Raw genomic sequence first — 72,089 nt, forward strand, 5'->3', positions numbered from 1 at the left:
ATGGGCGAAAAGGGATTTGGGGGGCGCGCGTTACATCTGGTGCCGAGAACCCAGGAATTTCAAGGCGCTGCGGAGACCACCCAAGTTTTGGGACGGGTTAAAGACTGCGGAACTCGAGGTACATCTTTGGAAGGTATGCTTGGCGTGGAAACCTTTGTTGTGACCGAATTTTCATTCACTGCCACTGCTGCAGCAGCTGGCCTCTTGCTCGTGTGGTTTTCGCTTTTAGTCTATTTCTGCTGTGAGGATCCAGCCCGAAGCACAGCTAGTGGGGCAAGCCGAGAGGTTTCAAAAAAGGTCTGCTCCAAGTATCAGAACCAGGATGTGGCAGCCGGCGTCCAGCCATAGGGTTGGGAAAAGAGAAACAGACAAGGAAGTCTGGACAAGAGAGACAGGCCAGAGAGCTTGGTTATAGGAAAGAATATTCAGGAGGAACAGGGGCCACTGCAGGGCCTATTAAAGCTAACAAACCTTCACCGGCTGGTGAAGAGAAACCGGAGTTCGGGGGGAGCCCCTCGCACTCAATTAAGGAGCCTGCTTCCATAAACCTTAGCAGCTCCGAGGAAGACCTAACACAAGGAGAGGAAGAGGGCCTGGGGCAGGAACCAGCTGCCTGTACAAAGGCTAGCGGTTCCGAGATAAGACTAAGAAAGACTTTGAATTCCTCAGCCCCACCCTTGCCTCCAGCCTATGCCTCGGGCGGCGACCCTAATTCATTTCTCAGCCCAGGAGATCGGAGACAGCTACAGCTTGCATTTCCGGTCTTTGAAGTGGCAGAAGGTGCCCGCGTTTATGCTCCCGTAGATTATAGACAGGTCAAAGAATTAGCGGAAGCAGTGCGCGCATATGGAATTGGAGCTAATTTTACTGTAGCCCAAGTGGAGAGGTTAGGTACAGCTGCTATGACGCCAGGAGACTGGCAGGACACAGTGAAGCGGTACTTAACTATATGGGCCAATACCTAGAGTGGAAGGCCTTGTGGCATGAGACATTGCAAGCACAAGCTAGGATTAATGCAAATACTGAGGGACAACAATTATGGACTTTTGACATGCTGGCGGGAGTTGGTGTACACGCGAATGATCAGACCGCTCATTCTTGGCAGGTTTACGCACAGATAGCATCAGCTGCGGTAAAGGCGTGGAAGTCCCTCCCTAGGAAGGAAGGCAGTAACCTTTATTTGTCCAAGATAATTCAGACAGCTAATGAGTCGTTCTCTGACTTTGTGGCTTGTATGACCGAGGCATCTGGTAGGATCTTTGGGGAACCAGAGCAGGCGATGCCATTGATAGAACAGATGATCTTTGAAAATGCCACACCTGAATGCCGTGCAGCCATTGCTCCTCGGAGAGCTAAGGGGCTACAAGATTGGTAAAGAGTCTGCCGTGGCTTGGGGGTCCCCTCACTAATTCAGGACTCGCAGCGGCGAACTTAGAAATGGCGGCAGTGCTGCTTAAGGGTCAGAATCGTGGAAAATTCCCTTCAAAACATATGGCCCGATGCTATGCCTGCGGGAAGGCGGGACATATAAAAAAAGAATGCCCAAATAGTCAAATACCATCAAAGCTGTGCACTAGGTGCGGAAAGGGCTATCATTTGGCTCCAGATTGCCGCTCTGTTAGGGATATAAAAGGTCAGATCCTCCCTCCAAATCTTTCAGCCATTAAGGAGGAAAATTTTTCAAAAAACGGATATGCGGGCCCGAGATCCCAGGGCCCCAAAAGATATGGGACACTGCGAAACACTCAGGGGACTCTTTTCACTGCAGAGCCACAAGGGGTTCCGCAGGAGTGGACCTCCGCTCCACCTCCCGAGTCTTATTAATGCCACACATGGGGGTGCAGCAGATCCCGGTTGATTATAGAGGCCCCCTGCCAGAGAGAAGCGTCGGTCTTATATTAGGCCGTTCCTCTCTTACCTTAAAAGGGCTCGTGGTACACCCCGGTGTAATAGATCAGGATTATACTGGAGAACTTCCAAGTTCTCTGTTCTAGCCCACAAGGTATATTCTCCATCTCCCCTGGGGACAGGATTGCTCAATTGGTTGTTCTTCCAAGCTTACATGATTGTTTTCCATCCACTGAGAAGCTTAGAGGTTCTCAGGGTCTTGGTTCATCAGGAACTAACTTCGCTCATCTGGTGGTTGATTTTAAAACTAGACCCACCTTACAATTAACAATAGAGAGAAAGAAATTTACTGGAATTCTGGACTCAGGAGCTGATAAAAGTATTATTTCTGCTAATTGGTGGCCTAAGGCATGGCCTGTAAAGAGATTGTCACACTCCTTACAAGGATTGGGATATGAGGCCAGTCCCGCAGTCAGTTCTTGCTCGTTGACATGGCAGGCACCAGAGGGTCAGACAGGAAGTTTTATACCTTATGTGCTTCCCCTCTCCGTCAATCTCTGGGGAAGAGACATTTTACAGGGCCTAGGGCTAGTTCTGACTAGTGAATACTCCCCACAAGCTGTAAACATTATGAAAAGCATGGGATTTAAAGAAGGGAAGGGTCTTGGCAGGAACGAACAAGGAAGGTTAGATCCTGTCTCACAAGAATCAAACGCAGGAAGACAAGGCCTGGGTTTTTCCTAGTTGCCACTGAGGGTTCTATGCCCATACCCTGGCTCACAGAGGAGGCCGTGTGGGTTCCTCAATGGCCCCTATCCTCTGAAAAATTAGAAGCTGCTACAAAACTAATTAAAGAACAAATGCAGCTCGGTCATTTAGAACCTTCTACCTCCCCCTGGAATACACCTATATTTGTTATTAAAAAGAAATCCGGGAAGTGGAGACTCTTACATGATTTAAGAGCCATCAATGCACAGATGCGACTATTTGGCTCTGTGCAACGAGGCTTGCCTTTACTCTCTGCCTTGCCTAAGCAGTGGAGAATTATAATTATAGATATTAAAGATTGTTTTTTCTCTATTCCCTTATGTCCACAAGATAGACCAAGATTTGCATTTACACTACCTACTATTAATCATTTTGAACCTGATAAGAGATATCAGTGGAAAGTTCTGCCTCAGGGCATGGCCAACAGCCCTACTATATGTCAGCTGTATGTACAAATGGCCCTCGAGCCAATTAAGAAACAATTTCCTTCGCTGTTGCTGGCTCATTATACAGATGATATTATTATGTGTCATAAGGATTTAAGTACTTTACAGATCTCATACCCCTTATTATTAAAAACCTTGGAACAGTGGGGTCTACATGTTGCTACTGAGAAAGTTCAATTTTCAGAGATTGGTTCCTTTTTAGGGACAGTTATGTATCCAGAAAAGATAATTCCTCAGAAGTTGGAGATTCGTAGAGACCATTTACGTACTTTAAATGATTTTCAGAAATTATTAGGTGATATAAATTGGTTAAGACCGTTTTTTAAAATTCCCTCGGCCGAGCTGAAACCTTTATTTGATATTTTAGAAGGGGATGCTCATATTTCCTCACCGAGGGCCTTAACACCAGCTGCGAGCCGTGCTCTACAAGTAGTAGAAAACACTTTACAAGATGCTCAGTTGAAACGCATAGATGAAACCAAAACCTTTGACTTATGTGTTTTTAAAACTAGACACTTACCAACTGCTGTGTTATGGCAGGAGGGGCCTTTGTTATGGATTCATCCCAATGCTTCTCCCGCAAAGATCATTGAAAGGTATCCAGATGCAGTTGCTCAACTTGCCCTTCATGGGCTAAAAGCAGCCATTACCCATTTTGGAAGGGAGCCTAAGGTTTTGATAGTGCCTTATACTGCCCATCAAGTCCAAATATTAACAGCGACCTCTGATGTTTGGGCAGTGCTGGTCACTTCCTTCAATGGTCAAATAGATAATCATTATCCTAAGCATCCCATCTTACAATTTGCCTTAACTCAAGCTATCATATTTCCACATATTGTGTCTCAGGAGCCGCTCCCAGATGGAATGGTAGTTTATATGGATGGGTCAAAAACAGGAGTGGGTGCCTATGTGGTTAATGATAAGGTTACATCCAAACAATATCATGAAACCTCACCTCAAATTGTGGAATGCTTAGTGGTGTCAAAGGTTCTGGAAATCTTTCCAGGCCCCTTAAATATTGTTTCAGATTCCTTCTATGTGGTTAATGCAGTAAAAGCATTAGAAGTCGCTGGGTTAATTAAGACATCTAGCAGACTTGTAGAAGTTTTTCAAAAGATTCAGCTTACCCTGGCTAAGCATAGATTCCCTGTCTTTATAACTCATATTAGGGCTCACTCAGGCTTACCGGGACCTATGTCCCGTGAAAATGACCTGGCGGATCGAGCCACGAGGTTGATTGCAATTGCTCTTTCGCCAAAATTAGATTTGGCTAAAGCTTTTCACAAAAGGTTTCATGTGACAGCTGAGACACTAAGATGTCGATTTAACATCTCTAGAAGGGAGGCCAGAGATATCGTGACTCAATGCCAAAACTGCTGCCAATTCCTACCTGTTCCCCATACAGGAATTAACCCTCGGGGAATCAGGCCCTTACAAATCTGGCAAATGAATGTTACTCACATCCCATCCTTTGGTAAATTACAATATTTACATGTCTCCATTGATACCTGTTCTGGAGTTATGTTCCCCTCTCCATTGACCGGAGAAAAGGCGGCCCATGTTATTCAACATTGCCTCGAGGCTTGGAGTGCCTGGGGAAAGCCTAAAATCCTTAAAACTGACAATGGGCCAGCCTACACTTCTCAAAAATTTCAACAATTTTGTTGCCATATGGAGGTGACACACCTGACGGGTCTTCCTTACAACCCTCAGGGACAGGACATCATTGAGTGTGCTCATCGTACCCTTAAAACTTATTTGATAAAACAAAAAGGAGAAGTTGAGGAAGCTCTGCCCACGGTGCCACGAGCTACTGTTTCTCTGGCACTTTTTACCCTCAACTTTCTGAATTTGGACAGTCAGGGCAATACAGCGGCTGATCGTCATTGCCTGGAACCAACTAGGCCAAAAGAAATGATAAAATGGAAAGATGTTTTGACTGGTCAATGGAAAGGCCCGGATCCTATTTTAATAAGATCCCGGGGAGCGGTCTGTGTGTTTCCACAGGAAGAAGACAATCCATTTTGGCTGCCAGAGCGACTGACGCGGCGACTCGCGGTTCCTGAAAAAGACCCCCCCCCCCGAAGGATTCATCTGCAGACGCTCTCAGTTCCCATTTGGACTCTCCTAAATCGGGTTCCTAGTATATACAGTGAATTTAGATGGCTAACCTATCTGCTTCTCAAAAACCTATGCCCTTGCCTTCTTAAAAGGCGTTGCTTCTGCTAACTTGTACCAATGTAACTCGCTTTATGTCCCAGTGCTGGTCTGCTTTTTCTATAAACAGGCCTAATAGCCAGTTTACCACTCTGATCCCTATCCCCGTTCAGACGTCTGAGACCTTGATTTTATTCTGACAGAAAAGAGATTTTGATATAACTGCAGCCCTTATTGCTGCTATTACCATCCCTACAATTGCAGCTGTGACAGCTGACTCAGACATGGTTAATCAAGTTACAGCAGCTACTGTTGTTAATCAAATTTCAGAAAAAACCTCTGAGGCTTTGACCCTCCCACAAAAAGTGGATGCGTTGCAGGCATCCTGTTGGTCAATCAGAGAGTTGATTCGCTCCAAGCCCATGTGAAGCAGCTCGCGGATGTGGTTCAAATGAGCTGTGTGTCAGCGACCCTACATCCAGGTATTTCACCTCTGAGATTTGTGAATGATACATTTATTTAAAGCCATAATCTTTCTGCTTATTTAAAAGGAAAGTGGAATGGGAAGTTGGACCAGGTGCGACACCAATTGCAGATCCGGATTTCGAGTCTTGTTGGAACACGAGTGGAACCTGTTTCCCATGGAGATTTTACTTCTTGAATTTCTTCTGCTTTTTCTTTCTTTCTTTCTAAAAGGGAAGGTAGGCCTGTTTTGATACAGCCCTATGATGTGGATTCGTGTTCATAGAAGGTTGGTTTGTAAGCTCAGAGCCCAGCAAAAACGTGACAAGGTAGCTAAAGCCTAAGCACTCGCAGCCTTGGAGCAAGCATCCCTCCCTGAAATTTGACTATCTAGGCTGAGAAAGTAGCCGATTGACTGAGGCCCTCAGTCGTTGCACCCCAGGGGTTCAGCCCATTGCACTGGGACGATGAGAGGTCTAAGTCCAGCCGGCCCTTGCCTGAATAACCGGTACCTGAACAGTTAGAGGTGTAGAGTGGGTACTCGACAGAGAATGTTCCACGAGTGTGGATAGATTTCCCGAAAGTATGCCTGATTGCATAAAGGTTTGATGCCAAAAACCTCCCCTGGTGGCGCCCCAGGGTAGAGGCTCCCTTTCCCCGTCAAAAGGCATCGAGATTGGGTATGGGAATTAAACCCATTACAATATCTCATTTTGCACAGGGGATCAGGCCTCTGCTTTCCCTCACTGAGTTGGTGCTGCGCTTAATGGGCGAAAGGCTGTTTCATATTAATAATTTAAACAGGGAGAGATGTAGGAAGCCGCTGTTAACAGTGGCTATATGTTTGCATTTCCAAGATGGCGCTGGCCTCGTGTTTTCCCAGCAGTAAACAATTATCTGCGCAGCTGCTAGGCAGAAAGACCGCCAAGTCACTGGCCTATCCCGAGGCGTAATATTGGGTGATGAGCGAACAGCCATTCAAAAGTAAATACGTCACTCTAGGATGTATTTAAGCTAGGCCGCTTCCGGTTTCTTCCGTCTTTCCTTCCGCTTTACCATATCAAGGAGTAAAGTCCTCGTTGCAGTATACCCGATTATCGCCTCCTGTCCTTATTTGCGGGTGAAAAGGGATTTGGGGGGCGCGCGTTACACTTAAGCAATGACCTACCATGGCAACTGCCAGGTGCACTAGGTGTGTGTAGCAAGAAAAAAGAGTCTCATGCTACCCTATCCCCCTCTCTTTTCCCAGAATTCTCTCTCCAGAGCAAGAGTGAGGTTAAGATGTGTCTAAACTGTGAAAATCTCAACCTGAGACCTGCAGGAGTTAGTACAGCTTCCTCCTTGCTCTGGGCCTGCATGTCCCAGCACACATAAATCAGCAACATGTAACAGTTGGGGACTGTGGTCCAGAAGGGCTTGAACAGGCCTGGGTTCCTGCCAGCCAGGATGAAATATAAATTTTTAGTAAGTAATAATTCAGGAATATCAGAGGGGAGACTGTATTAGTGGAGGGGAGGTTTGGAAGTACCCAGCCATTGAGCTGTTTAAGGCATATTAAATATAAGGGCGTGTGTCTTTCTTTCAGGAATCTGGAACATTGGATGGGTGGCAAGGAACACTTGCCACCTCACCAATGGGGCAACTTGAGTAGTGATAATATTTAGTGCAACATTCAACTCTGGTTTAACATATTCAGTACATAATGATAAAATTTCAATGTTATAAGGATCTATTCAGATTAATAAAAGCTAACTTAAATGTATGTCTAAGTATGCCTGTCTTTGCTAATTGCTCAACACCAAGCTGTTAGAAAATGCAGATATGTAGCAGCATACACTTAATGAACAAGGCTTATCTAATAATCAAGAAGTAAAAACTTCTGAGGTTTACTCGGGATCACAGTACTATCTCTCTAGCTTCTTTGTCATTTAAACCTTAGCTGTTTGGATAAATTAAACCATTCAAAAAACTATATTGTTCTATAATGGTGCCTCCAATAAAGTTCTTTTCCCTATTTTGGGTATTTAGACAAAAGCCCCCTTTCCCTCAGGGGCTTTAAGAAAGTTTCTGCTTGCTAAAATTTGAGTCATCCTCTTTATCTCTGGCAGGAAGAAAATGTGGTCCTTCTGTTGACATCTGACTGAAGTACCTATTAACCTGTCAAGGAAATGCTGGCCACTAGGTCACACCACAGCTCACAAGTCCCCCTTTTCCCAGATAGCCTTGGCAGTTTAGAATAAACTTTTTCCATTTCCCCACGGAATGGCTATTTTTATTTCTTCACTGTGCCCATTTTCAGGATCAGGAAAGTTGCCAGTCTCCCTATGGACCTTATGTATGATTAAATGGTTTATTTTGATACTAGAATAGTTTCAATTCAAAGTTGATAAATCTAACAGGAATGTAATGTAAAGTCCTAGTCTTGTAAAAACTACTAAATTATTTAAACTGTTAATGATAATTAAAAAATGCAAGTTGGTAATCAGAAGCCTTATCAAGTCCTTTAATGTGTTCAGAAATACATTTCTAGTCATGCTAAGAACTGATGTCATTAATTTCATGAACAAGCCTTATGAAGCCTCCTGAAAATGTAAGCCTCCTTACATTTTCAAAGTAAGTAATTAGAAACAGGCAAAGCTATTTAGATATGCTTTAGATAGACAGATGCTCCTCAAAGACTTCAGAGATCTGCAGAATATGGCATTTAAAATATTTAATAAAAAAAGCGTTTCATGATAGAGAGACACATTATCTCCTGGCAGTACCTCTCCTCCAAAGAAGGTGATGGGAAGAACCTAAAGCTTGCTTTAAGGTGGCAGAGCCGGCTAGTGGGCCAAACTGCCCTTTGCCTTGACTGCTGGCAGCACACTGTTTAAATTGGACATGCAGGATACTGGGAAATTGACTGCCTCACTTTGCCTGGACAAGATAGGACAGTCCTTCAAAATGCATGCTTCACAGGAAAGTCTGTCAAATCTTCTGAGCCTGGCACTGGAGACAGATGCTCCACCAACTGCAGAGGAACCTTGGGTGATTGTCCAGGTAGTCAGTAAGCCTCTATCATTTTTTATGGACTCGGAAGCTGCTTGGTCTGTACTTCCTGCAGCAACTAAGGTTTCATCTGCCTTCTCAAGCCTTTTCATGTGTGAGAACCAGGCTGCAGGCCTCACTATCCTAGAGCTGCTACTCCTGGGTCTAGTCTATTTTGTTACCAGACTCAGGAAGCAGATTCCAAAGTAACTCTTTTCTATTCCTTCCATCTAAAGGAACTCACTTTACAGTGACTGCTCCCAGTAAGTAATCAACCACTGCTGTCTCATGGTGAATAATTGGATAGGAAAAAAGGTGTAAAGCTTATGTAAGGTCTGAGGATACAGAAGCTAAAGTTGTGAGGGTCTGAGAAGGTGTTTTAAGGTTTGGTAAGTGCAAATTATGAAGGTTGGAGGATGTGAAAACTTAGATGGTGATAAAGTGATTTAAGGTATATAAAAGGAATGAAAAATGCTTCAGATTTCTTCCCCTCACTATGTTACTGTGCTATTAGGACTTTAAAAGTTTAGTTTTAACATTCATCAATGGAGTTCTGATAAGCTATTCATCTAACGCTGGTAAAGCTGTTGGCTACACGATACACTGTTGTCATAATCACAAGCTTGAGATTTTGTGTTTCCTTTGATTGTCTTCTAAGTATCGACTTAAAAGTGCTTCTCATTCTGCTAAATGTTACGTATATCCAGTCATATGGATAGAGGGGAAAGCACCTCTTTCACAGTTTGTCATCATACCGAAAATCAAGATGGAGAAAGCTTTACCCTTTCTGTTCCACAGAAGGTTTCTGTTTTCCTTGAGCTTGCTTTAAAGAGTGTTCATGTTTTTAACCAAAAATAACTGTCTCTGTTAGCAATTCCTTTAGGCTCCACCCAACAGTTACCTGGCTTGCCTGGCTTGCCTGGCTTGCATATAAGAATTATTAGTCTCTCCTCCCTCTCCCTCTCCCTCTCCCTCTCCCTCTCCCTCTCCCTCTCCCTCTCCCTCTCCCTCTCCCTCTCCCTCTCCCTCTCCCTCTCCCTCTCCCTCTCCCTCTCCCTCTCCCTCTCCCTCTCCCTCCCCCCTCCCCCTCCCCCTCCCCCCTCTCTTCCCCACATGTCCCTGGCCAGCCTCTTCCCCTTTTCTTTCTTTCTCTCTCTCTCTCTCTCTCTCTCTCTCTCTCTCTCTCTCTCTCTCTCTCTCTCTCTCCTTCTCTGTACCCCTTTCTCTGCCTCCACCTCTTTCCAAGTCCCTGCTCCACTCCCTGACTCCCTTCCCTCAGTAAACTTCCTTTCATAACTTATCCTGTCTTGTGGGGAACACTTTGGCAGGGTCCACTGAGGTGCTCCCTTTTGTATTATTACGCTGTGTTTTATAAAACAGTCTTTAAGCTTCTGCTATGACACAAAGGCATGCGTCTACTGACTTCTCTACAATGCAGGGTTCAGATTACAAATGATGGTGATGCTAACATGTCTAAAACTTACCTCTTTTTGTAAAGTTGAAAAGTTCTTGTAAGCTTTTTAAGAGAATTGACTTGGATCTACTTCTCAGCCTAAATGGACTACAGATAGGAACTATTAATTAACAGTTTATTTTCTCCTCTGCCTATTCCTATCTCTGTTTCCCTGGTTTGAGACTCCCTTTTCCCAACTACCAAGACTATGGGCCTAAAAGTTTTAACTGTACAGCGGAGAAAAAATTTTCTCCCTAAACTTCTTGTGGTGGTTTGAATATGCTTGTCTCAGGGAGTGGCATTATTAGGAGGTGTGGCCTTGTTGGAGGAAGTGTGCCACTGTGGGGTGGGCTTTGAAAGACCTTCCTCCTAGCTGCCTGGAGGCCAGTCTTCTTTTTCTTGCCTTTGGAACAAGATGTAGAACTCTCAGCTCCTCCAGTACCATGCCTGCCTGGATGCTGCCATGTGTCTTGCCTCGATGATAATAGACTGAACCTCTGAACCTGTAAGCCAGCACCAATTAAAGGGTTTCTTTTCTAAGAGTTGCCTTGGTCTTGGTGTCTGTTCACAGCAATGGAAACCCTGACTAAGACACTCGTAACTTTATCTTTTGCTCCTAACATATATATCTGCTCTAGCATCCTGCCAAGTCCAAGTGTTTCCTCAAATTCTTCATTCAGAATAGCTCCACGGTGGCTAGCCCCAGGTGGTCCAGCCTCAGACTGCTTCAACTGGGCCTGCCCCTTCTGAGCCTTAGATGGTTCCACAGAACCTGGGCAGTGAGTGAAACAGCCAGCTCTCCCAGGACTTGGCCAGCATCCCAAATTCCTTAGGCTTCCCAAAAGACGTTGATACCCCCAACACCCTCATTCCTGTGCCACCATCACCCCTTCCTATTTCTTCATTTTTAATTAAACAAAAAGGGAGGAATGTTAGTGGACAGGCAGTTCCACTAGCCTGCCCTGAGCTACAGAGCTGCTGCTTACACCATGATCTGCTGCAGCCACTGCAGCTGCCATCAGATGCGCCAGGTGTTTGTGGCGAATAAAAAAGATGACCCCCCATGCCACCTCTCTCTCTTTCTCTCTCTCTCTCTCTCTCTCTCTCTCTCTCTCTCTCTCTCTCTCTCTCTCTCACATGCTCCCCTTTCCTCTCTGTGCTCATGGATCTCTGGCTGCCTCTACCTCTGCTCCAGGTCCTCACTCTTCTCTCCTCCCCATAAACCTCTTTTACATCAGTTCTGTTAGATGGCACAATTTCTCAGGGGTGCACCTTGGCTTGGGACCACCAAAGGCATCACCTTGCCCATTTGTATTTCATACCATACCATACCCTGTCACAAGGTGCCCACCTTGCTGACCCTCACTGACAGGACCTTCAGACTAACTGCGGATGTGTTTCATGACCAGTTGCCAAAGTATCCAGGGGCATTACAAGCCTTGGAGCCAGCACTCCCTGTACACACCAGCACAGCCTCCCTGACATTCCTGGTCCGCTCCCAAGTTAGCAGTTGTTATAATTTTGTTTCTTCATACTTTTTATTTGTTTGTTTTGTTTTTATTTTGTCTTCATACATTTTAAAGTAAACTTTTTGGGTAACTTTAACATTAGTATACAGGGGGAAAACCCCTCACATTTAATTGAAAAACACCGCCTCTGGATAACCTTAATCATCTTGATAATTGTCACAAGTAGGCTTGTAATTGGGATAAAGAGTCAAGCCAAATCGTTTGGGGCTTTCCACAACAGATCAACATTTCATCCTCAAGGGCTTCCAGGACCTGCTGCTGACAGTGTGGACTTAAATCTAGAATCATGTTTTTGAGTAGTACCCAGTTATATCCCATTCAGACTGGGAGCTGTCACAAAACTATATCTTGTTATGGGATTTCCACTTAAGACTGTGCTAAATAGCTTTTAAGAACCTTTGACCAGAATACAAAGTTAGATTCCTTTGTTTGCAGTGAATGGCGGTGTTCTTTCCTATAGCATTCCTAAGAGACAGGTCACATACTGGCCAGAAATCTTGCCTCTAAAGGAAAGGCAGTGTTCTTCAATGGGAAGAAATATTTAATGCCTCACCCTCACGGAGACTTAGGGACCCAGAGTCCCTGGGCAGAGGATGCGTAAAACAACCTTGGCCCCCTTAGAAGAAAGATGCATCTTACATCCTTACTGGGAGTCAAACCCATACTAGGTTTTGGTTAAATGATCTTCTTTGGGAGAAAATGTTCTAAGTGAGTAGTTTATAGCTCTCCATGCTCAAAATTGGAAAGATTTTCAGTTAGTTGATAAGTTATTTCTCTGCTGATAAAATGAGTCCATTCAAGTCAGATTCAATTATGTATAGGCAGGTTTATTGCCAGAGGGAGGGAGAAAGAGGGGAAGGGGGAGGGAGGGAGGGAGAGAGAGAGAGAGAGAGAGAGAGAGAGAGAGAGAGAGAGAGAGAAAGCACATGTAGAGAGAAGAAAAAAAGAGAGAAGAGGAAGAGAGTGAAGAGACTCAAGTGTCTGGATTATATAGGGAAGAGCCTCTGGGGGAAGGGCAGCCTAGTCCCTGGACTGGGATGCTCAGGGTTGGGGGCAGGGTATATATACCAGGTAGGTACTGAGGGATGCTGGGAGAACCTGGAAGCCAGGTCTGCTTTGGTATGTAAAATATGCACCTCTGCTCCTTGTTCCCAGTCTGAAACCCAACATTAGTGACAAGCAGTTCTGGTGGCAGAAGTACTGTGGGCCAAGACTTACAGACTGCACAAACGAGCTGTCTGACAACAAAGGGATTATGGCCAAAGACTAAGTTGATGGTACGTGTTTTGGGCTCCTGTCACTGTCACCACATTTGAAGAGACACAGCTAGTATAGCCTGCAGCTACCTGTATCAGTTAATAGCGTCTACACCCAAGTTAGTCTTAACATTAGGGAAAATAATATGATTCTTAAATAGTGCTGTAGGTTAGTGGTAAAAAATGTAAGCTCTGCATTATTATTAAATCAGCATTTCAGCCTTCATATTTTTATTTGAATACATTTTCATATTTAAACCACATGGGTAATGAGCTGATTGTTTATTTGTTTACTGGGCATTAAACCTGGGCACCCCTGCACGGGAGGCAAGTGACCCAGTTCCAAGGTACAACCCCAACCCTTCCATTAATATTGACTCAACTTGAGGTCCTCAACCAGGGCTTGGGACTACAGAGCATCCTTTGGAACTAACACCATCGCCAGAGAGAGCTAATACTCACTGAGGATGTGATGTGTTAAGTAGGATTCCAGGCATACAGTACACATTCAATAAAATTTAGGTACTATAATTGGTGTTTATACAACACAAATAAAAATTAACTTGAATTTCATGGTTCCCTGAAGGTGTTTACTACTACACAGAGAGAGAATTGTCTGAGGAAAAAACAATAGCAGCCGGAGGAAAATATTAGTAATGATTGTATTATACATAATTTTTAAAACATTTGCCTTTCTTTTAGTGTCCAAATTGTCTTTATTGTGGGTAATTGTTGCTTTTGTAATTAAATTTTTAGTGACTTTCCAAAATAATGGGTTTCATTACGGCACTTTCATGCACGTATGTGACTACACTTTCTACCTCTTGGGAACGTTAGCTGTCAAGTTAAAGCAAGTGTGTACCAACCCAGTCAGTACTGGTGTTCTTCATAGAAGAGGGTTGTGCTAATTCAGCCTGGTTATGAAATAATTATTTAAACAAAGGCTTATTCTCATGTTTCCACTTAGCATCTGCAATTAGGTCAAGTGCATCAAAGGCTTTCTGAGCTTCAGATATTTCCCTTTCCAACTTGGAGCTGAAAGTGGCTTTTTTTTTTTTTTTAATAAATTTACTTTTGATATTGTATAATATATAAACACTAGCATGGTGGTGTATACCTTTAATCCCACTCAGGAGTCAGAGGCTGGTGGATCTCTGTGAGTTCAAGGGCAGCCTGGTCTACAGAGTGAGTTCCAGGACAGCTAGGGCTACACAGAGAAACCCTGTCTCAACAAACAAACAAAATTGTGTATACTTCCAGAGAGTTAAATCTAATCATTTTCTTGGGGTATGTGTGATGACTAAAAATTAATTAGTCACTGTACTCATATTAAAAATACTACCAATAGTTTTATCTAGATGATGTTTCATATGAACATATAAGAAACCCCAACAAACATGCTTTGCAATGCTTTCATTTCTAGCTCTGGTTTTTATGGGTTTTCCACTGATAGCATACTGAAACTGAAATCAAAATGCCATCCAACTTCTGTTTGATGTTTCCAACAGTCAGTTCTATTTTATGTTTGGATAAATATACTACTACAGCATCTTTGTGGAAAGTTTGCTATTTTAAGTAGGCTCTGTTATGTGAATTTTTACATTAACAGCTTAAACCACATCATATTTATCATTTAGCTTTTTATTTGCAACTATGTAGCCAAGAATGTAACCTTATAAAGAATTCTAACCCCCATGTAATCCAGTGGAGTGAGATTTTATAGGCATATAAAATAGGCCATGATGTTGTAACTTCATAAAGTCTAATTGTATTATGAATTTTTAATTACTGTGGAATTCTATCTCATTTTCTGTTTAATTTATATACATTTTCCAAAAAGATGATCATTACCATAAATTTGAGTAAAGCAAAAACAAAGAGGAACTATAAAGGTAGATTTATGTATATCTCCTTGGGTGGAACTGTATTCAAATCCAAGGAGCAGAATATATCTCATTTAAATTCTGTTTTCTTTCTTTCTTTCTTTCTTTCTTTCTTTCTTTCTTTCTTTCTATCATTAGACACCGAGTCTCTGTATGTAATCTTGGCTAGCATGAAACCTCTTATATAGACCAGGCTTGCCTCAGACTCACAGAGGTCTACCTGCCTCTGTTCCAGAGTACTGGGATTAAAGGCCTACGCTACCATTCATGGTTCTGGAATTCTGTTCCTTAAAAGGCTAGACTGCATCCCAGTAACCATTTCCTCATTTTTTTCTTTGAAGGCTAGAGGACATCATTAGCAGAAACTAAGTTCCAACTCACACTTTGTAAATGCTATTGAATGTGAGCATTTATGCATTCATCCCATGAAGAAAGCCACCTACACTGGTTAAGGTAATAAATATTCCTGTTGTAATGTCTAGAAAGATTACAGCTCTACCTCCAGAGTGACCTCAGCCAGCAGGAACTCACCAATCACAATGTCCTGAAAATAAGCAAGATAATGACTTGTGTAACTGTGTCCTTGAGAAACCTAGTTTTGTGTGTGTCTAGGTGTCTGGAGCAGAGCGCTTACTAGGTTCTTCAGAAATATAAAAGGTTTTTTAGCTTTTATGATTTGATCGGATATGTTTCCAAATTATGGCTGTCTTCCACATAGCTCCAGGCAAAGAACCCAGCATCTCACAAATACCAAATCCAAGGATGCTGAAGTCCTACAGATACTCTGGGAAAGAACAACTACTTAAAGTCCATCAGTGTCTGGAGTTTTGTTAGGTTTATTAGAAAATAAGCCCTCACCCCCAACACCCACCTCTCTTTACCCACCCCTACCACTGCAGCCTTATGCCCCTCCTTACTCGACACAAGCTGTGGACACTTACAAAACTCTTGAAGGTGTCATGCCTTCTGTCCTCCTACAAACTACCACCCAAAAATTATGCCAGATTAGAGATAACTTCAAACTCAACTGCAATGGAAATACCACTTTGGATTTCCCTATTAATGTTCATCCCACTTGCTCTTGGCCCTTAGACCAGTATGCCTATCAAGCCAATGAATTAAAATTGGCATTAGAGGAGGGTATTCATGTACCTCAGACTAAATTCATTCTCCCAAGCCTGTGTGCCATCCTTAATATACCACAGGACCGCTTTGACATCTGTCTGTCCTCCTCGCTTTGTTCCATCAATAGGAAGGAGGCTTATATCGAGATGGATGCTTCTAACAGATCGGGGGAAAATCAAAATCAAAACCAACAAAATATCCCTTGGGGCTTCAGTGAGCTTTTAGGCCAAGGTAACTTCTCCACAGGAGCACAGCAGGCTACCCAACCTTTGGGGTACTTTGACCAAGTATGCATTTGTGTTCTTCATACCTGGTGTCACAGACCTGTCCCTACCTCCCATGTGCCCATCCCAAGATGGGGATTCCTTGCTTTTCTGCCTCTGGAGATGCCAGAGGAAACTCTCTCTCATTTTGTTCTTAGAACAAAAATGAGCCTAGAATGCAAAAATCCATGATCAGGTGGTTAGAAAATCCTCCTTAAAAGCATAATTTGGAAGATGAAGGAGAGGAGAAGCTAGGTGATGAGAGAGAGAGAAAGAGAGAGGGGGCATGGAGGCAGATGTTCACAGGTCTCCACCAGTCAAAGATAGTTTTTATATCTAGGTTGGGTATTGGGTTACGCTTCTGATTGAGCATTACCAAACTTATAAATCCTTTGATTAACCTTTTAAAAAAATTGTATAAAAGCAAAAAGGAAAGGGGGGGCATGGGACAGGGGTTTTCTAGGGAGGGGAAATGGGGAAGGTGGATGGCATCTTAAATGTAAACAAAATAAAATAAGAAAAAAAAAGAAAAAGAAAAAAATAAATATTTCCCAAGCTTTAAAAAAAAAAGAAAAAGAAAAAAGAAAAAAAGAAAAAAAAGAAAAAGAAAAAAAAGAAAAAGAAAAGGCATAATTTGGGAAAGCATGACCTCAGAACACTGGCCACCATGTCAGGGTTTGAAAATGAACATTATGATAAATGGATAGTTGCTGTTCAAGACATTGGGATGGGTTCCCCTAAGGTTGTTTCCCTTGCCTAGGCCTATATGGTAGCCTATAAAAGAAAAAAGAAAATGCTTTAAATGTGGAAAGGAGGGACACTGGAAGGGTGAATGTCCTAACTCCACCCATCTCAGAGCTTGAAAGCTGCCCCTCCTAAAACCATTTGTCCCTAATACTGTAAAGGATTCCTTTGTAAAAGGAATTGTTGTTCTACAGTAAAGATGGTAAGCCCCTTTAGCCTTTAAATTCCAAAAGGGGCAACCCTCATTCCTGATACTAAGAGGGAAAAAGACAGAAAATCTTGTGGGTCACTAACATTTTAGAAGGCTCAAACCCTAAACTCAATATAAAAATTGGGGGAAAACCATTCAAATGCCTAATTGTTACCAGAGCAGACAGAAATAGTTTAAAACCATCTGAGGTCCTACAGCATTGGGAACCAATCCCTGGGCCACAACGAATGGGCATAGAAGGCTCCTCCCAGGTGTAGACCACAAAAGAGGCCTTCGAATGGGAGGATTCATATGGTGCTGTTGGTCTTAGCAGACCTCTTATGAAGAATGAAGCAACCAATCTGTTTGGGAGAGTTATCTTAGAAGCCCTATATATGGTCTTCTCCAGTGACATTGGAGTCACTGCATCTGCTACTTCCATAGCCCAGGGAATACTCTTATCTTTGCAATTGAAAAGAATTCTGGACTCCTGGCCCAGAACACTGGTTCCTTCCAGTCTGGCCCAGAGCACTGAGCAGATCTTGGGTGGCAGCTCTGCCCCCAACCTCCAAGAATCCAGAGGAAGTGGGGATCCCAGGTGCTCTAACTCAGGCAGTATCTTAGGTAAGCAGACAGCAGGGCCCGCCCTAAACAGGGAGTAACTGGGACCCACAAGGACCCAGGAAGTCACTCCCGGCCCGGAACACTGGTTCCTTCCAGTCTGGGCCAGAGCACTGAGCAGATCTTGGGTGGCAGCCCTGTTCCCAACCTCCAAGAACCCAGAGGAAGCAGGGATCCCAGGTGCTCTAACTTGGACAGTGTCTTAGAAACTAGTTCTCGGATCTGAGGCCTGGACCAGACCTCTGCCAGGTCTGCTGTTGTGTGGACCCCGGATTCCACCTGAGACATACTGGAAGGTCCACTCAACCCAGAGCCACAGAGGAACAACTGAACTCAGAGCGTCAGACAACATATCCTGAGATATTCTAGAGGAGACACTGCACCCAGAACAGCAGACACCTAGCTGGACTGCTACCTTGGAGGCACCCTATCCTGAGGCATCCTAGAGGTACCACTGTAATCAGTGCAGCTGGAAAAGATCACAGAGACATCTGGACCCCTAGGAGATCAGACACAAGCTAGATAACTGGAAAGGCAGGCTTCAGTCAGAGACAGCAAGTACAGGCAGCACTAGAGTTAACCAGATGGCAAAAGGCAAGAGCAAGAATGTAAGCAACAGAAACCAAAGTTACATGGCATCATCAGAACCCAGCTCCCCCATCAGAGCAAGCCCTGAACACCCTATCACACCAGAAAAGCAGGATTCAGAATTAAAATCACTTCTCACGATGATGATAGAGGGCTTTAAGAAAGACATAAATAACACCCTCAAAGAACTTAAGGAGAGCACTGGTAGACAGATAGAAACCCTTAAAGAGGAAACACAAAAATCCCTTAAGGAATTGCAAGAATATGCAACCAAATGGGAGAAGGAATTAAACAAAACCATGCAGGATCTAAAAATGGAAGTAGAAACAATAAAGAAATCACAAAGGGACAATGCCCTGGAGATAGAAAACCTAAAAAAAAAAAAAGATCAGGAGTCATAGACACAAGTATCACCAACAGAATACAAGAGATGGAAGAGAGAATCTCATGTGCAGAAGATACCATGGAAAACATTGACACAACTGTCAAAAGAAAATGCAAAATACAAAAAGCTACTAACCCAAAATATACAAGAAATCCAAGACACAATGAGAAGGCCAAACCTAAGGATAATAGGTATAGATGAGGGGGAAGACTCCCAACTTAAAGGACCAGTAAATATCCTCAACAAAATTATAGAGGAAAACTTCCCTAACCTAAAGAAAGAGATGTCCATAAATATACAAGAAGCCTACAGAACTCCAAATAGTTTAGACCAGAAAAGAAATACTTCCCGCCATATAATAGTCAAAACATCAAATGTACAAAACAAAGAAAAAATACTAAAAGCAGTAAGGGAAAAAGGCAAAGTAACATATAAAGGCAGACCTATAAGAATTACACCAGACTTCTCACCAGAGACCATAAAAGCCAGAAGATCCTGGACCGATATCATACAGACCCTAAGAGAACACAAATGTCAGCCCAGACTACTATACTCAACAAAACTCTCAATCATTATTGATGGAGAAACCAAAATATTCCATGACAAATCCAAATTTACACAGTATCTCAACACAAATCCAGCACTTCAAAGAATAATTGGTGGAAAACTCCAACACAAGGAGGGAAACTACAACCTAGAAAAAGCAAGAAAGTAATCTTCCAAAAACCGTAAAAGAAGGTAGCTACACAAACATATCTCCACGGATATTAGCCCAAAAGCTTGGATTAGTGAAAACTCAACTCGCAGACCACATGAAGCTCATGAAGAAGGAAGACCAAGAGGGGATGCCTCAGTTCTACTTAGAACGAGAAACAAAAATGCTCACGGGAGCAAATAGGGAAACAAAACATAGAACAGAAACTGAAGGAGGGGCCATCAGGAGACCTTTCCACCTGGGTATTCACCCCATGTACAGCCACCTAAGCTAAACCCTGTTGTGGATGGCTGGAAGTGCATAATGTGAGGAACATGATATAGCTGTCTCCTTAGAGGTCTGCCAAAGGCTAACACACTCAGAGGACGATGCTCACAGTTAACCACTGATATGATCAGGGGTTTCCCAATGGAGAACTTAGTGAGAGGACTGAAGGAGCAGAAAGGGTTAGTGACCCCAGGTGGAAAGCAACAATACCAAACAACCAGAGCCCCCCAGGGTCTAAACCACCAGCCTGGGAACACATAGGGAGGGACCCAAGACTCCAGAGGTATATATATGTAGGGGAGGATGGCCTTGTTGGACATAGGTGGGAGAGGAGTTTCTTGGTCCCATTAAAAAAAATGAACACACAGTGGGAGGGGGGGGAATGTGAGGGCGGGGAGGGGATAGTGAGGGGGGGTAGGTGCGGTCACTGCCTCATAGAAGCATGAGGAGGGGGATGGGATAGGAGGTTTCTGGGTGGTGGGAGGAAGTAGGCTAAGGGGATAAAATCTGAAACGTAAATACTACAACCAATTTTAAGAAGTGGAAAAAAAAGTCTTCAGAACCAACATCTTTAAAAAAAAAATGTCAGCCCCCCTGGGGGTGGGAAATTTTTTTTTTCTTCTTGATACTAAAACTTGTTCTGAGAACTGTATATTGCAGAATACACAGCCTTGGTGTATCTACTCATCAAGCATACTGAGCAGACTTGCCCAAACCTCCGATGTCCTGGAATTCCATCGGGATTCAGTGAAGACACAGCATCAGAGGCTTATCAACTTACTCTTCCCCCCACCCCTCTTCTAAAATCTCAACGCCCTTAATCAGCTTGAAGAAGTTAAAGAAGAGTCAGCGCCCCTATTCCCTGAACTTGGGGACTAAGGTGGTTAATAATGGTCTGTCTTTCTAGGGAAAAGTAGTGGTTTTGTTGGAACAGGGGGGATTAGCTAGGACTTATTGCATAGCCATAACCTATTGGTAGAAATCAGTATAATTATTATCAAGATGACGTTATAATTTCTTAAATGGTACAAAATTTACTTTGATTTCACATTTAAGGTTTTCATTGGTATGAGCCTCTTATTAATATAAAAATGAGATGAATATTGATACTCTCATGGGCATTGTGAGAGAAAAGATCTGAGTAGATGGTTTTCAGCTGACATTCATTCTAAAGCCAAAAAAGCCAGGATCAAAGTAAGTGTTTTAGTTAGAAGAGATAACAGAGGTTCTGGTTAGTCAACAAAATGATGGACTGGGTATTAGGACTATCTTGTACCTCACTGGTACAATTAGGAATAAGTATGCTCTAATTGTATTTTGAGAGAAAAGTTCTACTTTAACAGGAAGAGTGATATGTAGGAGGAGCTAAGTGGGAAGGAGTACTGAGAGGAAGAGATGGAACAAGGAGAGAAGATGAAGAAGAGGAGAAGCTAGGTGATGAGAGAGAGAAAGAGAGGGGGCATGGAGGCAGATGTTCACATGTCTCCACCAGTCAAAGATAGTTTTTATATCTAGGTTGGGTATTGGGTTACACTTCTGATTGAGCATTACCAAACTTATAAATCCTTTGATTAACATTTTTAAAAAAATCGTATAAAAGCAAAAAGGAAAGGGGGGGGCATGGGACAGGGGTGTTCTAGGGAGGGGAAATGTGGAAAGGGGATGGCATCTTAAATGTAAATAAAATATAAAATAAAATTTAAAAAAAAAGAAAAGAATTCTGGAGGATGGCAACTATTGCAGTACCTACAGGTCATCAACAAGACCATTCAGATTAGGGGATCCCTCCAGTAGGGCCTTTTCCTTCTCTCTGCATTCCTGGCCAATACTCCATGATTGGTCATAAATATTAACTATTGGTTTTTTTAATCTGTCCCCTACACCCTTATGATTGTCAACATTTCACCTTTTCAGTCCCCCAAATTATTAACACTGGGCCAGCCTCCTGATATGAATGGAGAGTCCTCCCTTAAGAAATGGCCAGCAGCCTCACTATATGCCAGGAGGTGGCTGCTGCGACCCTGAAACCATATTTAGAAAAAGGAATAAATATCTATAATTATATGGATGATATCTTGACCCAGGGAGGTAAAAAAAAAAAAATGGCACCCTATAACCTCAAAGATCTACTGGCTTCTGCTCTAACAAAAAATAGGATTAATAATAGCTCTGAACAAGATACAACTCATCCTCACCACCACCTTCTTGGCAACAGAAAATTCCTTAACCTCAGTCTGTTCTCATAAGCCTAATCTAACATTTCCCCAGACACCAAATCTCAATACCCTCCAGAGTTTCTTGGGAAACCTCAACTGGCTTTGACCATGGGTGCCTATCCCTCCAAAATGCTGCAGTCTCTCTTTGATCTCCTCACCTTCGCCCCTTCAACCCTCACCTCTGAGAATAAACAAGCTCTTCATAATGAGTTGATCCAGGGCATGTCCCTGGCCTGATATACACCAGACAAACCTGTCCAGCGCCTCATAGTCAAACCTTCCCCCACCTTCACTTAGGCTCTATATCAGCCTCAGAGAGTTTTGGAATGGCTCCACACTCCTATTGGCAGTGCTCCCAGACTCCTAACAGAGGTTGATGTCCTGGGTTCTATGATAAAGCTAGGAAGAATTACAAACACTGGACAGGGAACCAGACATTCTTATAAAGCCCTTTTCTCTCCCAGATGTCCAGTGATTACTACCCACCCCCTTTGCCATCAGCTTAATGGGGTTCTCAGGGCAAATAGATAATCATTATCATAATGAGAAATGTGCCTTTGCTCTGACACTCTTGACATGGCTCCCCAAAGCCAGACTCTTTTCATGAAAACCAATTCCTGAGGCCCCTTCCATCTTTACCAATGGGGGAAAACTGGAGGAGAGGCAGTCTGGGGGAGGGGGCTTCAGCCCTTTCAACTTATTTTATGACACTGTGTATGTTAACCTACTTCCCTGGCTCACCAGATCTTTTGTCTTAGTTTGGGTTTCCATTGCTGTAAAGAGACACCATAACCAAGGCCATCCTTATAAAAAACAACATTTAATTGGGGCTGGATTACAGTTTCTGAGGTTCAGTCCATTATCATCATGGTGGGAAGCATGGCAACATCCAGGCAGTGATGGAGGAGCTGAGAGTTCTACATCTTGTTCTAAAGACAGATAAGAGAAGACTGGCATCCTCAGGTAACTAGGAGGAAGTTCTTGAAGCCCACGCCCACAGTGACATATTTCCTCTAACAAGGTCACACTTATTCCAACAAGGCCACGACTTCTAATAGTCCCACTCCCTGGGCCAAGCATATTCAAACCACCACACCTGGTTAATGAAAATCCACTCTCCCCCCTGCTCATGAGAATTTCTAATTTTATTCAAGGAAGGAGCATTCCTCTCTTTGTCCACCATGTTTGATCTCATACCTCCCTACCTGGCCCTGTATCTGAGGGAAACTCCTTGGCTGACCAAGTTGATTCAATAGTAACTTTTATAGTCACTATTGAATGGAAAGGATTTTCACTCATGTACCTATGTTAACCTTAAAGGATTACAATCCCAATTCCCTTGTATTCAATCCAATCAACTACACGGGATCATAAAAACTTGTAATTCAAATGACTTGCTAATTACCACTCCTGCAATACAAAAATATGGGAGACAACCCCCAAGGCCTCAAGGCCAATTGATGGCAGATTGATGTCACCCATGAGCTCCAATTTGGGTGACAAAAATATGTATTTGTTGTTACAATAGACACTTACTTCCACTTCATATGGGCTTCTGCTCAAACAGGAGAAAACTCTAAAAAACTTATATCCCATATGCTCTCCTCAATGACTATTATGAACCTGCCACAACAAATCAATACAAACAACAGCCCTGTCTTCACCAGAATTCATTTTAAAACCTTCTGTTCTACATGGGAAATTGCTCACTATATGGGATCCCTTATAATCGCCAAGGAAAAATTGAAAGGTACCCTAATTCTTCAAAACCCAGCTAAAAAAGGCAAGAGACAACCTCTTACTCCCAAATGTTTAATTGGAAATGGCCCTAACAACAATAAACATTCTTAATATATATATGAAAGCACAAAATATCCTCCCATTATTATTAATTGGTATACACCACATGTGCTCCCCTCCTTGTTGGTGATATGACAGGACCGCCTAGATGGGTTCTAGAAGAGACATGACCCCCTCCTCCCAACTGATAATGGTTTTATTTGTGTATTCCTATAGAATCAGCCTTGTCCTATCTGGATACCAGCATGAAATTTTCAACACTTTACTGGCCACCAAGAAGATGGCTCACCTATTACCTACTGCTGACAGGAAAGGGAAGGAAGAGACCTAGAAGAAGACACCTGTGACCAAAAACCGAGATTACCTGGAAGGATATTCATGACCTGGTAGCAACCACAAAACACATGTTTTGTTGGAATGTTGGATTCTAAGATCCAAATCAGGGGACATGCTCTCCCAGAATCACACATGGACTCCTGACAGCCAGAACCTATAAGGGTCTTGGGGAAGAAAGGCTTTTATCTTATCAGGGGCTGGGGGGGGTGACTTATCTAGGTGACTATATTGGGCACTTGGTCTGGGTGCACAAGGGATCTTGGCCTAAAGACTCTTTTCTCTATTGATTTTATCACCTGTACAAAGGTCTTTATGGGTGGCTACCCTAAGCAGAGAGTAACTAACTTATTTTTTTACTATAAATTAGTATCCACACCAAAATGGAGGCCTATTCTTTTGGCTCCCTGACTCAAGACAGCCTGTAACTTTTTACAGCAGGCGACTTGCCTGACCTGACAGCAGTTTCATTGGTTCAGAGTTTCCAAGCTGGAGTCACATGACTTGTCTTAGTGCTACTCACTCACTCACTTTTTTTTTTTAAATTAAAAATATATATATAACTCTCAGGTGAATAATCTCACTGGGGCTATTTTGTCCAGCTGCCATGGCTCAGGGAAGATGTCTTTCTCTTCTGCCAGGTTCCTAATCACCTGGGCCCTGACCATCTTTTTGTAGATGCCCTCAGATTCTTCAGCACCAGCCATGGAAAGTGGGGAGCAGGAGCTGCAGTCACTGTTCTCCTCCCCTCCGCTGCTGGGGCCAGAGGCCAAGGTCCCCACAGGCAGCAGGTGGGAAGCCTGCTACAGCAGTGACCCTGAGGTCCCCAGCCCAGCCACGCATGCCAAACTAGGCAGCTGTCGCACACTGCCCTGCTGCCACTGCCGACAGCAGAGGGACAGAGCTTCCTTCTCTTGGTGGACAACTTGCACTGCCTGGTGGTTCAAAGGTGCCCTGAGCTGTCACCGGTTGAGCGAGGGCTTGGCAAAGGTGCCTTCCATGGAGTGCTACCTGGAGAACACCCTAAGTGCTGGCTGCCTGAACCCGAACCATGGTGCCCCTCTTCAAATGACCTGCCTCTCAGCTCTGCAGCAGCTCTCTTGCACTGGTGTTCCATCTCCTTCTCTGCCGGTAGCCGTGTTACCTCTTTTTAATTCAGGATGTTTAACACAGTAGATTCAGTCCAAAATAATGTCATGATTCAATCACAAGCTCAAGATTTTAATGCCCTATGGTGGTCTTCTGAATATGAACTTAAAGATGCTTCTCATTATGCTAAAAACATCTCTGTTCAATCTGTATATCTAGTCCTGTGTATTGGGGAAAAATATTCTGTGCCTTTTAACCCAAACCGATAGCTTTTACTAGGTCTCAAAGGCATGAATCTACTCCTGTTGTCTAACTGACCTCTGCTAACCAGGGAATTATGGGAAGAGCCCATGGAGTTCTAAAAGATAAGTTATGCAAAAGGGTGTGGGGGGAGGTTGTATACTCCCACACTACAAAATTTTATTTTGAATTTTTTGACCTTGGATGCCAAGGAATTCTCTGCTGCTGAGTGTCTATGGTACCCTACAACTTGGCATAGTTATGCCTAGGTGAAATGGAAGGATCCACTTACTGGCATATGACATGATCCTGATTGGGTATTAATATGGGGAAGAGAGCATGTTTGTTATTTTTTTTCCCCAGGATGCTGAGAGAGTGTGGTGGCTGCCAGAGTGATTGGTGAGACATGCTGATGCTGGGACAAAGAATAATGCTGTCTGTGAGCTTGCTGAGTGCTGACTGGTGACAGTGAAGCTGTATTGGGCATAAGTTTCTGATCCACCACTGATACATCCCTCAGTGTGGTCCAGACTGGAGATTCTTGTGACTAGTAATAATACTCAACTTCTTGGTTCTCTCTGGACAAGGAAGTCAGCTTATAGTAAGACCATGACTTTCAATGCATTTGGTGATGGGATTCTTGTTTGTTTTGTGAAGAACAGTGCAAATGATGGGTGTATTTATGTGCTTATTCAAATCTGGAAGAAAAACATTCCACAAATTGTAACTCAAAGCATAGAGATGCGTATTCCTAAACATTACGAGAAATCTCCCCCTGATCCTCATGAGATACAACCTTGTACATCTGAACCCACAGAGAAGGTAGAACTTGCAGTTAACAAAATAGTTAGGTGGAAAGAATGTTACAATCACCCACCAATGTGGTTTAATGTTTCCAATAATATGCCAATTATCAATTGGGCAGGGAATCAGTCAAACATTGGACAAAAGGAGATGCCCATAGGTCTTTGGCAATCAGATTCAGGTCAGTTTCAATGGCATATTTGGCAGTTATCTGCAGCTCTATTTGAAGTTATATTAGAAATAGACAAAATTGGGACAGGATCTGGATTTCAAACAAATGTTAGTGCTTGAGTTAAGGCTCTTAATCTTTTATTAATTGGTCATGTCAAAACAACTTTTGTTTCTTCTTTGATATTTAACTTGTGTTGATTTTATACTTTCTAATTGTGTTAGCATATTGAAATCTGGCACGTCTGTTATGGTGGTCTATCAACCAGCTTTTGTTTTATTGCCTGTGAGTATAATGGGACCTTGGAATTCTGAGAAAGGGTTACAAATATTGGAAGAAGTGAGTCAGGCTTTAAATAGAAGCAAGATGGTAGTGGGCTTGATTATTGCTGGTATAGCAGCTTTGATTACATTAATAGCTAGCACCACGGCTTCTGCAATTGCTTTGTTCCAAGAAATTTAGACAGACACTTTTGTCAACTATTTAGCAAAAAACGTTACTAATGCTCTAAGTATTCAAGAGGATTTAGATAGGTGTTTGGAACAACGAATTGATGTTCTTCATAATACTATTCAAATTATTGGAGAGGAGGCTCAGATTTTAAGAGTAGGAAGCCATCTCAAGTGTCACGATAAATATCAATGGATTTATATCACTTCTAAAATTTACATTGATAGTCCCTACAACTGGAAGAAAATTCAAAGACACTTGCAGGGTATTTGGCATAATTCTAACACCTCTCTGGATGTTTTAACTTTGCATACTGAGATTATGAATTTAAAGAATGCTGATCCACTGAGTTTTGGTGTTGCAGATATTGCTAATAAAATTATTCATGGATTAATGTCAGTATTTCTACCTTGGTCAAGCTTCAAAAATGGCATATATAGTTTGATCATGTTGGCCCTTCTTGTCCTGGGAATAGTTTTATTCCTGCTAATTTTGATAAAACTTGCCTTTAACAACATCAACATGTTGTTGGCCAAGAATATTTGACATTGGGCTAGGACAAGGAAGTAGATTCAAGATCTGGATCATCTTGATAAGTCTCTGAATACCATGAGACCTTTGTTTATGTCATATTTGTTTCTTGACTATTTTGTTTATGACTTGTTTGTTCCTTGACTACTTTGTTTATGCCTTAGACTGACCATATTCTTTGTATGTCCCTAGCTATGATATAAAACAAGACTGGAAAATATTAAATCCACTTTAGCACTTGCTGGGTCATACTATAATTTTGTCTAATTGTCTTTTTTTTTTTTTTAGTCCTTACTATTGGGGATTGGTTCTAATGCTTTAATTTAATCAGGAATCTGCAAGTCCAAATGCTGAAGGTCCTTGTCCCCAATTGGTTTTTGATCAATCAATAAAGATGCCAGCAGCTAATAGTTGGGCAAAGGAACACTTAGATTTTCTCAGGCTAGGACGCAGAATAGAAGAGGAGGGAAGAGGATCACCATGTTGCAGAGGGAGACAGATCAGATTTATAACTGAAGAAGGAAAATTATCCAAAATGTAGGTGAGAGGTGTTGTGGTAAATCTCCGACCCAAATAAGTCTGGTCAAGAAAAACACAACTCAATACTTATGATTATAAACTGCAAGCCTAGATTGGGCAGATTTACCATTGCACTACTCTATTCCCCAGCTATGAGATCCCTTACAACTTGCGGTTTTTCTAGGCCACGTTCTTCTCTTCCATTTTCCTTCCACCTCCGGGGTTCCTCCGTAGCCTCTCTCCCATTGACTTCTTCTTCTGACTCCTCCTCTTCCGGCTCCTCCCCTAAGCCTTTTTCTCCACCTCCCCTTCTACTGCCCAATCACTGGCACTAGCCTTTATTTTACAAATTCAATTGGACAGAAGGTTCACAAGATTCATTCCTCCTCCGCAACCCCTCCCAGGAGTGGAACTACCATCAAAACACGAGGCTGAGGATATCCACAACAAGGGGGAATGCAGTCCCCCAAAAGGTCTGATCTGAAGTGTTTTAGGCAGCAAAGACTAAGGTATCATCCAGAAGGAACAAGGCAGCAAAGATAGATCATTTAGAGAGTATTGAGTCAGGAGTACTGGAGGGAAATCTATGATAGTCAGGTAGAGAACTAACTGCCTAGCCTTTGGGCTAGCTAAGGCATTTCAAAATAAGCTTATGTGTGTGCCTGTGTTTTTCATTTGCAGATCCAAAAAGTTCCTGGAAGCATTCGACCCACTGGGAGCACAAAGCAGTATAGCTAAACTCACTGCTACACCTCCCTCCCTCCCTCCCTTGAGATCCTATTGTCTTACTGAGCTGTCTTGGTCAAGGTTTCTTATGGTAATTTAATTTTGCAGGAACCTGGAAGTAGGAACCAATTCCTAGGCCACTGAGGGGTGCTGCTTACTGGCTTGTTCTCCAGGGCTTGCTCAGCCTAATTTCTTATAGAACTCAGGACCACTAGCCCAGGGGTATACCCACCCACTGTCACTCCCCATCAATCACTAATTTAGAAAATTTCCTACAGGCTTGAGTATAGCCTGACCTTATGGAGGGGTTTTCTCAATTGAGGCTTCCTCCTCTTAAAGGATCCTAGCTTTATATCAATTGGGCTTAAAACTAGCCAAAATGGGCTGGGAAGATGGTTCAGTGGTTAAGAGCACTCACTGTTCTTCTGAAGGTCTTGAGTTCAAATTCCAGGACCCACATGCAGCTTACAACTGTCTGATCTTGTGTTCTAGTGTGCAGATATACATTCAGACAGAGTACACATATACACACATACACACATACACACACACACACACATACACACATACACACATACACATATACACACATATGTGGGGCGGTGGGCTGTGAGAAGCAGCTGGGTGCTTGGTTGAGTATGAGCTTGGAACCCCGGACCATTATTGGATGGCAAGACTTTGTTCTGCTCTGGGGCCCTGGTTCTTTTCATTTAGCTTCAGCCCTCCATAGCCCCTCCCACAGAGAGGTCTATGGCCATCAGTCCTGAGGACAGGCCTCAGGCCCTAGAGAGATTTATATACTAATGAGATACCTGAAGGCCAGAGGGTGGAGCCAATTAAGCATTCTTCCTCAGCACCCCCCTCCCCCCATTTAACTCAGGTCTGCCCTGGGTTTGTGGGGAGGCATGCATACAGATCCATCCACCATCTGCCATGACATTAAAGCCTGTAAAAACCCAAGGACTTTCTCATGTCATTGGGACCACACTGTGAGAAAACATGGAGAAATCTTTAATGAGCCACTGTGCCTAACTTGAGGAACCCCCTGTGTTCCCAGCCTACACACATACACATATACATATATTTAAAACTAGTCAGAACAAGCATGGGCTGTGTTTTTATTTGTTTATTGGTCATCTGAATATGTTTTATGTCTTCATGTTTTGTGTTTAAAAATTCTGAGCTGTTTCTTTTCTTACTGAGTTGAAGAGCAAGTTCTTAGTTCGCCCTGGACTGACATCTTTCAGCAGCTATTCATAGAGAAGTTTTTTCTCCTAATCTGGAGTTCATCATTTTGTACACTTTAAAGGCTCCTTTCAAAGAACAGGAACTTCTCTTTTAGATAAAGATCCATTTACTGTTTATTTCTTGTGGGTTTATGCTTCTGTCATAAGAAATATTGCCTGTTCCTGGGCCAGTGATACGGCTTATCAGGCAAAAGCACTTAACACACAGGTCTGACCCCATTCTCACACTAATAATGAACTAATTAATATATTTTTAAAAAACATTTTTTAAAAAGACTTGCAAAAATTTTAATTCAGCATGGGAGGTTGTGTGTGTGTGTGTGTGTATGTGTTGTTGTTTTCTGTAGAAGTATAGTTTGAATTTTTAGATTTAGATTGATGATCCATTGGAAACTCTAGTCACCCTTCATAGTTTGGGGAGTTGGTTGCAGGGCCTCACAGATAAAACCCATGGGTGCTAATGTCCCCAAACACCTGACATTTGAAACAACTTATGCAAGGCTCCCACTTGTGCTCGGTCAGCTCTAGTTTTTCTGTAGCACCTGAGATACAATGCATGTCTGCATAACAGTCTTTTTTACTGTTTTTTGAGACAGGTATTTGAAAAGTCTACCTTTTCTGCTATGAGTGACAAACCTTTTCTCTGTCTTCATCTGTCTCATCAGCTGTAGAGAATAGCCTCCTATGTTAACTGGCTTCTAAGCAACAAGCCTACATTTCTCATGGCTCTACAGACTGAGAAGGGGAAGGTTAAGGTTTGGTTTCAGATAAGGTCCATCTTTCTGGTTCATATAAGATGCTTCATGTGGTAGGAGGGGCTAGATTCTTTTTCAGGCTTCTGATGTAAGGGCAGTAATCACCCAGGGTTCCAACTTCTACCACTGATTTCTTGGAGTCTATAATTAACATGTGAATGGAGGTTTAGAGTGTAGATACCCAGGTCATAAGCCTCTGCTTCATTGTTCTGGTTTGTTGGGAACAACATCTGTTCTTTTATCAAAGAAGTCCGGTCAGACTAGTGCAATCCTTTTACACATTATCATCCACAAAAATGTTACACAGATAACACTGATGTGAATTTCCACAAATTTAGCTTGCAATTTCTAAATGTTTTTAAACTGTCTGTTTCATGTTAGAAGTTAGGGAATGCTGTATTCTTTTTGGCACTACAGGATAGTGCCAAACATTTGACTTTGTTCAGTTTGGGAGGCAAGGAAGATGAATTTCTAAGGTGTATGAACTGAGAATTGTAAGCTGAGAGCAACCCATTCCTCTCCAAATTGCTTTGGGTGGTGGTGTTTTGTCACAGCAATAGAGACCCTCACTAAGATAACAGGCCAGACTCTGCATTTGGGAGTGGAAGCCAGACGAGCAAGAGCTCAGAGCTGTCCTTGGCTATAGAGTTAGAGGCCAGTTTGGTCTTTAAGACAAGATGATATTAGCAATATTAATCAAAGGTAAAAGGACAAGCTAGGTGGAAGAGTCCTTGTTCACATTACATTGATAAGGAAAATACCAACCACTTAAGCAGAAAAAAATAGATAAAAGAGTCAGACGTGATAGCATAAACCTTTAACCACAGCTCTCTGGAGGCAAAGGCAGGAGGATATTTGAGAGTTAAAGGCCAAATGAGTTCACACAGTGAGCTAGATGTAGCCATCCAGAGCTACAAAGTAAGTCCCAAATAAAACAGAAGGATAAGAGTCTGAACAAAGTTAACAGAAAGGGAAACAAACTTGTAAGTTGTAAGTAGACAAGAAAAGTGTCTTTCTGTTGTCTGAACTGTAATCTGTGGCTGTCCGCACCTTGGCTGGTGAAAAAGATCCACTCCTGTGTTCAGAAATATCTGGGATTACACCCACTGTGCTAGCATAATCACAGACTCAAGTTTTCTGATGTACTTTTGGTGCTATACATTGCTGACATGGACGGTGAATGAGCATGTCTCCCACCCAGTTTTGTGTGTCTCCCTTTTGCCTAAGAAAGGCCCTTGCCACTAGGGCAGTGAGTGATGTCTGGTTGGTGTGACATGCCCAGGACAGATGGCCGCAGCTTCCGCATTGAAAAAAATAACATAGATACTGTTTGTTACCGATGACCTTGAGCGGCTCGTCTTGTTTTCGAACATTGTAGCATATGGAGGAGGAGCCCCAACTCTTTAAATGAACAATTTATAATTCTTCATCTGGTTTTGAAAAGGTACTTTGAACATAACGTAAAAGGCTGGAAGTGTATCTCAGTGTGAAGAGCTTGTCCAGCTCGCATAAGCTTCTGGGCTCAATGCTGATGTGTGGGCGAAATTAGAAAACACCCCTAGCTATATTAGCTTGAAGTTTTAGGCTTCTTGACAGTAAAGAGTGCTGTTTAAGCTTGCCAGCCTCACCTCCCTCTTTTCTCTGAGAGCACCAAGCATAACGTTCATGTCCTGGTAAGGAGATGTCTTAGACGAACAGGCAGTGGTAACTGGACATGTCCGACTAGATCTGCTCACTGAAAATACCAGTCTTTGTTTCCTGGGGGAATCTGCATTTTTAACATGAATTTCAAAAAATACAGGAAGTATGATTATCTGGGTACATATCTCCTTCTGGATGCTTCTTAGAGAATGTGACAGTGTGTGTCAACTCCTACTCTTGTCCCTGAGGGGTACGGAGAGTTCTAAGGTAAAAGGCTACCAGAGAGTGGATGAGAAGGTAGAAGGCCCAGCATGCACCATAGCCATCAATTTTTCAAGATCACAGTGATTATCAAGATGGATAACCATCTGGCCTTCAAGAACCTCTCTTCTGCTCTGCCTACAATGCAGCTTCTCTTTGCTCTCAGCATCAGGGTAGAAGTCTTCAGTGCTTCTGGCTGCCCACCCATTACTTATCACCCAGAGATGCCTCAGATGTGAGTCCTCTGTTTTTACAAGCTTTGCAGGAATGTAGGTGTCCCATCCCACCACTGTGGGAACATCAGAGTGAAGCTGGTCCAATGTCCTGTGGGATGGAAAACTATGCCAGGAAGTTTGGTAAGGTAGAGCAGGTTGAGACCCAGAGACTCAGTAGGCACACACCTGAGGCTTTAGGCAACTCCTAGCTCCCTGCCAGACTCCTAACTTGCTTCTCACATAGAAGAAATGTGTTCTATGGTCACATAGGCTCAAATCAGAGTTCTCCATGCTGATGTAGTACCTAGAGGCCCGGTGGGCTTAGCCAATAAGCTTCCCTTCCCAGAAATTCCTCCCTGCAAAAGGTATTTAATCTCAGGCCCATCCTGAGAAGTGGGGTATGGTTTTGAGCATCCATTTTCCACCATGACAATAAACTGGTTAGAACCATCTCTTTTGTCAAGACCTGCTGTGATGAACCTGGAGGAACCTTTGTCTACAGAGCACAGCTTTATTCTCCAGTAGAAGGCCTCTCTGTGCTTCCAGCCACAGCTGCCACCAAGCCTGCCTCTTAAGGACAATCACCCACTGGGACAAGCCGGGTTCCTCCCCTCCCCACCCCCCTGCCCTGGGCTAGATGCTGTTCCCAGCCCTCCCTCCCTCCATCCGACTCGTTCTCTGCTCCAGTGGTGGAGCAGACACGAGTCAACCTCATCCCATCTGCTGAACTCAGGGTGGCTTCTCCTCAACACAGACAGGCCTTGTCAGCTTCTGTGGAACACCTCTCAGTGGCCTGACTCTGGTAGTGTGTGGACTTTGTAGCCTGACACCATCTTTACCACCCCCCTTCTCTTGGCTCAGCTGGATTTATTTCCTCTTAAACATTGTTCTTTTACCACTGAACCTTCAGACAAGGTAACCCCTTTTCCTAGAATATGTCATCCCTACCACCTACATTGCCAATTTTCGTTTAAGTCTCTCTTGAGAAGCTTTGCCCAGTCCCTCTGCTTATAGCTCAGACTGAATCATGTGCTGGCCACACCTAACTTACACCAGCTCAAGAACTAGATGGAAGGGGTCTTGGGTGCAGGACCCTGCTCCTTCTTTACACATTTGGCACTCATTATATAAGGTTATAGAAGTGATCTTTTATGGATGATGTATGTTGTGTTACATGTATGTTTGCAGGGGTGCTTACCTGTGATTTCACATATCACAGTTACCTTCTTTTCTGAGACAAGATCTCTCACTGAACTCTGGGCTTGCCATTTTGGGAAAAAACAGCAAGCCCTCAGAATCGGGTCATCTTTGACACCACCCCATAGCACTGCAACTGCAGGTGTATGCCTCCATGCCCAGTTTTATGTGGGTGCTGGAGATCCTGGTTCATGTCCTCATGCTCACTCAGCAAGCCCTTTACCAGCTGAGCTGTGTCCCGCGGGGATGAGAGTTCTTGGAGGCTCATTTGGCTGGGTCACAGCTTGGGTTGGATGGTAGTCTCGGTGAGTTCTTCTGTGGGAAATTAGACAGCGGCTCTACAGACAAAGGCTTGCTCCAATGTTTTCTATGGCGGATTTCAAAGAAGAGAAATAGTCCATGGTCTTAAGATATTTATTGTCATGGTGGAAAATGGATAAAAACATACCCCAGGGCAGGCCTGGGTTTAAATATCTTTTGCAAGGAGGAGGGTCTGGGAAGGAATGTTTAATTGGCTATGCCCCTCTGGCCTTTAGGTATCTCATTAATATGGAGATTTGGCTTGAGGCTCTGTAGTCACGCCCTCTACCCGCGGAGGGACTAGTGGGCGTTGTCCTACCTGACTGGAGAACCCCAATCTATGGAGGTCTTCTTGTCAGGAGCCCTGGGTCTGGGAGCTGGCGAAATGCATGCTGTCCCTCAGGATCAGCTGGGGTCTCCGGTTATTTCTAGCCAGTGCTTGACCTGCAACCATGCAGTCCTTTCATGGTCCTACACTAGCGCAGCTCTTTATAAAACCACAGCTCTAATTACCGGCTCCCACTGTACAGCGAGCAAAACCTGCTCTCCCGCTCCGGCTGATGGGAGCCTGATGGTGCACACCGGACCTTCCCTCCCAGGCTCCATGAGTTCGATAGCTGAATTCTCAAAAGTAATATTGCAGAACACAGGACGAGTTTCATGGTAACAGTTTTAGAAGTGGAGACTCTGGATGATTGGCAGAGTTTAGGGAGCTCTCAGAAAAGCAGTTCCTCAAACTAAAAAAAGGTTAGTTTATAAAAGGGATCAAACAAATTACTTTGATGCTTTTTTGAGTAGAGACCTCAATAAGTGATGTTTTCACTGCCTCCTTTATTCCTAGCTCAGACTCTTAAGTCCCTTATTTCTCCCTGCCTCTGTCTAGTTTCGATTCGTGTATTTAAATGAAGTCAGTTGTGTCTACTTTGATCTGAAAGTCTGTGGCTTCAGAGTATCAAAGGGTTTGCTGTTGTCTGGTAGTATGGGGTGCAGAAAACAGAGAGAGATGCATGTTAGCTTACTAATGCACCAAACCAAGTACTCGATTTAGCTATTTCCTATGGGAATTTAGAAATAAAAACAAAAACAGAGCCAGTTGGTGGTGCCTTTAATCTCAGCAATCGGGAGGCAGAGGTAGGTGGATCTCTGAGTTTGAGGCCAACCTGGTCTCCAGAGCAAGTTCCAGGACAGCCAGGCTTACACAGAGAAACCCTATCTCAACAACAACAACAACAACAACAACAAAAACCCCAATAAACAAAAACAAACAAACAAAAAAATCCCACCATTCCATGGAAGTTTACAGTGTTGGGGATAAAGACATACAGTGAGGGTTTTCTCGGCCACTATATCCCGTGTCCTGTCTCTGTGTGCTGTCATCTGCCTCCCACACACATCCCGCTCTCCAACCCCGTCCATGTTCAACACCAGACTTGTCCCATTTGTCCCTTCCCTCAGTCCTCCCCACCTTAGATTGTTTGAAAGCAAATGCAGAAGCTGTATCACTCAAAAAAATTTTTTTAAAGCTTATTTTTCATTTTATGTGTATGGATGTTTTGCTCAAATGTATTTCTGTGTGTCACATGCCAAAAGAGTCCCCGTGTTGAGAGGGGGAAGTGCACATGGGTTCCCACCCCTAACCAAGAAGTGCTGTGCAGTCATTGATGCCGCTGGCCAAGGAAAAACCCGTTTTCTCTAACGGAATCTCTCTGGGATGATTAATCACACTGCCCGGCGACCAGAAGTAAGTTGTCCAACACAGAACAAACTCACTGGCAGTTTTGCAGATGTTTTGTCTCATTTTGCTTTATTTGGGTTTTTTTTTGGGGGGGTCGTCTTATTGGTTTTTTTTTGCTTGTTTATTTTGATTTCCATTTTGTGTGTGTTTCATGTTTTTGTTTATTTTTGCCTTTTTTGAGAAAAGAGAGAGAGAACATAAAGTTAGATGGAGAGTGAGGTGGAGAGAGTCTGGGAGGAATTCAGGAAGGTGAAAACATGACTGAAATACCTTGCACAATTTTTTTCAATACATAAAAAAGAGGCTATGCTAAGTAGCCGTGCCACAGTCTGTCTGTAGTGTGTTGCCTGATTCACGTGTCCTCTTATGGTAGCTGTTGAATGAAAATGCTACAAATGCCCTTAGGTTGCCTGTGTGTCGGCATTTCTTTGCTGTATGATACAACAATCTTCTGGGGGCTCACGTGGACCTCATGGCTCACCCGTTACATCAGAGTCTCTAGGTGGGGACTGGGTGGCTCAGCTCAAGTGTCCTCAGGTTTGGGACCAATAAGATGGCTCATTGGGTAGAGGTGCTTATTGCTGAGAGTCTTATCATCCGAGCTTTGATTCCCCAGGCCCCACATAGTGTCAAGAAAACACCAAGTTGCAAGTTGTTCTCTGACCTTTACAAGTGTGGGGACACACACACACACACACACACAAAAATAAATGTCAAAAACAAAAAGCCTTCTCTGGTGGCTGATGTCCCACCACAGTAGAAACCTCCTGAGACTTTAGTTTAGAGACGAGACCTCTACGCCAGGGCCCAGATCGTCACCAGCCCAGGAGCACACACTATCCATGCCCACACACGGGGAACTTGGGCCCAGTTTCATTTATGTTGCTTCTGCTTTGCTGTCTCCCTGTTCTGCATGGTGTTTTCCCAGTCTTGCAATGTGCACTGTGAAAGTTATGACCAGACACAAGACACACAGGGTATGGTTCCCCATCGCTCTCTCTCTCTTACATACAGCACAGCTCAGAGTGCACTACGAGGACAGGAGAGGACAGGTGTGGACAGGGATATGGAACTGTTGCTCCTTGGACCCCCAGCCTTCTTAGTGCTCAGAAGTACCTTCCAGTATTCCATATGTTGGAGTCAGGGAGTGCAAGGGCCCAGGGGATTTGATTCTTCGCTGAAACACTCTTGTGATGGAGGCTTTTCATTACAGCACCCACTAGCCAGCCAGTGCTGACACAAATCACTCCAGGCTCAATTTTTGACCCTTCTCATTTTCAGAGATGCTGTCCACTTTGATGGTTTCTGACCTGTGTGGGGTAGCGAGATCCCAGCTGATGCCTCCTGGCAGCTGTGTGTATTCACATCCCCTCCACCTCATCTCAAGAAACTGCTGGAGGATGTGTTCCATCTAAATGAGGAAGTGAATTGAAGGGAAGGGCAGAGAGCCTCTCAGAGGGATGGAGGACCTCAAGGGTCATAGCTGTAGTCCCCACAAAAGGGGGGGTGCAGTGCAGAAGGCCCTGAGTCATAGTGCAGACTGTGTCTGTCTTGATGGTGGACAGATGCCAAGTATTCTGGTGTGGCTCATATACAACATACCCTGCTTCTCCTGGTATGTCTCATGTACGACATACCCTGCTTCTCCTGGTGTGTCTCATATACGACATACCCTGCTTCTCCTGGTGTGTCTCATATACGACATACCCTGCTTCTCCTGGCACCTGAGGATACTGATGTTTCTTCAGGCAACTGTTTGAGTGTCTCAGTGGTGAGTAAGAAAACCAAGGTGGTTTTTGTCCTTTGACTAAGTTTTTCCTGGAAAAACAGCACACGCTGTGGTCTGAACCCTTGGAGAGGCTCAAGTGCCAGGGGACTTGAAACTTGACAGCATTCTATTCTGCTCCACAGTTCTGCTGCCTCGAACTCTGTGGGTGTTCCACCACCCTTTCCTCACTGGGTCAGGTGCGTGCTTCACGCTCAGCTTCTCAAAGTTATTTTCTAGGGAGTCACACAAAAGTCCACAATTCAAAGAAATTCTAGGGAGTGGTTAGCAGCCAGGCCAGGATAAGGGTGTCTTCTGAACACGGAGAGTGTGATGAGCTCCAGGGTCTTCCTGTACCTGTGATTTTCTTCAGGTACCTGCTGTTTCCTGTCTCCTTGGGCATTGGGCTTCACCTTAATACCACTCTCCCATGCACACAGGCATCTGGTGCTCTGTGTTCTACACAATGAAAGCATTTTAGAGTTAAGGATTATTTCTGGAAAAGAATCCAGAAATTTTCTATTAAATTAAGTGTTGAACACAGAGTCAAGCGTGTCCTAAATCATCCAGGTAATTTTGTGCCACCAGCTTAAGTCTCAGTCTATAGAAGGTAAATACTGGGCCTGTGAATCTTGGCTGCCTCCGACCTTGACTCACTGAGCAAACAAATTCACCTTCCATAACAAGTGTGATGTGGAAAGCCCATTGATACCTACCTTGGTACAAAATACACTTGGTGGATTGTTTGAGGCACAAAACAAAACAGAAAATGTGTGGGGTTTGTACCCGCTTCCCCAACACACTTTTTCCTTTGTTTTTCCTTTCCCTGGAGCCAAGTCTGAGTCAGCCCATGTGGCTGGCTGGCTGTTTGTTGGGTGGACTCATTACAAGGAAATGTTCCCCCTGTGGTCATCACAGGTGCTTTTTGCTGTTGTTTTTTGCAGAGGGGATAGAGAAAGACATTTAAATGTTGGGAGTCAACCAGGTGGTCCATTCCTTTAATTCCCAAACTTGGGAGGCAGAGGCAGAGGCAGGAGGATTTCTGTGAGTTCAAGGCCAGCCTGGTCTGCACAGCAAGTTCCAGGACAACTTAATACATAGAGAGACCCTGTCTAAAAAAAAAAAAAAAAAAAAAAAAGTGTTCAGAGTTAGTGCTGTCCTGGAAGGAATCACGTGTCAAGGAGAGGCAGGAACACACAGGAATACAAGGAGCAAATCCCAGGAATCCTCTGTTCCTCTGTGGTTTTGCTTAGCACATGACACAGCTGCAGAAACTCTGGAGTGACTTTTGCCTCCCTAAAGAACTGTATCCCCTCCCCTAACACTCATGCACCAGAATCCAGAACATTTGGGTGGCAGTTTGAAATGAAGCCACCTCCACTTCAGGTAATTCTAATCTTTTTTTTTTTTTTTTAATTATCACCAGGGTATAATATTGTAATTTTGAGTTCACAGTCCATGTATAAATTGAAAGTAAAAGGTGGACAGACAGAACTGTAAGAGGGAGGAGAGATTCCATTAGTTTGTTCAACAAATATTTATTGACTGGTAGCTCAACTACTTGGTGGCAATAGAGCTACGCACCCAAGCACGGTTCCTGCCTAATAGGTTGTCCTTCCTTAGGGGCGAGGAGAGAGAGAGAAGAGTAAACGTATGTGTAGCTATGTGCAGACACATGTGTGAAACACAGCATGCACTATGAAGAAGGCATGGAGAAGTTGTGTGTGTTGGAGGTGAGGGTGGTCAGTACAGAGGTCAGTCAGGATGGATAAAGTGGTGTCTACAGGAAGTGAGTTACATCACTTCTTGGGGGAAGAGTGTTTAAGGTTAGCCTGAGCTGTACAGTGAAATCTTTTCTTGACAAAAGCAGAAGTTGGAGAAACACATACGTGTGTTGGTGGTCTGCATAGTTGCAGTTAAACTTCACAGCTCTTCCAGGTAATGTGGTAGAAAATGGTGGTGGTATCGTGTTCCAAGGGTATATATATATATATATATATATATATATATATATATATATATACTTTGTGTGGTGTCAGAAAGTGACCTTCCAGACTCTTGTGCATCATGTGTAAGGGCAGGTGGTTTCTATCACCAAGTTCCTCGAAAACAACTTAAGTAACTATGGCCTTGAGGCCCACGTCAAAGGTGTTTGTCACAGCTCAGCAACATGGCTTTGAAAGTTAAAAATGAATTAAAAACCAGTGAGATCAGAGTGTGATTGTGGTTCTGTCAATTTAAATAATACAAGGCTGACTGACAGACAGGACAGGCTGACTGACTGACAGACAGGATAGCTGCTTCCCATCACTCTTCCTTATGACCACAGGCCCCAAGAACATGAATGTCATTCAAACCCAATGCACTGCTGGGAGTCACTGCCTGGAGAGTAAGGGACAGAGCTAAGTGGCACTGCTCTCATTTGGTCCTTTAGAGCAGCTCTAGGAAGGTAGGACAGTGGTACAGCTGGGACTGAACCCAGCACTCAGGGTCACCTGAGGCTCCTTTCACATCCTGAGGGTAGGTGACTGGGGACAACAGGACAGGGACTCAGGGACTTGTACCATGTTCCTATTTGATAACAAACAAAAACCACCCCAACTCATCTGACTAGAGAAATCCTTAGGGCCAAACATCACAAGATGTTCAGAGTGGTCACCTTTGAGGTAGACTGTCACTTGTATACGGTTTTTGCTGCTGTTCTGTGAATTTTCCACAGTTAACCACAGAGAACTGAGCCATTCCCACAAATATTCTGAATGGCTCTCTAGAGAATGCACTGGCCAGCCATCGTGTCCCCAGTTCCCCACAGGTACTGGAGTCAGCAACAGGCAGAGTATGCAAGGTCCCTGCCCTTTTACAGGTTACCCTCTCTGGTCACTCTGCTGGGAGATATTTACACCATAAGCCTTCATTACATTTTTCATGATTATAAGTTTTCCTGTAAGTGGACTTTTCGGTAGGCATGAGCAAATTCACTCTACGGTCTTCCTGGCACCTTTTTTTTTTTTTTTTTTTTTTTTTCCTTTTTTCTGCAGTCTGAGGGGTTGTCAGGGGTACTTCCATCCTAGGGCCTCTGAGACCTGCTTAGAGAATGACACTGGAGAGGTGATGTGACACCACTGGGACCCAGTAGCAGTTTCTGAGCAGATCCACTTAAGACCTTTTGTGTAGACTTCTTTCCGGATTTCTTTTTGCTTCATGCTTTCTCTACTCTTGCTCCAACAGCACATCTGAAGTATTCCCAGGGAACACTCAGCACAGAGACGCAGGGCTTGGTGAGTGTGGGTCTTCTGGCTCCTCAGAGGGTGTTTATAAAGTATCTTGTAACGCAGGCTGGGGCATAGCTTGGTTTGTAGTGTGCAGAGCTAACATAGAGATGGTTCCCCAGCAGAGCATAAAATCAAGTGTGGTGGCACATGCCTGTAACTGTAGCTCTCCACAGGGAGAGGCGACAACAGGTTATCCTTCACTAGGTAGCTAGTTCAAAGCCAGCTTGGGCTATGCAAGCTCTGTCTTCAGTCAATTTTATAAAATGGCAACTGAGGAAAACACACAGCAAAAATGTGTAAGCCACTGAACAATTCAAGCCTGCATCATCACCACCAGTGAGACTGTTCTTTCAGTGTCCCAGGAACTGCAGTGGAGCCAGCCCCCACTGCCCAGAGTATTTGTTAGTTCTTCATCCCAAGTTAATCTCCAACCTGGTTGCCATGGGTAAAAGCAAAAGTCACACAGTTGCTCTGGGAAAGCCTCCTCCAAAAGTTGACCTCTGAGCTGAGAGCTGGGGTAGGAAAGGACTTGGTTGTTCTGGACTTGGTCCAGGGTCCATGCAGGAGCTGAGGAGGCCCTACCCTGTGGGCCATGTGGAACAAAAAGAGGCTGCTGGGGCTGGCACACAAAGAGGGAGGAAGTGGGAAAGGGGAGGTTGTGAGAAAGGGAGGAACCAGAGACCATGGGTGGGGTGCCTCTCACAGTAGGCTCACAGGGGTGCCTCTCACAGTAGGCTCACAGAAGTGCCTCTCACAGTAGGCTCACAGGGGTGTCTCTCACAGTAGGGATCCGCTTTGAGACCCAGTTTTCTCTGAGTCTGAGTCCTAGGATAAATATCTATGTAAATCATGCAATTAAATGTGCAAATCCAACACAGGTATGGTAGTACATGCCTGTCATCACAGCACAGAAGTGGAGGCAGGAGATCACTTCAAGGTTAGTCTGGGATACCTGAAGCCCTTTTTCAAATAAAGGGCCTAAGTGACTAACTAAATAAATAAACAAATCGTGTGACCATGAGCTACAGTGAAGGCACAAACATAAATCAGAAGCCGGCTTTAATATCTTTTAATGTTCACCTTAAATATGGAAGCCTGGCTTCTATCCCTACAGCTCAGCCCTCAGAAGAGGGCACACATCCTGAGGCCAACAAGCATCGCCTGCCCCAGTCCCTTCTACAACAAGAGCAGGCAGCTCACAGGCCTCTGCCCACACGGAGAAAAATCCATGAGGGTGTTGATAGAGATCACACCTCCATACTGCTGGGGAAGGAGGCTACGCCTCCATTCCTGACTACTGCTTCTCTTTCTTCCTGTGTGTGAGAAACAGGCTCTGTGTGTTATAGACAAAGTTATAGAAACAAACAATACAACTGAAGTGGTTGCCAGGGGAAGCTGTTTAATGAGCATCAAACTTCAAGGTTTGATGTAAGGTGAGAAAGTCCTGGAGATGGTTGCACAACAGTGAGTGCTCTCTCTCTCTCTCTCTCTCTCTCTCTCTCTCTCTCTCTCTCTCTCTCTCTCTCTCTGTGTGTGTGTGTGTGTGTGTACATGTACCACCTGTGTGCAGGGGCCCACAAGAACCAGAAGAGGGACTCCTGGAGCTGGAGTTACAGGTGGCTGTGAGCCACTCAAAGTGAATTCTGGGAACTGAACACAGGTCCTTTAGAAAAGCAGCAGTCACTCCTAACCACTGAGACATCTCTCCAGCCCATGAACTATGCATTTTAAAATGCCAGCAGTTTTGCATTTTATCACAGTTTTTAAAAACAAGATGTCATCAATAGTTTGGGCAGCAGCTCTAACTGCTCTTGTCTGGTACAGCTGTGACTGATCTTGCTCTTGGTCCAGCTCATCCATATAAGATTCTGATGTTCCCATAATCCATAGGAACCTGCACCTCTGAGACACTAGCAGTGATGAAGACATGTGACTTTCTTTAATCTCTAAGCCACTTCAGTGGCCTAGTAGGTAGGCTGACAGATACGCTCAGAGAAAGTATCTGCCCCAGCCATCCTGTCTCCTGATCTTGTCTTCCCTATGGCTGTGCTGAGCAGTAGAGGCTTATCCTCCTGGTCTGAAGAGGATATTTTGAACTGAGATGTTAATTCAATGACCACCTTCTCTCCTTGGCAAGCTGGCTGTTTGCTCCAGTTTGGCCTCTTCCCCAACATGGCAATTAGACCATCTAAACTGAGCTGTTTGGGGTTATGTTTATAAAATCATATGTGTCTAAGCCAGTTCTGAAACAAAACCAACTAACCAACTAACCAACCAAACAAACAAACAAAAAACAATGATTGTTTAAACTTGAATTCTAGGGCTGGAGAGATGGCTCAGAGGTTGGGAGCACTGGATGTTCTCCTAAAGGATCTGGGTTCAAATCCCAGCACCAACATGGCAGCTCCCAACTGTCTATAGCTCCAGTTCCAGGGGATCTGAAACCCTCACACAGACATACATGCAAGCAAAAACACACCAATGCACATTAAAAAACAAAACAAAGCACCTGAACGCAAGGCCACAAGCTCCTCCTCTTTTTGACTTTTTAAAACATTATTTATTTATGTCTGTGAGTGCTCTGTCATTTACATATAGTCCTTTATGCCAGGACAGGGGTTCAAATCAAATACATGGTTGTGAGCCACCATGTGGGTGCTAGGAATTGAACTCAGGACCTCTGGAAGAACAGCTGGCACTCTTTATTGAGCCATTTCTCTAGAAGTCTTCTAAAGTCTTTCTGACGTTAACATTAGCATTTCCTGACCAAGAGAGTGGAGTTCAGAAGCTACAAACCCAACCCACTGTGGGTCTATGCTTGAGTCACCTGTGGGTGGCTGAACTGATATAAAAACAAACCTGTCATACATTAGACTAATTTGGAAGATGTCTCTAAATTTGAGGATGATAGTTGACTATAAATATTTTCCCCCTACAAAGTTGTAACCTTTGATTTTTAGACATTGATTTGAACTTAGGCTCTCTGGCTTTACACATGTTAGTCTTCCCTGTTATTTTGTGTTCCTGGATGAACCACAAAGGTAAGACATGAGAGTTAAACAGTCCATAGAGATTCACCCTGTGGCAGTGGGCTTAGGACAGAAACTTCATCCATACTGACAGGAGTCCATGCACTAGGCTAAAACTTCTTCCACTCTGCCAGAGCCAAAGCTATGTTTTAAGTTTTAATTGCTGTGCCTAAGAGATAAAAAAAAAAAAAAAAAAAAAAAAACCAAGATGTCTGCAACCCCCTTGCCCAAGGACAGATACTTCCTGAAATCCTGGAGGTTATGGTTTGAGGGAGATGGCCAGCCAAGTGAACAAGTTTGTTTGACCCACCTGCACTGGATGTGCTTGATCACTCTAGGTAGGGGGTACTCGTGGGTGGGAAGTACATTTGCCTCTGATTGGATCTAATGGGAAATATGGAGACCTTACAGTTTAGTCTTTTAAAGCCTCTGTAAAATGTGACTATTTCCAGGGAACCCTAGAATGGTCCTGGCCAGAGTCCATTATTTAATTAAAGCTTGATTCAAATTTGGCTTAAAAATTGTGGGCAGTGGTGGAGTACGCCTTTAATCCCAGCACTTGGGAGGCAGAGGCAGGCAGATTTCTGAGTTTGAGGCCAGCCTGGTCTACAGAGTGAGTTCCAGGACAGCCAGGGCTACACAGAGAAACCCTGTCTTGAAAGGAAAAAAAAAAAGATTTATTTTAAAAAGGCTGAGATGGCTCAGCTGTTAAGACTGATCTTCCCAGAGGTCCTGAGTTCAATTCCCAGCAACCACATGGTGGCTCAAAACCATCTGTAATAGGATCCGATGCCCTCTTCTGGTTTATCTGAAGACAGCAGCAGTGTACTCACATACATCAAATGAATAAATAAATCTTAAAAAAATTTTTTTTTAGAACTTGCCTTTCTCAATTCTCAGGTTTAACAACTCTTGCTTACTTTATTAATTTACAAAATAAACCTTTCTAGGGCCAAGGTAAACTTCAGGACAGCCAGGCTCAGACAGGCCTGGAGAAAGGTGGCCATTTCCCTGGCACTATGGTTATAAGGCTGCCCTGGTGGCAAAGATGTTCATAGCATTCTCTCCCTCCACCCTGGATTGGGGAGGGAGGAGCACCAACAAGGAGAGCCAGCCCTTACCATGGAAAAGTGCTTTTTTTTTGTTGTTGTTTTCTTTTTTTAATTTATTTTTTATTGGATATTATCTATTTACATTTCAGATGCCATCCCCTTTCCCCATTTCCCCTCCCTAGAAAACCCCTATCCCATACCCCCTTCTCCTTTTTGCTTTCATACAATTTTTTTAAATGTCAACCAAAGGCTTTATAAGCTTGGTAATGCTCAATATCAATCAAAAGAGTAACCTAATACCCAATCTAGATACATCAACTATCTTTGACTGGCAGAGACATGTGAACATCTGCCTCCATGTCTGGCCCCCCTCTCTCTTTCTCTCTCATCACCTAGCTCCTCCTTTCCTTCTCCTCCTCCTCCTCCTCCTCTCTGTACTCCTCCCACCTTAGCTCCTCCTACATATCACTCTTCCTGTTAAAATAAATTGGAAAAGTGCTTTATAATGACCACATCTCAGGCTTAGAGATCAGTCTCAACAGGACCTGCCATTGCCCAATCCCAGATTCCCTGGTGAGCAAACAGAGCTTTACCTAATGGAAGGGCGGTGTCAAGGGGTGGAGGCAAGGGCTTTGACTTAGAATAATGGTTCAAATTACCAGGAATAGCAGGTTGTGCCATGACTCCCAGGGAGAACTGAGAGAAGTTACCTAATATCCTGGAGTCTCAGTTTCTTCCTCCAGAGAAGGACCGGCCAGACTTACTTTCTAATAGGTGTATTCAATGGAGATGATCTTGGAAACTGGAAGGATGCTGTTTTCCTAACACATGATTGCACTTGGAATTTTCTTTTAAGGAGAAAATATAAGAACAAAGAATGCACAGACATGTGTTGCCTGTGCCCTGGACTACTTGCTGCTCCACCCTACCTGCCCTTGGGGGTTGGAGGTGAGGTGGCGTGGAGTCAATGACACAGACTCTGGGAACAGGTGAGAAACCACAACAAGCTCACCTGAACGCTGCTGCAAGCTCCTTTAATACCCTCCACCTGTGCCTCATTGGTTCCAAGAAAGCATCTCTTATAAACAGCAGTTCCCAATTGGCTGGCATTGTCTGCATCAATAATCCTTGGTCTTTCAGGCAGTCCTCAATTAGGCCCTCCTGCAGGAGATGCGTTTACACAGAGGTGGCCTTGCTACTCTTGCTACAGACACGGTGTCCATATGGGTAAACTCAAGAACTCTTCCTATGCTCTCTGGCATGTTGGCCCATGTATGACTACCCACATAGAGTCAGGACACCAGGTTAGTGAGCTAAGAGACCAGGGGTGGGTGGGTGTGTGGGTGGGAGCTTCTAAAAAGTTCCTTCACCTCCTTTTCTACCCTACTGGAAACAAAGGACTGTAGATCCTTTGTAACTGAACTGGTATGCGAATTAGGAGTTTTGAGAGATGATAGATACCATGCAGCAAGGACACAGAACCTGATGCCTTCAGGACAGGCTGCGATTGTTTTCTGACCTGGTGCATGGTGAATTCTCGTTTTTAATCTAGTTTTGAGAAGGTGACATATGATGACAAATCATCTCTGCGGCTGAAGGGTGGCAGCATCGAACTAGAACCTGTGGTTATTTTCAGTTCCAAGTCTTTAAAGTTGGATGGGGACTGAGCTCTCACTCTGGCTCAGGAACAAATTTCTATGAAGAAACCCCAAAGATGCTGGATGGACTTCTCAGCAGTCCATGTTCCCTGTGGATCGAGACTGGACAGCCGCTATGTACAGACACTTACCCTGGGCACGGAAACTGGGACCTGCTTTGGGCAGTGATGGGTGTTGGGTGAAGAACCTACCCTAGGAGGCAGCAGGTCACGCTTCTTCAACTGGGCACAAGAAGCATACTACTTCCTAATTTCTGCCTTTGAAAGGCTACGTGGACTTCAGCATTCTCATGGTTTGAAGCAGATACGTGTTCAAAACCCTGAAAACTGACATGAAGGGTTTTTCTCTGAAGACTACAGGAATGAACTGACTTCCCCCAGGCAGTAAAGGAAATGCAATTCTGGCCATATGTGTTTATGGCCACCAGGAAGTGTATACACCAGAGTGTATAACACACTCACATTAGGAGAAATCCCAGCTGCCCACTCTTTTGGAAATGAGAGGTTCAAGCCACAAACTGGACAGAGGAAGTGTCACTTGGGAGTCTTATTGACTCCTCCCCCAGTGGCCAGGAAGAACAGCCTTTGATTATTACATAGAGGAAATGGGTTAGAGAAAATCTCCTTGGATTAGAAATTGCTGACCAGCAGGATTTGGAGCCTTACAGAAAACGCATGTCCATTTTTGCAGGCGTTGGGCACTAAGCATCCCTTTATTCCTTCAGAGGGGATCAAATGTACAGTGATGTGTGTCCAGTCACCATTAATCCTAGACTATAAAAGCAACTTACATTTCTATGAGTCCCACCCCCTCCTTCCATGCAGCCACAGTTCACAGACCTCCTGAGACATGGGCACATACACCATGAGAGTCTTCACAAGACAGACTGATGGGTGGACACGGACGGACACACACACAGACACACACCCTGTGATGGCATCATCACCTTTTGACCCACAACAGTGCTCAAACCTGTTGGCACCTGAAACCTTCCCTTCAGGAATTACTGGCTTCCTGAGCCAACTGCAAAATCAGACTGATTTTGGCAAAAACTAAGCGTTTGGATGAGGCTACCCATTATTTCATCTGACCTGTAGAGCCACTTCTTGTCAAATCCTAACCCCTGCCCATAGCAGGATCTCCCCACTGTGGCTGTGCCCCGGCAGAGCAGACTAGCTCCAGGGCTCTCACTTCAGGTGGCAGTCACCCTTTACAGGCTTAGGCACCTTCACCAGATGCTTCAGCTGTGTTTACCTTAAGTATGCTGGGAACATTTTATGGGCTTATTACAGTCTGGGCCATCCTCAACCCTAGGTCCTAAGACTGTTCTTTCCTTCCAAATGACAACAGTGCCTAGGTTTTCCCTGACAAGAAACAAAACATACCCTTGTCCAAACAACAACAAAATCTTCCAAATCAACAGCAGGTGGACTAACAAGAGGACAGGCTTTGACAGCTGGAAGAAGCACTCACTGTTATCACATGGTCTCAGGCTGCTCACCTGGGAACAGCTGGACACTGGAGATAAGTCACCCAAACGCTGACATGCACTAGAATGATGTCTGCACTTAGCTCTATAGAATGAACCTGTGAACAGACGCACTTCTGCTAGGGACGTAAACGATGTTTCCTATGTAAATCTTACAATGCTGAACAGAATCCTAGTTTTATTTCTCCTGCTGTCCTGACTAAAAGCAACACAGAGGAGAAAGGAGATTTAATAAGACAACAGTCCATTGTGGGGGAAGTCAAGACAGGAGTGTCATGGATCCATAATACATTTTTAAAGCTTCAATTTTTATCTACAAAATGCACCAGTACTATGTATAGAGATATAAATATACATATCATAGAGATGCTGAGATGCTATTAAGACAGGACTGGAGTTGGGGCAGTATCTCAGTAGTGCTTGATTAGCATGCAGGGAGCCTTGGGTTCCATCCCCACTGCTGCAAACTGGAATTAAAGATAATAGCTGGACAGAAAACAGTGAAAAGGATTCTCAATAAATGTCCCTGTTTGAAATTTAGCTATTAGAGTTAACCTCTAAACACTGTATTTATCTAAAGGTTATATAAACACACATTCTTTGGCTTTTAGATAAGGCTCAGTAAATTCCAGGACGATAGTCTCATTGCATTAACCAAGACTCCAGTCTAGTACTGGGCCTGTTCAGGTTGGGGAAAAAAATAAATCAGTCATCGCTCTCTCTCTTAAAGAGTTACCACCTCAGCGGAAGCTATTTCCACAACTTGATCAAAGCCACGTGAGCAGTGCTCATTGGGAAAATGGTTCCTGACCTGCTGTGGGATAGCACAGGCGGTATGGAGACCTGGATGAAGAACGGAGCTGAGACAGATGAACTGCAGTACAATGAAGCCGCTGCACCACCTCTCAGGCCTTTGAAGGCTCCAGGGCTCAGCCTTCCTACTGCCCAGTTAGTGGCTTTCTTAAAGAACAGAGAGTTAACAAGTCCCCCTCCCAACACAAGGTCAGAAAAGGAGAAAAAAAAATATTATGGGTGACATTGGGAATGTGAAGGTTTGCCAGTCCCTTAGAAATACAGCTGACATTCTAAAAACAGCTCCCTTTTTACACTGCATTTTCTCCAGTGACACTTTAGAGGTAACAGGGACTGCTGATTTTATTAGCACAGGATGTTAGCTACTAGAGACAAACTACCCACCACCAAGCCACAGTGTTTCCACAGTAGTGCAAGAACTGTCAGCTGCTTCCGATGTTGAGAGCCAACACAGCTGAAAGAGGAAGGAAGCTGAATATGGGTGTGGTTAAATTCAGTAAAGACTGTATTCAGGATCCAGCAGTGTTTAGGTTAGGTGGAGGGATAATAGTAAAAATTAAGAATAAATCACTTGCCAGGGGGTGGTGGTGCAAATCCTTGAACCTGGCACCTGGGAGGCAGAGGCAGGTGGATCTCTGAATTTGAGGCCAGCCTGATCTACAGTGTGAGTTCCAGGACAGCCAGGGCTACACAGAGAAACCCTGTCTCAAAAAGTTAACAAGACAACAACAAAAAAACCCACCTCACCTTTATAATTTATAAAGACATTTCTACCTCACCCTTTTAGGCTTACGTAACTCTCCCAGGGAAGACATAAATGCTCATCTGTTGATGTCACTTGGGTACCAGAGAGGGATCAGAGAAACTCCACTAAGGCGAAGCTGAGTAAACCAGTGAATTTATTTGGGTTACTTAAAGGATCATTAGCTACTCAAAGGCAGTTGCAACAAAGAAATGCCCAGCCCAGCATGGGTGGCAAACTCACAAAAGTTGAATCTGCATCCTTGGACTCCTGTTGGACTAACAGAAGTTCCTCCACTAAGCACTTAATGTTTGGTTCCTTGAGGAGGGACTCTGTGGTGGACATCACTGTCCTGAGTCTCAAAAGCCTTCCTTTCCCCGTAAGAACAAATGACTGAATCCAAAGTTCTGCCTAGCACTCTGGTAACTATACCAATACAATAGAAATATAATAATGCAATGAATTTTAATATATATGATTAACAGTTCAGTTTATTAGGTGCTTTAATAAAGTGAAACTTTATAGTGAAAAATAACATAAGCTTTTTATGGTTTGCTTACAGCATGACAAACATGAGTAAAAACACCCTCAGTAACAGTAACTTATCGCGTGAGTACAGGTGAGCAAGAGCGGCAGCCACAAGTGAGTGCTGGGCCGTTTGGAGGCTGAGGAGTCTCTGCCGACACCGAGATCCTAGATGGAAATTATGCCAGTGCAGCTTCTGAGCATCACTGACTTTAAGCTTAATGAGATAAAAACTCCATTTTATCACCTATTTTGAAGCCACGGACAGGAATTCCTTTGGCTGTGATGGTATTTACTCCAGAACCTCATTCCCTTTCGGAGGCCTCTTCATCCGTGAGTAGGGACTTATTGTGTCATCCATCACAAAGTCATACAGCACCTTGATCCAGGAATTGTAGTTCGGGAGGTTATCATAGTACTCACTTGCGATCTTCCTCACCTGGGAGTAAAAACATGTTACTGAGGCCTCAGAATGATGGGTGACAGACAGACAGAGGGACAAAATCCAACCAAGGGCAATGCTTTCCCTCATGGTCCTTTAGACCGTCTGCCATTCTTCATGAATGAAGATGGCCTACAGATCACACACATATAAACAGTTCCATCATAATAGACACCGAATTTATGAGAAAGCCAGGAGCGATCAGTTTCATTTCACAGCTGAGGCACAAAGATGGTAGTATTTCAAATCTTAAGACGGGGGAGCCTGGGAGACACCAACTCAAGACTGAGACAGAAAATGCATTCAGAACCATCATTAACACAAGAAGCCCATGAAATGTACACATTATAAAGACACAAAGTTAAAGAAAAATCAAATCCTTAATGGTAGGAATTAGAGAAGCTAGGGAAGTTGCCAGCCGTGTGCCCACTTCACATACTGACATATGAGGTCTGTGATTCTTACAAAATTGTAAAATAACTGAGAAATGCATGCTGGAAAATGTTTTGCAGTGCTGGAGAGCTGGCTCAGCGGCTAAGAGCACTTGATGCTCTCATGGAGGGACAGTTTGGTTCCCAGCACTTACATGCCGTCTCACAACCACCTGTAATTCCATTCCAGATGCTCCAACACTCTCTCTCGGCCTCTGGGGGCACTGGCATGCACATGGTACACATACATATTTGCAAACATACATACACATAAAATAAAAAATGTTGGTGAGCAGCAAAATTCACTAAAAATATACAAAATCCTTTTAAAAGTTAAAATATTAAAACTACATAGGGACTGTGTAATAAATGCCAGGTAGTTATTGAATAAACAGATTCCTGTCTCATAGGCAGACATCTTAGAAAGAACAGGAAAGGCAGGGCTTTCCAACACTAGGGCTGTCTATAGTTTATCAACTTAACAAAGGGGTAGGAGATAGCATGGAAGAGCAGGAAGTGAGCAGTCACTGATGTGCTGATTTTTTCCTGAAATCAAAATCCTTTAAAAAAAAAAATAACAAAAACTTCATTTCCTAGTCACAAAAGAGAGAAGCCTGGGCTGCCAGACTGTTAGCTATTCTACCAGCAGAATGACACTAAGGGGCTGGGGATCACCTTGCACCACAGTTCAAGGCTGTCTCTAGACACTTGCGTGCTGCATTCTCCCAATCTAAAAAGCTGAGAGGACAGCAAAAGGAACAATCAAACTTCCCAATTAGCCCTTTGACACACTTACTTTACATGCGTACTGTACATGGAACACAGCACGCTCTGCTTTCTTCCTATGTACCGACTTAACCCTGCATGTCAAGTCTACATACTGCAACATACATTTTTTTATGGTATGGATTACCCACTGAGTATTAACCAGATCCAGAGCGATCGTCAATCACATGCTGTAACTGATTATCATGTTGGGTGTGGTTTCCCAACAGTCAGTTGAGCATCACAAAACTTTGAGTGAGCGGGCAGGTCAGCATAAAGCATCTGTTAGGATTCCCTTATATACACCATAGCTTAAAAACAAGTAAAGAAAACTATTCTTTTTCATACGTATTTCCATTTTTTAAAATTCCTGTTTGGGGACAGATAAAAAGAATGCAGTTGAAATGTCTTCTTCTGTTTCCTCCACACATAAGGCATGACAGGCCTACTGCCCAGATAGAGTTCCTGCCAGGGAGGGGTACAACATGAACCCTGATACTGTCTACTCTACAGGTCAGTTACTCAGGTCACCTCACCTGTGTGTCACGAGAGCAACTCACAGTTTAACAGTGACAAATGCTCCTGCACGGAGAAGCTGTTTTCTCCTTCTGAGGCAGTTAACCTGGTAAGAGACTGTACACATCTCCCAACACTTCTGAGCATAACCCTAGGCATAACAGCTAAGCCTAAGGACCCAAAGCAGAAGATGCTGAATCCTTAGTAAAGTTAGGCTGTAGACAAAGGATATATATTCTCCTTTTTTGAAATCTCATGAAACAGATTCCTTTTACAATAAGAAGACATGACTAACTTTGATTACATCATCACCAGGAATAAAAACATCAAGTCTTTTACTTACCAGGGGCAGGTTTTTCCCAGGAATGTTAGGGAAGTCATGGTGTTCGTTATGATAGCCCACATTGAAGGTGAGTAAGTTCAGAGGCCCATAATAGGAGTATGTTTCATGTCCCTTTAAGAACATGTAATGTTCGGCTATAAAATGCCCAGAAATTGGGTGAAGACCCAGGCCAAGCAGGGTGGCTAACAACATGTAGACTAAAGATTTCACCCCAAAAACATAATAAATGATAATGTCAAAAGTGATCTGGATCACAGTATTGATGATTTCCAGATTGGTAATTGGTTTGGGATTGATGAACAGGGGTCTAAAGGCATAAAAGAGAGGCTGAAGGATAACCCAGACAAGCTTCCTGAAAGTGGTGCAGAAGAACCAGCCCTCAAAATCGGTAGGAATATCCACATCAATGCCATCAGCTCCAAGGTATCGATGGTGATCCATGTGGTATCTCTTAAAGGAAACCGAATACGGAACCCCAAGAGAGAGGTTAGCAAATATTCCAAACCAGCGGTTCCACAGGGCCTTGTGGTGGCCAAAGGGGAAATTGTGGGAAATCTCATGGATAGCCAGAGTCATAGAATGGTTAAGGCAGCTGCCAAAGACATAGGACCAAAATATGACCCATTTCCAGTCCAAGTCTTTGACTAAGTAAAATGAAGCCAACTGGACAAGAAGCATCATGGTTATGATCCAGATCAGGTTGCGGTCAGGTTTCATCAAGGATTTTATCTCTGGATACTTTGCTGTAAGAAAAGAAAATACAGGAAATCAGAAAGAAAAGCATACCATCGTTCAACAACTATAATGAATGCAATCAGATTAATGCAATTAGATTTTTCTCTTTTCTAAGTCATAACACTTCCCCTTACAGACTTTATGAAATATTTATTTCCTAAAGGAAAGGAGTATGTTCTGGTAATGAAGCCACAAAATAGCATGGCACAACAATTTATGCAAGAAAAATTAATCTGGGCATTCCACATTCTTTTATATTAAAATAATTACATTTATGTTTAGACAAAGCCTGCACATATTTTCTTTTTAGATTCATTTAATTATCTATTTATTTATATTTATGTTTGTGAGCCATGTGGTGCTTTGGTGCCTTCAGAGATCAGAAGAGGGGATCGAATCCTCCTAGAGCTAGTTACAGTTAGTTGTGAGCAACCATGTACCACTGGGACCTGAACCTGTGTCCTCTGCCAGAGCAACAAGTGCTCTTGTGCTCTTAACCACTGAGCTATCTCTATAACCCAAGCTCTGGTATGTTTATCTCTATACACCATTAAGCTAACACAGCTGACACAGGAAAGAACATGTTTGTTTTACAGGATCTCTAAATCATGGGACTCATCCCCACGGCTCTCTCAGACAAGCTTCCTCCCGGTAACTCTGCTCTGAATCTTCACTAAGCTTTAAAACCAACTGGGGCAAGTGGCACCTATAATCTCAGCTGTCAGGAGGTTGAGGTGGTTAGTAAATTCCAGGCCAGTCTGGACTACATGGTAAGATTCTGTCTCAGAAAAGGAAACAAAGCAAAACAAACCCCTCCAAACCCAATAGTCTAAGGCCTCATATAACCAGAGGATAGTCTAAGGGCCTCATGTAACCAGAGGCTAGTCTAAGACCTTGTATAACCAGAGGAGAAGTTAGTGCTTTCAGGCCATCGAGCCTGGTGAGCCCAGCAGAGGCAGGAACAACAGAGAACTGAGGTGAAAGGAGAGTGCACTCCTGACAGCCACGCTGCACACTGGTGTGTGTGTGTGTGTGTGTGTGTGTGTGTGCATGCACATGCACTTGTGGGGGCATGCCCACACGCCCACACATCCAAAGGCAGGTAACAACTAGATTGTAGAGAAACCAGAATCTTCATACACTGCTGATGAATATGAAAAATGGTTTAGACTGCCTGACATTCAACCAAAATGCCAGTGATCCCCAAACGAAAACGAATCCATGCCCTGTACGTGAACATTCAAAGGAGTACTGTTAAAAACTGCTGAAAGGCGTTATCAGCTCAAGTGTCTATCAAACAACTATTAAGTCAAATGCGGTATCACCATACAGCGGAGTATTACAGGCTTGGACCCCTGCTGCTGGATCTGGTCTGGTGAGGATCCGGAAGGCTTCTAACCTTATCAACATATTAATCCCTAAAAGGACTCGGAATAAAGGCATCGGAGGAGCTGAGCACTGGAGGCATGCCACAAAGGACCTTTCCACGCTCTCTTCTGCTTCCAGGCTGACATGAGGGGATCAGCTTTTTTCCTTCAAACCCCCTCCACCATGATCTCACCAGACCCCCACCCAAACGCAATGGCACCTGTGAGCACCGATGGAAGCCATCAGTCAAAGTCCTTCCCTCCCTTGAACTGCAGACATTTATCACTGCAGCGAGGCAGTGACTAACAAAACCTAAGAGCCCAAAGCAACCCACAGCACAGCTGGTGATAATGACTGAGGTTTCACTTTTCCAACCGGGTCACTCAGTTTAAATTCCAGGTCAGAAGCCAGGGGTGCAGCTCAATGCTACTTAGAGAACTTACTAGCACCAGGAGGCCCCTGAGCGTGAATTCCACTAGAAAAGTAAAGTTTATTTCAAAGGCAGCTAATCACTCTGGTTTGCGAAACAAGAAATGTCAAAGTTTAGCAACTACTGCAGAAATCAGGGCCTCGCCGCCCCCTCCCCCACTAGGCAAATATTTTTAAGAAAGTGTGAAAAATGGTGGATATGAGACAATGGACTTTCAGTGATTCCCTCAAAAAAACAAACAAAGCAAAAAAATTTTCTATATCTAGCACCAAGAAAAAAGGCATATTATTTGGCAAAATCTAATTATGAAGAGGTTAGAATCTTCATAACATTACTTCATCTTTTAAAAAAGGCCGGCCCAGGCAAAGTGCTGGAAAGAGAAAACTGAACTGGGTAATATATGCAAAGCTCTCAACCCAACTTGTCCTTATTCTTAAGAGCAGCCTGCGAGGGATGAGACACCACTCTATCTCACGTGGAAACCCCCGACACTCAACTAAATCAGGCCTAGCCTGTCCTAAGGTCCGGAAGGCAGAGCTGCGCGCCTTTCCTATCCACCCGGTCCGGCAGATCGCTGGAATAAGGACTCACAGGAGCCATCCGTCTGGGAAGCATAGGGTCACCGGGACCGGGTCCCCCTCTAGGCCTGCGGCTGACTGGACCACGTGATCGAGGCTCCTGCGGCCCGGGATGCCCCGGGACCACGCCCTGAGCCAAGCAGGCGTCCCGAGCCCACCCCTCTATCCGGGGCGGGGCACCCTCGACTGTCGGGGCAGGAGGGGCGAGTCAGGGTCGCCCTACCGGGGGACCCTCAGCTCACAGGCCGGCGGAGGCCGCCAACGCTTGATCATCGAAGGGCCAGCGGCGAGCGGGAGCGCGCAAAGCCCCATCCCTCGGTCCTCCGGCCGGCCCGGAGCCCGCCCCGCTACCGCCGGCTCTCCCGCGCGGGCGGCCGAGCAGCCGAGCGGCTGGAAGGGGCCGCAGAGGCCGCGCTCACACAGCGCGCGCGGGAGGCCGCGCAGGGCCCGCACACGGCCGCGCGCACATAACGGGGCGCCGGTCTTCACCTAGTATCTCCTTGCGCCGGGCGGCGTGGGGCTGGTCCGTGTAGACCCATTCGAACTCCTCTCGGGACACGCGGCTCCCCATGGCTGCGGCGTGAGGACCCGCTCTGCCTCTCGTCCGGGCGGCGGCAGCTACTCTCCCGGCTCGTGTCGGTCAGCGGCGGGGACGCGGGCGGAGGCGGGGCCTTAGGCCACGCCCCGCAACGACCACGCCCCTCCCGGGAAGCGATGGGCGGGACTTGCATTCTGCAGCCAAGAACCTTGCGCGTCCCTAGAAGCCTGGGAAAAGGTGAAAAGGGAAGGAAAGATGTGCGGCTGAATAAGGCTCTCGCTTTAGCGCCTCAGTGGGTGGAGTACTTGGGGTGGCTACCTCTCCTTGAGTTCGGAAGATCACCGATTTTGATTAAGTGGCAACAAGCCCATGTTTCGCTTAATTTTTAATAGCGAATTAGCCGACGAGCCCTGTTGGGTTGCCTTCTGGAACTAAAACTTCCAGAGATCTGTAGTATGTGACAACTAAAATCTAATTAAAAAAAAAACAAAACTTGTTTTCCTCATTGCTTTTCTCTCCCCTCTCTCACGCCTTCGGGTCCCCCCGCCCCCATGTTTGCTTTTGTTTGTTGAAGTAGGGTCTCACTACCTAGCCTAGGTTATCTTCCAGCTGGTGGTTCTGTCCTTGCCTCCCAGTGGAATTTCAGGCTTGTCTCACCAGATTGTAATGAAAAGGGAAGGCAGAGACGGGGAGGAGTTTGTCATTCTAATGTTTCTCCTACACTGATTGTTGCTTAATCATGCATCTTCCCGTGTCAAAGAAGTGATCACCCACAACTTCCTGTGGGAGGGAGGGAGATTTGATTTCAAAATGTGTACCATTTCTTCACTTAGGAGGTTTAGGGACTGGAGGTGTGATGCAGTGCTGGAGCACAGGCGGAGCAAGCAGGGTTAGAGCCCTGGCTTCTATGTGGAGCCTAGGAGTGAAAGGAACTGCTAATTAAGATTCCGAAAATTAGCAGACCAGATGCCTTTCCTAAAGAAGCCAAGTGGACACGAATATAAACCAGACACAAACATACACCATTGCACACGCATATACCGCAACAGGAGAGGTGGGGACACAGAGAGACAGACATCCAAGTCTGACAAATCTGTAGGTACAAGTAACTGTTAGTGTATGAAAACTACAAACAACAGATGAATCTGCTAAACTATGGGATGCAATCACCAAGATCTCACTGTGGGAAACGATAGGGCAAATCTGTGTTCTCTAAAAAAAAAAACAAAAAAAAAACTAGCCAACAAGTTAACAGGGACTTAAAGGATAAACTAGCCAACTGTGATGTATTAGTCTTATTTACTCTGATGGGTTAGATCTATCTATCTATCTATCTATCTATCTATCTATCTATCTATCTATCTATCTGGGTGCAGTTGCTTTCAGAGGCCAGAAAAGGGTGTCAGAGCCCTTGGAGCCATGCAATCTCCTTGGCTGGAGTAACATGCCATTGAAAGACACCCACCTTCCATGAGTGCTGGAAACTGAACTCTGAAAGAGTTCATCTGTCCATCTCTCCAGTCCCTGATGTGATGCTATTTAGTTCACGAAGGTTTAGTTGGGTAGGTGAAGGTATTAAGACATTCTTGCTGGGCATGTTAGCCTAGTTGTGTGTGACCCCAGCTGGGCAGAAGCCTAAGGCAGAGAGAGATCACAAGTTCCAGGATTGCCTAGGTTACAGAGCAAGTGCGAAGCTACTCTGGGAATATCAATAAAACCCGATCTCCTCCATACACACACACCCAAAACAGATAACAGGCTGGAGAGAGCGCTCAGTAAGATGCTAGGTTCAAGACTCACCACCACCAAAAACAAACAAAAAACAAAAAAGCCAAAACAACAGCAAAAAACTCCTATGATTTTTTTTTCTAACAGTGCTTTTCCCCTAGAGGTTCACACAAAAGGAGAAACTAAGACAACTGAAGTAAAGTACACATTCTAGATACATTGTGTTGTGTTATGCCAAAAACTGTAAAAGCCTGGAGCAGAAAGTGAGTTCTGTCCATGACAGGGCCTCTAACTGACAAGCATATGCCTAGGTCCTGGTGCAGTGGTGGTACAGCCGGCGGTAACAACATTCCAAAAGATGAGACAGGAAGATAAGGAGTTTGAGGCCAGCCTGTGCTATATATGGAGAGCCTGTTTCAAAAATTTAAAAACTAAATAAAATGAGACAAAAAGAAAGATTTTTGAGCTACAGAATAGTTATGGGTACAACCTTAGTTCCAGCTAAGTACATTTTTTAATTATAATATTATTTTAATTTTTTGTTAGTTTGTTTTGGTTTTCAAGACAGGGTTTCTCTGTATTACACTCATTGTCCTGGAACTAGTTCTGTAGATCAAGCTAGCCTCAAACTCACAGAGATCTGCTGGCCTCTGCCTCCTGAATGCTGAGATTTAAGGTGTGCTGCACCACTACCACCAGACTTATTTTAATTTTAAATATTTATTATTTTATGTGGGTTGGTGTTTTTGCCTGTGTGCATGTATATCTGTGTACCATATGTGTACCTGGTGTCCTGGATTTGGAGTTTTAGATGTTTGTGAGCCTCAGTGTGGGTACTGGGAACTGAACCCAGGTCCTCTGCAAGAGCAAGTGCTCTATACCAGGTCTGCAGCCTCCTGTAGAGTTTTTAAAGTTCTTGGTGTGTATACATTTGAAGGAGACAAGGGAAAAGGCCAAAGCGGCTTCGGCACTTCCCCAGAAGCCTAGCAGGCTGGTGCTCACTACAGCTGCAGCACTCCCCCTTCCCCCTCAACCCTGCACACATAGAAATCCCCCTTCCCGCCACCTGACCCCTCCCAAAAAGACGCCACTGGTGCCAAAGGCCACAAATCCTTACTCTAATAGAACCCACATCCTGGGAACGAGGATATCAGTTTGAGAACAGATAAACAAATACAGCACAGCAGTCTCCATGCTGCCTGAAGCTGGCATCCTCTCTGATGGATGGCCAAACACTCCCCAACATAGGTGGCTTATGGCCTTGGGAAAAGCAAAAACCATACATCCTTAGAGAGAAATCATGCCAATTAAGAGTTCCCAGGCAGTTGAGACCTGTTGGTAAAAACATTAAAGCTTCCCTTATCTGCCGCTTCCCTCCCCCTGTGTAACCTGCTTGTATATATTCCCTACACTCCCTGACACGGGGGGGGGGGGGGGACGGGGGGGGGCCGGGCCTTCGCTTTGTGTAACTTGAAGTCCAACCTGGGTTTGAAATAAAGGTCTCCTATGTATCTCTACAGTGGATTTAGCGGATATGACAATTCTTTGAACTCTCCTGGGGTTCCCGAGACCTGGACATAACACATTGAAAAATTAACAGAAGTGTAAGCTCTCAGCTTTGAGGTTAACAAGTTCTTATTTTCCTATTGAAAGGGTTAAAAAATTTCAAAACCTCCTAGCAGACTGAACAGAACCAAGAGTGCAGGTCAGCTTGGTCGTGAACTCTGTGTTTCAGGAGCTTGGCTGACCACAAGATAGATGGCTGATTATGAATAGGCTCTTTGAGAATAGCCTATACAAAATGTTCCCCATGGTTGTTCCTTGGACCCTGTCACAAACTGAATAATGGGCCGGGACTTTCCACAGGTACTCTCCAATAGCCCTCCTTTACTCCCCCTGGGTTGTGGTTGGCCCCCCCCCCCCCGAGTTGTGGTTTTTGGCTTTAAATTCTCTCTGTCTCCAAAGCCCTGGGGTCAGACCCCACTGCCCCTGCGTGGGTCATGGGTCTTGACCTCAGTATACTGATTAAAATATACCTCTTGCTGATTGCATCAAGTTCTGTGTCTTGTGAGTTACTGGGGTGGCCTCGAATTCCTGAGGCTTGGGTGAGGTCCTCCCTTCGTGGGGCCTTACACTATCTGTCTGTCAGACCTTTCCCTTTGCTTTTCCCAAGTGATCTGCAGTGAGACCAAACACAGCAGTACTCTAAACACTGTCTTCTGTTAAAAGTTGTCTGTGTCTGCATACTTGATGGGCATCTTGGGTGAGATTAGTCATTGGGTTACTGTTTTCTCTGGACTGAAACATTCCTTTCTGAGGGATGAGGGGACTCCTAAAAGATGGCTCAGCTAGTAAGAGCACATACTGCTCCTGCAGAGGACCCTGGTTCAGTTCTCAGCATGGACAGACAGTCCCTAGCAGCCTGTTACTGCTCTGTATCTCCAGTCTCAGAGGATGTTACACCATCTTCTGGTCTCTGAAGGCACTGCATGCATGTGTGTGCTGCACATACATAAAATACACCTTAAAAAATAAGAGGGAAAAATAGAAATGATATGATTATATTATAGTCTCAAAGATAAAAGAAATTAAAAAGAAACTTTGAAAGCTATAGAAACTTGCAAGGTCCCTCCCTGAAACTCTACACACAGTCAAAAGCTGGGGTAACAAAGACTCTTTAGGGGTATAGCTACCTGCAAATTGGGCAAGGGACTCCAGCCACCAAAGCTCATGAGTCATCCTCCACGCTGGGGTGATGCAGGGATGAGTGACTCGTGCTCCTGTAAGTATCACCAACAAAATTGTTGGTGCACTGTGGTGGTTTGAATATGCTTAGTCTGGGGAGTGGCACTATTAGGAGATGTGGCATTGTTGGAGTAGGTGTGGCCTTGTTAAATAAAGTGTGTCACTGGGGGGGTAGGCTTTGAAAGTCTTTCTTCTAGCTGCCTGGAGGCCAGTCTTCTTTTGCTTGCCTTTGGAACAAGATATAGAACTCTCAACTCCTCCAGTGCCATGCCTGCCTGGATGCTGCCATGCTTCCTGCCTGGATAATAATGGACTGAACCCCAATTAAATGTTTACCTTTATAAGAGTTGCTTTGGTCATAGTGTCTTTCCACAGCAATGAAAACCCTAATTAAGACATGCACCAAGGTGAATAGTTACTTATTTGGGGTGCTGTTGCTCCTCTATCTGGGTAAACAGAAATAGTTCCCAGAAGTCTCATAGCAGCCATACGTTAAACTTGACACATTTCTTTCATATAATTTATTAATTTTTTAAAAAATCATTTATTTTATGTTTGGGAGTACACTGTCACTGTCTGCAGACACACCAAAAAAGGGCATCAGATCCCATTACAGTTGGTTGTGAGCCACCATGTGGTTGCTGGGAATTGAACTCAGGCCCTCTGGAAGAGCATTCAGTGGTCTTAACCTCTCAGCCATCTCTCCAGCCCTCTCTCATATATTTAAATGTTTCCATTATTTGTTTGTTTGTTGGTTGGTTTGTTTTTTTGAGGCAGGGTGTCTTAGGGTTTTACTGCTGTAAACAGATACCATGACCAAGTCAACTCTTATAAGAACAACATTTGATTGGGGCTGCTCACAGGTTCAGAGGTTCATTCCTTTATCATTAAGGCAGGAGCATGGCAGCATCCGGCAGGCATGATGCAGGAGGAGCTGAGAGTTCTACATCTTCATCTGAAGGCTGCTAGCAGAATACTGACTTCCAGGCAGCTAGGATGAGGGTCTTATAGCCCACACCGACAGTGACACACTTCCTCCAACAGGGCCACAACTTCTAATAGTGCCACTCCCTGGGCTAAGTATATACGACCATGACATAGGATTTCTCTGTGTAGCCCTAGCTGTCCTAGAACTCCCAAACTCAAGAGATCTTCCTGCTTCTGCACCCAAGTGCTGGGGTTAAAGGTGTGCACCACCACTCAGCTGGCATTTCCTTTCCTTTTCTTTCTTTCTTTCTTTTTTTTTTTAAAAATGTAATTCTTTTGAGTCATGGTCTAATTATGTAGCCCCAACTGGTTTGGAACCGCTATAGAGACCAGACTAGCCTCAAACTCACAGAGACAGCCTGTCTCAAGAGTGTTGGAATTTAAGGCATGTCCCACCAGGGTGGGCTAAGCAGTTTATTTTCCTGTCATTTCAAAACTACTCAATTGAAGTCTAATAGTGACATTGGAAATCATTGGCCTGTGGGAGCTGCTCCTGCTGAACATTGGGAGCATCCTACATTTTAGTCTCTTGCTGGCATCCTGTGTTCCACATGCTCTCCAGTCTGAGTCTGCAAACCCACTTAGCTCCCCCATCTCCCTTGCACTCCTCTTTCTTCATTCTGTGGGCTCTGGCCTCTGGGAGATGCCCTCCTTGGCTGAACTGCTTGCCCAGGAGTGGCTGGACAGCCTTCTGTAAATTGGTCATTAGGCCTGTGGGTTTAGATACTTCACTTATCAATTAGTTTGTAATCTAACTGCTTAATCTACATATTGTAAGCAGGGTTGCCCAGGAAGCTTCAAACTCTCTTATTTTCCTAAAAAAGCCAGACAATTATTTGTGCTTCTATCTCTCAATTCACCTTCAGTGTTAGGAAAAAAAGTAGATTAAAGAAAAAAGTAGATTAAAGAAAAAAATTTATATGATGTTCTCTAAAAAAAAAAAAAAAAAAACCCAGCAGAAAATTGGTTTGATATTTGACATTATCTATGTAGGAAATCCAACAAGTGGGTTTCCAGAATAAAATAAAAGAATTTTGCAAGATAATTTGGTGGAAACTCATGTACAAAAGTGTTTTGTAAGCCAGGCACGGTGGCACACACTTGTAATCCCAGCAGTTGGGAGCTACAGAGAAAGCAGAGGTTCACAGAGCTCAGCTATTTAGTAAGCTTGGAGCCAGCCTAGAATACAGGAGTCTCAAAAATTGATTTTTTTTTTTTTTGTTTTTTAAATTTGTTTTGTTGTTGAGACAGAGTCTCAACTAGCACAGGCTGGTCTATGTAGCTGAGGCTATGCAAGGTGAAAGTGGTAATGCTCCATATTTTCGAAGGGCACTGATGGAGTTGTGGTGTTTGAATCCCCAGGGAAAAGACCAAAGACTTAGATTCAATTCAAACTTAGGGTAAAATGAATTTAATTCTTACTGGTAGAAGATAGAAGGCAGCCTTAGGGCCAAACAGCATGCCGTGTGGAAGGGAGCTGAAGGAGGGGTTTATAAGGGTGGGCATCTAAGGTGGATATCACAATTATCAGTGGATTACACAGCTGGGCAAGAGAATTGTCTAACCTCCTCAGTTGTTTCTCTCTTGTTGTACAGTAGTCAAAAATGGCTTCATCCCAGAGCAAGTGGTTAAACACCTCAGAGTGGGAACACCAGTATTCTATCCTTATATCACCTGAAGATGAGTTGTACAAGCCACCCATGGCAGAGCACATTCATCCTTCCAGCACGGGGAAGGTGGAAGCATGATCAGGAGTTCAAGGCCACCCTCAGCTCTATAGCAAGGCTGCAGAAGACTGGGACTTCCGAGGAAAGTCAAGACAAACCATAAAGTACGGGGAGATATTTCCCACACTGTGGTCAAGAAAGGACCAGTATCAGGAAAGGCCAGCAAAATGACCCAGTTAGCAAAGGAGCCTGCTGCCATGCCTGATGGCCTGAGTTCAATTCCCAGCCCTCTCACAGTGGAAGGAGGGAGGGAACTGACTTTTACACATTGTCCTCTGACATGGATTCCCTCTCTCTCTCTCTCTCACACACACACACACACACACACACACACACACACACAAATCATAATAAAATACATGGGGGTGGTAGAGCATGGGAAATGGTGAAATGAAGAATTTAACAGAACAGGGAACACTGTAAAATTTCGGTCATAATCTAACTAGAGAAAAACAAAAGGACATTGCTCAAAGCTCATTTACTACACAAGGGATCTATTACAACAGATGGATTACACAGATGATGGGTTGAGAGCCAAACAAGGGACAGAGAGGACACTGTCCCTCCCTTGGACGGCCTTCTCCTCAGTAGGAGGCAGTAGGACTCAGCACCATGTCACCCAGTTAGAGTGGAGCTACAGAGGGCCTGCTGTCAGGGGTTAGAGCCTGAGCTACAGCAGGTCTGAGACAGGGAGAGAAGGGGAGAAACCCCTGGGGAAACCCTTGTGCCCCTTTCTCTCTTGTGTCTTCCATTAGCCAAACACAGCTTGAATCCAGCTGAGGTGGGAGCCTGAAAAACTTACTGGAAAGCCTGCCCTTCTGCACCACAGGGCAAGAAAACCCAGAGGAATAGATCTGAGAACCAGCAGGCACGGGTGAGTGAAAATGGGCCTGGGGTGGTGTGGGAATGTATTTTTACTAGTTGTCAAGAACACTTTTGGTAAACTTTTGGTAAACTTTTCATTGTAACAGATACCGCCGATGAATCTGGTTCTAAGTGGAAAAGTTTATTTTGGTTCATGGTTCTATCAGCTCTCAGCCATTCTTCCTTGACCTGTTGAAGCTCAGCATGTCATAGTGGGAAACCATAGCAGAGGAGACGTGTGTCATGATGGCCAGCAAAGGAGTTAGAGGGGAGAGAAAGAGTGAAGGAGGGAGGGAGAGACACACACTCAAAGAGACAGAGACACAAAGAGAGAGACAGAGAGGCAGAGATTCTAATAATCCCTTCACGAATTTGCTTGAAACCCCAGTCTTTCAACTAGGCCAACTAAGCTCTGATTTCTAAGGAGAAAGCTGACCAAGCTGTCAACAACAAATGGGCCTTCAGAAGACAGTTATCCAACTATTCCAGACAAACTCACACTATAGCATGCTTTCAGAAACTCATTTTCTGAGTGGGGATGTGAGAAGCTCTGTGGACACCCCCTCTCCTCCACCCCAGTGCCCTTGGCAGAACTATACTACAGTACTGGGTGACACTGGGTGACTCTGGAATCTGTAGCAGGTGCCTTCTAGGATTCTTACATAACTAATTTGGGGAAAAGACAGCATGCTATGACCCCTGGCTGTGTAGAAAGTTTCCCTGATTGTTGCGAACCTGCACTCTGCCTCAACGATTTTGGGGCTAAGTGTTCTGGTCAAGAGAGAGAGTGGGGCTGCAAGGGCAGGAGATGCGAAGAATGGAGACAAGACAGGGTGTGATCAAGTCTCTTACCAAGTCTCTTTTTTTTTTTGAAGGGAATTCTGAGGTATTTATACGCTTTTGCCACGTGCCTTGTAGGCGCGTGGATACCACGTGCCTTGCAGGTGTTGATATGAAGTAAGCCTTACAGGCGTCTATAGCGTGGATAGCACGTGTACTGTGTGCCTTGCAGGCTTGGATACCACATGCGCCTTACAGGCATATATGGCCTGGATAGCATGTGGACAGCACGTGAACTGCATGCCTTGCAGGCGTGGCTACCACGTGCACCTTGCAGCTGGGAGCAGTAAACAGCAACACAAAATATGTGGGATATCAGAGTGTGCTTCAGCTGTTGTAGGCTTTTGAAAACCAAATCTCTTATCAGGGTATATGGTTCCAGATGGCTGCAAAGATAATCTAGCCGCTTTCTGCTAAAAGTTGGCTCCCAACACCTGAGTGCTTTGCTCTGTGCCAGGCACTAAGCACGTGTGTGTGGGCTGAGGTAATGAGGGTTGATGGCAGTAGGTATTGTTCCATTATGAAGACATCAAACTTGACCCCTCTGATACCTTCAAAACCCTGAATGCAGCTCCTTTAGTCTCTCCAGATTGGAAATGCTTACATTACAGAATACTGTAGATTTTATTTAGAGGAAGTCTTTTGAGAGAGTGGGGGTTAAACTGATCTTGGCTATTCAGGGAAAACAGCATGTCCTATTTAACCTGGCTGACCAATAGAGAACACACCCACTTTCTAAATGTGTCCATCACACAGATAGAAAATATAGGATGCCCCCAGGATAGGGAGAGAAAAAAAAAAGGTCTCCAGAAATGTTCTGGGAACACACAGAAAATACATAAATATGTATCTCAGAAAAGCTGAATCTCAGCAAGGAGAGTAGCTGTCTCTGACTTCTGAGCCAACCCCCACTGGACATAACAGATTCTGCATCCCAGACAGCTGTCCTATCCCATCAGGCCAACCTTCATGCCCACGTGCTCACTATCCTGCTACCCCATGGCAACCTCCTTCCTTTCTATCTCTCCTCCTTGTTCTTTCCTCATACCCCAAGCCTGGGACCTTGGCTTTGCCCCCTCTCTTTTGCCCAGCCCAGGCTGTGGGTGTCTTTATTAACCAATCAGGGATAACTTAAGAGGCAAGATTTATACAACAAAAGCTGGTGAACTTGAGAATTTGCTCTCCTTGGGGCAACCATATCTTGAGATACAGTATTTAGCATTTGAATGCATAGCAGCACCAGGCCAACCCCAGTAGGTTCTAGCCAAGAACTACAGTCTCATTGGTTGGATAGGTTGGCAGTGAGTCTGACCCCTTTATGTGTGCTCCATATTGAAGTGGCTACATTTCAGGGAGGTGAAGCCAAGCAGTCAAGTGCTCTGCTCATGCCCCCTTCCCTGATTCAGTGGAGGCTCCACACCAGTAGTGGTGGACTAGGAACACTCAGATTCATCTCACTCTGCTGTCTTGGAAGAATCAAGTCCCATGATGGAAAAGGTAGATGAACAGGCCAGAGCAGGTAGCTCAGTTTTTCATGGTTTATAAAGTAGGACTGTCCTTCAGAAAAGAAAGTAATTACTGCTCTTGCCTTTAAGATCAGAGCAAGGGGTCAGAGTGTTACCCATGAGAAGAGGCAGATCATACACCCAGAGGGGCTCTGAGGCACATCTTAAGAAACAGACTCATTTCCAGATAGCATAGAGGGAAATTCAAGTATTCTAAGGATATATGCAAAAAACTGTTCATTTTAATGGTTATTCCCTAAGGTATCTCAATAAAAGCTTCAAAGATAGTAAATAAAATCAAGGAAAAGAGGGCATTCGGAGTTAAACATCTGTGATTACATGTTGCCATTTGGAACCTTCGTTGGAAATTGTTTACCTCTTGGCCGTTCTCAAGCACATAGTGTTTTCCCCTGGGAGATTCTGTTTTACTACCTTCCTTCACAGAGTCAGGACAAGCATTTTGAAGAAAACTTTTGTACAAACAGGCTTGGGTCTGGAGCAGGCAGGCCAAATTTCAACTCCAGATATAACCTTTTTAGTAGAGTATAACCTTTTAAAAATATTATTCATACACTAGCTTAGTTTGTGTTTTACTCCTATGAACAGATACCATGACCAAGGCAGCTATTATAAGGACAACATTTAATTGGGACTGGCTTACAGGTCCAGAGGTTCAGTCTGTTTTCATCAAGGTGGGAGCATGGCCATGTCCAGGCAGGTTTAGTGTAGGAGGAGCTGAGAGTTCTATGTTTTCATCTAAAGGCCACTAGAAGACTGTTTCCAGGAAGCTAGGAGGAGGGTCTCTAAGCCTACCTTTAGAATGATACTTTTCCTCCAACAAGGCCACACCTACTCCAAAAAGGCCACACCTCCTAATAGTGTCACTCCCTAGGCCAAGCATATTCAAACCACCATGTTCCCCTCACCCCCATAAGGTTGTTCAAACAGAGAGTGTATGGGGACCATACCTACCATAGCATAATGCTAAAACATTTAGTCAAGCTTCAAAAGTCCTCATAGTTTACTATTTAACAGTCTCAACAATGTAAAAATCCAAAGTTCAAAGTCTCTTCTGAGGTTCATCCAATCACTTAATTATAATCTTCAAAGCAAGACAGGAAATCAGCTGGGCTAACTCGAAAACATGCATCTCTGTGTCTGATGTCAAAGTGGTCTTCAGATCTCCAACTCCTTTTTTGTCTTTGTTGACTGTAACAGACTTCTTTCTCCTAGGCTGGTTCCAGTCTCTGTTAGCAGCTTTCCTTGGTAGGTATCCCACAGTTCCGGCATCTTTAACATACTGAGGTCCCCTCCCAAACTTCAACATTACAGCTTCTTGTTCCAGTGTCTGGGATCCACACATGATCTTCTGGGCTCCTCCAAAGGGCTTGGGTCACATCTCCAGCTCTGCCCTCTGTAGCACTGTAGGCTCTGGTTGACTCCACTCCATTGTTGCTGCTGTTCTTGGCATCATCCCATAGTACTGACATCTCTAATACACTGGAGTCTTCCACTGCAACTAGGCATCACCAATGGCCCCTCATAGGTTCCCTCTATGGTGCCAAGGCTCAACTTCTTTGCTTGGGCCTTTAACTGAGGCTGCACCTTCACCAATGGCCTTCCCTGGCCTTTCACAGTGCCAAGCCTCAGCTGCTCTTCATGACCCTTCATACCATCAAACCTGAGTGACTCTTACACATTACCAAGTCCAGCTACTAGCCTGAAGTACAACCTTGGCTATCTCTGGAACATAGCTTCTTTGTACTCTCAGATAACACTTCCTAGATTTCACCTCTGTGATGCTGGTCTCTTTCTAAACACCACAATTCTTTTTAGCTCCAGCTAACCTGCATTAATTGTCCCAGTAGTCCCTTATATTCATGACTCTAAATCCAGAGCCACATGGCCTAAGCTGCTGAGTTCTGCTGCTTGCTGGAGCTGCAACATGGCTCCCCTGTCCTATTACATTATCACCAGCTTTCTGTTTTCCAACTCCTTCACTACCTATGTTTGGCTGTTCTGGAGCTTGCTCTGTAGGTTGACCTTGAACTCAGAGATCTGCATGGCTATGTCTCCTAAATGTTGGGATTAAAGGCATGTAGCCTGACTTAAGCTTTTCTTCAACTAGAACTTTCTCTGTCCCAGGCTGGCCTTGAATTGAGATCATGCTTTACCACCATGCCTGAGCCAAAGCTTTTTGTGGCCACTATTTCTCAAGATCTGGATCAACAGCCTGTGTCTTCTGGACTCAAGATCTGGATCACAAGTTGACTCTCCATTTCTAGATTGTAGTTCATTTCAGATTAAAAGTCCAAATGAAAACAACAATCAAAGAATAATAGCTCCTACGTATAACTATCCCTTGTTCCACTGCAAAAGCATAAACAATAAGTCCAGCGGGATCTTGCCTTGAGGTCACCACTCCCTTAATCTGTTTATCTCCTTGAACATAGGATTCAGCTCCATGTCACTTCCTGGTGTCCTGTTAATACTTAAACCACATATTTTGTATTTTTTCCTTTCTCAGCTTGCTTCTTTCTATTAAAACGTTCTTCACAAGAGTGAACTTTAGTAACCACACAACAGAATTTATACCAGGCTGTTTTGAAACTTTGTTAAAGAATTAATCTAAATCTCTTCATCTTAGCCTCAGGCAGACTCTTCAGACAATAGCAAAAAAGCAGCCATGTTCTTTACCAAAATATCACAAAAACAGTCTCTAGACCACATACTAATATTTTTCTCCACTGAAACTTCTTGGGCCATGTCTATACAGTTCAAATCACTCTCAGCAACAAAGTCTTCCATATTCCTACTAGGATGGCCCATTAAGCCCCACTTAAAGCACTCTACTGCTTTCCAAATCCAAAGTCCCCAAATTGACATTCCTCCAAATAAAAACATGGTCAGGCCTACCATAACAACGCCCCACTCCTGGTACCAACATCTATCTTAATTTGGGTTTTACTGCTGTCAGCAGGCACCATGACCAGGGCAGTTATTATAAGGACAACATTTAATTGGGACTGGCTTACAGGTCCAGAGGTTTAGTCTGTTATCATTGAGGTGGGAGCATGGCAGTGTCCAGGCAGGCATGGTGCAGGAGGAGCTGAGAACTCTACATCTTTGTCTGAAAGCTGCTAGGAGAAGATTGTTTCCAGGAAGCTAGGAGGGTCTCTAAGCCCACCCACACAGTGATACACTTCCTCTAACAAGGCCACACCTCCTAATAGTGCCACTCCATAGGCCAAGCATATTTAATCCATCACATATGCAAAAGACATTTGAATCTCCATAAGGCTGACCCTAGTAATCTACATATCCATAACCAGTTTGTGTAGATCCACAGATGGGGGCAGACAATCCAAAAGGCTTAACACTTTTTTAGGAACAGTAAAGATATAAACGGGATTTTTCAGGCTTGGAGATAAAGAAATAAAGGCAGGAGAGAGTCTTATCCTATCTCAGTAATTATAAAGACGCAAATGTAGAGACCAAGCAGAAACAGTGAGCATTCCACATCTTGACATGGTGCAAGCCAGAGCAGAGCCTTCAGAAAGATTAAAGTTAACTGGAGTTTTATAGGTCGAGAAGTCTCAGACCACACTACCATTCCATCTTAGGGACTTAATCTAAATCAGTTTAAATAATAGCATTGAAAGTTCTAAATTTGAGCCAGCAGTGGCCTTTGTGTATTGAGTCCAGATTTCCTCTGGAAAGTGAAGTTGCAGGCTTCCATTCTCCTACTTTGATCTCCTTCAAGTTAACCTGCAAACAGGCTATTGGGGTATCTTTTGGCACAGGAAATCTGGGATCCATAGAGGATATGGGATCCAGGCAAAAACTAGGATCAAATCCAGCCACTGAAGGTACCCTTCAAATCTTGGATTTGAACAAACAGGCTTAGAAGGTAGAAAGAGATTCATCTTTGGCTCATACAAATTGCAGCTCTTAAGATCTCAGGGTCAGTGGAAGGTTCTTAGACTAATAGAGTGATGTGCAAAGAATTCTAGGAACTCTCTACCAGTCACTCAGTTCCCTCATCCAGTGGCGATTCTTGTGAACTTCTTAGACCTAACCAGGGTGCCTCTGAGTTAGTTCCTATGGGATTGATTACTTCGTTCCAGCATTTTTGGTATATTGCATGTGTGTTCTGGTCTAATATAGGTTGGCTAAAGTGTCAGGGCAGACAGAGAGTGAAAGTAAAAGGTGCCTGAGAGAAATGGGTGGCCCTGTCAGGCCGTCAGGTCCTAGAGAAAAGGCTTGGAGCTGCCTGCTAGGGCTAGGGGCTCCAGATGCCATCTCAGGTGTTGGGCACCATTATTATGTTTCTGCAAGGGCTTAAAGGAGAGATAGAAAGGCAGAGAGGCGAGTCTGACCTTGGGCACGGCCGTGTTTATTGGCAGACACATGGTAAAGGAGCATGGTCTCACCAAGCCTTGTGTCTCACGTCATCATGAGAGCAGAAGAAGAAATACCACGGAAAGAAGGCTGAGACAAAGAGGCTGAAATGACCAACACACATATATTATGTTTCTGGCTGTACTTTCTTGGAAGTTCCCTTGCCAAGCTGGGAGGTGTAGTCTTTCAGAAGGAAATTATCACTAATAGCCTGGGAAGTTAGAGAAGACATCAGTATTGGTAATTTCTTTATTATAACATCTAATTCAGCTGTGTCCAATCTTTTTTTTGCAGCAAGGTCTCACTAGACCAGGCTGGCCTCGAACTCACTGATACACACCTGCCTCTGCTCCCCAAATTCTGGGATTAAAGGAATGCACCACTACTCTCCATCTCTCCATTCTTTTGAAATTGCAACATAACATCATCATCTGCAGAGTTTATGTTCCAAAATTGTACAGTCATGTTACAAAAGAAAACCACAAAAACCTTCCTAATATCTTAAGTAAAGTTATTATTTGTGTTGCTTTGCATTCATAGCTATCCTGGGATGTGTATAGCCACAGGTTGGACCCATCTGAAGCTGACCTGGGATGTGTATGGCCAGAGGTTGGACCCATCTGAAGCTGACCATTAGAAAAGTGAAGACATTCAAGAACACAGACAAAGAGGAGAGTAGAGCCTGTGGCCGATGAAAGAAACTGCAAGTGAGAGGCCTTTGCATTGGACTTCAGAAAGCATTTTGCCAACAACCAATTCAAAAAAGCCTGAGGAAACCATGAAAGAAGAAATTCACATTGATGGCACTGAATCAGAGAGTATTCTTAAAGGGACAGAAATTAC

At 44.1% G+C, this 72,089-nt stretch overlaps 1 protein-coding gene across 1 annotated transcript; it reads right to left on the reverse strand.

The window, feature by feature from the left end:
- Positions 1–50,251: 50,251 nt before the first annotated feature.
- Positions 50,252–56,568, reverse strand: LOC117721969 (sphingolipid delta(4)-desaturase DES1). Its single transcript, XM_034520865.2, has 3 exons — positions 56,401–56,568; positions 52,801–53,543; positions 50,252–50,742 (listed from the first exon to the last, which is right to left on the reverse strand). Exons 1-3 carry the CDS (start codon positions 56,480–56,482, stop codon positions 50,596–50,598), a joined length of 972 nt encoding a protein of 323 aa, XP_034376756.1. The 5' UTR covers positions 56,483–56,568; the 3' UTR covers positions 50,252–50,595.
- Between the last annotated feature and the right edge of the window lie 15,521 nt (positions 56,569–72,089).

Source organism: Arvicanthis niloticus, chromosome 16 (assembly GCF_011762505.2).
Source record: "Arvicanthis niloticus isolate mArvNil1 chromosome 16, mArvNil1.pat.X, whole genome shotgun sequence".
In the NCBI taxonomy this organism is placed as follows: Eukaryota; Metazoa; Chordata; class Mammalia; order Rodentia; family Muridae; genus Arvicanthis; species Arvicanthis niloticus.

Excerpts from the sequence above, each read along its gene's own strand:
- LOC117721969 (XM_034520865.2), bottom strand. The coding sequence starts at position 56,482 with ATGGGGAGCCGCGTGTCCCGAGAGGAGTTCGAATGGGTCTACACGGAC. Across the intron at positions 53,544-56,400 it reads CCGGCGCAAGGAGATACTAG|CAAAGTATCCAGAGATAAAA; the intron begins GTGAAGACCGGC and ends CTTTTCTTACAG. Across the intron at positions 50,743-52,800 it reads CTGGGAAAAACCTGCCCCTG|GTGAGGAAGATCGCAAGTGA; the intron begins GTAAGTAAAAGA and ends TTTTACTCCCAG.